The following is a 61840-nucleotide window of genomic DNA, read 5'->3' as shown; positions in this document are numbered from 1 at the left end:
CGCGGCTGCTATGACGTGACAACGGAGGAACGAAAATATTGATGTCATAGCACACTAACACAAGAACATGACGTATGATGAGTAGCGATAAAATGGCAATTACGGAGCCTGGTGAATCGACTGACCAAGCATAGCCTCCACTATGACCGAGCTACAGGCATATAGAGATCCTTTCTCTTTGCTACAGGCTTCTAGAACACTGTAACCGAGCTAACCCTGGCCCCTGGCTAACCGAGACATGCACAGCGCTGTAGTGGAGAGCAGTTGATGTGGCATCTGCGAGTTGCATAGTTCGGAAGCTCAGAGCAGTCTCTTGTTCGCTTGGCATTTGTCAACGTGTAAAGGCCCGTCCATGTTACCGGCATGGCAACTCGCCGTTCGCTGGCGGCCGTGTGACGGCAGTTTTGCTCACAAACGGCAAGATTTCCTTGCCGTAGAGAGGATGAGACCGAGACTCATTTGTGCTGCAGCCGTACAGCGAAGTGGCCAATTAGCAACCGAGGAGTGGTCACTCAGGCACCGATGGCAGCCTCACCACCGCTGATCGTTCGCCGGCACCGATGTCGTCGCTAGCCCTCCTCCTGTTCGCTTCAAAGCTAAAACTGATGGCGCTTCGGAATGAATCACCGACGCTCACAAGCCGCAATATTTTCTTACCATTGTTTTCGCTCTTCGCAATAATTATAATAATTGCGACATGCACTTCGAGTCGGCGGTTGTTTACCTATGCTGGCAGAGCACGCGTATGCGCGAGCGGACTACGCAGCATAGTTTTAAGTCACTATTTGTGACCCACGTGACCAAGCCGTGTTGCGTTTCCTCTCCTACGACGCCATAGGATCACCTGGAGCCCATAAACCGAAACCGAAATCGCTCGGTATAATAGTGCTATTATTAAATTATTTATCGGGTATATATGAAACTTGCGGTGTGCACTGTGCTTCCTGTAGTATGCAACGCTTGTATCAAAGAATGTATAAACGAAAATTTTCATGTCTCCACCCCTTTAAGTGCATGTTTAGAAACAACAATGAAACGCAAGCTGGCAGCAGGTAAGCCACAGTCAACACAGCAGCCACAGCCCGCAGTCATCCTGCACAACAATGCAGTACTAAGGCATGTAACTAGCCGAAACAAAGCCTTTTTTTTTTATTCACCATTTTATAAGCCTTTGGTTAGGTCTCATGAACGTGGCAATAACTTATTCAGTACACCGGTGCAACATGCAGCACGGCATTCAGACACTCTCCACAAGGTGGCGGCACTGCGTAACACTTTTGAGGAAATTCATGCTTTCTGTGATGCAACCATCAGCGAAGAACCAGTCAGCCCTTGGAAAGCTGCTTGTGTAATGCTGTAACTGGTTCTCATGTCGATGATTGGGCAATCAACTTTTCCGCCTGCACCTTTTTCACATTCCAGTTGTGGAGCCTTGCCATATCTGAAGAGCGATCAGTCAAGTACAAACAGCAGCATCAAACAGGGTAGTGTTGAAATATACCAATGTTACCTGTTGAGGGGTATTGACGTGATAGCAACAAAATGTGCCCGTCGTCTGATTGAAATGTTCTCAAAAGCATGTTTCAAGTAAATGCAGCACAAGACAAAAAATGGGCTAGAGATGAGGCATGGATGTAAGCAGCACAACCTTTGTATGAGATAGACAATACAACCTGCTGACCTGTTTTTGAACTTGAGGATAATAGTAGACCGTTTGGGATAATGCAATGATTCTATTCCAATGGCATTCGTTTTCGCACTTCATCAATGGTCAGAGTGCTGCTCTGCCTACATTATCAGTGGAATTGGCCAGCTGTGAACGGCGGATGATAATAAATGAATATAATCCAGCAAAATGAATCCATACATTATACCGAATCATGTAAGTATAGATAAGATTGCATAGCTGTGTCAGGCCCAGCTGTTTGGCTTTGCCACCATACTTAGTGCATCCACGTTTCATTTGCAGGGGCAGCAGTCTAACAGTAGAATTGGAGGTGTGCTGTCGATATGAATCCTATCCAGCCAAGAAGCTTGCCGTTGGCACGTAAATTGTACTAAACATTCCCCTCTTTTGTCTTTTTACAAATGAATCTTCGCAAATTATAAGCTGTTACGTGGATGCTTGGGGACAACCAACCTCTCAAGTATAAAATTGGCATGCCAAGTATGGCCTCAAATCCAGAGAACTAGGTTCGCAGATGACACATGCATTGCAGTTCAGTCTATCCTAGTATGGTCTACTGCATCTGCCTCTGGTAGCAATAATATAATATTTGGGGTTTTACGTGCCAAAACCACTTTCTGATTATGAGGCACGTCGTAGTGGAGGACTCCGGAAATTTTGACCACCTGGGGTTCTTTAACGTGCACCTAAATCTAAGCACATGGGTGTTTTCGTATTTCGCCCCCATCGAAATGCGGCCGCCGTGGCCGGGATTCGATCCCGCGACCTCGTGCTCAGCAGCCCAACACCATAGCCACTGAGCAACCACGGCGGGTCCCTCTGATAGCAAGAACGATTCCTTCTCACTAAACATTGTCAACATGCTCAGTTCTACAGCAAAAGCTCATTATTTGGGATTTCACAGAACCACAAAAAATATCAAAATTTATAGTACATCTCAAGAACAATTATCATATGCTTATTACATCAACATGCCTTTGATTACTGATTAAATCTGCAACCCTCACTTCTATGTTGTACCAGAATTAGCGCGGGAGCTTCAATTCTCATTATCTCATTGCTATGTTCAAGACATACCGTAATGACATAATAGTTATGTGGAAACCCGCAAGGTGGAGAGAAGTAATTAATAAAGGTAAAATGAGGCATCTACCCAATCGTAGCAATTGCTACAGAGGAAACCCACATGAGTTCCTCAAAAGAAAAGCCTCGCAGTTGAAGAAAAATTCATCCTGATCCGGGACACGAACCTAGGACCACCGTCTTTCCAGGGTGGCCACTCTACCACCTGAACTAACCAGGTAGCTAGCTGATGGCAGGGCAAAGTTGAACTTATCAACAACTTGAAGGAAAGGCAAGAGTTTGATCTAATAGTTCTGTGAAAACTCGCAAGGTGGAGAGAAGTAATAAATAAAGGGAAAATGAAACATCCACCCAATCATAGCAATTGCTACAAAGGAAACCCATATTGGTTCCTCAAAAGAAAAGCCTCACAGTTGAAGAAAAATTCATCCTGGTGTGAAACACGAACCCAGGACCACCATCTTTCTGGGGCAGTCACTCTACCATCTGAGCTAACCAGGAGGCTAGCAGATGGCAGGGCGAAGTCAAACTTAACTCAAAACAAAGGCAACAGTTTGACGTAGTTCTGTGGAAACTCGCAAGGTGGAGAGAAGTAATAAATAAAGGGAAAATGAAACATCCACACAATTAAAGCAATTGCTACAAAGGAAACCCATACTTGTTCCTCAAAAGAAAAGCCTCGCAGTTGAAGAAAAATTCATCCTGGTGTGGAATACGAACCCAGGACCACCACCTTTCTGGGGCAGTCACTCTACCATCTGAGCTAACCAGGAGGCTAGCAGATGGCAGGGCAAAGTCAAACTTAACTCAAAACAAAGGTAACAGTTTGACGTAGTTCTGCAGAAACCCGCAAGGTTGAGAGAAGTAATTATTAAAGGGAAAATGAGACATCCAACTGGCTGAATGCATTGCATTCAGCCACAAGCTGCTCTGCTAGCAGCCTGCATGCCTTAAGCTGTGAAACCCTGTTCCATTCGGTCGGTGCAGGTGGTGGAGAAAGTTACCACCATATTCTATTCAGTGTACAGTTTCACGTACCTTTAATATTTATTTTTTTAAATACTATATAATAGTGAACGACTACCATATTATTATACACTATTATAATGCACAACTGTTGACCACACAGCATGTCAGCACCTTACAATAGTGACAAGCGGCGAGATTCGCAATGGTAAGCACAAGGATGCGAAGCACTTTCCACTGTGAACGTCGTCTGCTTCATTATTTCAGTATTGCAAGCACCAAATCCTTGTTGTTTGTGAGGCCCCTGTCGTTCACATGAATTCCTGATAACACTTCATGCGTGTTGATAAATTCCCATTTTCCTTTTCCTGATCGTATGCCACTCCAGTAATAGGGGAGGAAAAAAATAAAGAAAGAAAATGCATTGCAGATTGTGGCCACATCGTACGTGTGCACATTGCACCATTTTTTCTAAGCAGGAACGAGCAGTTAGCGCTGGCAGGCACATGTCCTCCTGAAGTGAATGGCGTAGCAGACGACGCTGCCACTGTAGCGTGCACAGCATGCTTATACTAACCATAGCTAATCTTGCTGCTTCTAGCTGTTATGAGGCTCGCACATGCTGTGCTGCCAAATCTTCCTCAGTACTATTAGAAATGCTCGAGGCCGTAGAGTTACCACCACAAAGATTCATGCCAAATCAATATGGCAAGGAATTTTGCACACTGCATTTTTTTTTCACTTCATAATATGCAAACATGCTTAGTGTCATTTTAGTAAAAATTCTCCGCTGCCTTTCTGAAAGAAAATGTATAGCCTTCATGAACAGAAAGAAAGCCAACAAAAGTGAGACTCTTGCTTAGCTGTGGCTATGCCAAGTTGCACTGATACAAATACTGGTGCTGGAAAGCTCTGCATGCCTGCCAAACCGTGAAAGTCGGAATTCATAAATATCCCATGCACATGACCAATAAGGAGAAAAGGGGAATAACATGTACTTCTTTTTAACACTTGCTCTGAGCACGTGCCTTTTGTAAGACACATACTTTATGAACCATGATTCACCTTTAGATGCAGGACCCAGGCAGCAGCAGACACTGACAAGCAACACACCGTATTTAGATCACAGCGAATTTTTCAGCAAATCTGCTGTTGCCAATTTTACCTGTTTCAGGAATTTACCTGCATAAACTTGCTCAAAGAAAGTACCTTGCTGCCATCCTTTCACCATGACAAAGAATTCCAATGGTAGGGTCACAGACCAGTGAGTGAAACTTTTTCATGAGCAGAATTTATCGTAAATAACCTGACGCAGTATTTGTAGAATAAGCCCAACTGTGTTAACTTTACAAGAAATTTGGGAGAATCAACATGTATGGCTGTCGGAAGGTGAGGACAAGTGTATGCTTTACCCTTCAGAGCTTTTGAGTGGTGTGGATGTAACAGGAGGCCAGCCATACACCCCGGCGCTATCTGCGCTCACATGCAGGGTGCTTCTGTTTCTTTCCGCAAAATGTCGGTGAGTCAGTCTAACTGCGTATTTAACTACAAAGTGAACATAAACGACGGAGCATAGAAGAAAATTCTGTGGTGTACTCTCTATCTTCTGTGCTTTGTCTTTTATGTTTCTTTTGACAAAAACAATACACATGTAAAGGTCGTTAGGAATGGCAAGGTTAATAAGGTATATCCAAGGTTAATAAGACCATGTCAGCAATTACTCCTCCCTTTTGTGCCAAGAGAGAAATTTACAACAAACTTGGTTAAGGATACTGACTTCAGTAGTTGTGATCTGATCTCTGAGGAAGTCCAGGTCACTGTGCAGCTCTGTAAAGTTCCTTGTAGCAGTTTGCAAATTCTTACAGAGCAACTCCTCCGCCCCTTCTAGCGTGTACTCCAGCATCACATTCGCCTGCAAGAGAAAACATTCTGGTTAAAAAAAAATTAAGTTATGGGGTTTTACATGCCAAAACCACGATGGCATGCCATCGTGGGGGACTCCGGATTAATTCTGACCACTTGGGGCTCTTAAACGTGCACCTACATCAAAGTACATGGGTGTTTTTGCATACGGTCCCCAGCAAAATGTGGCCACCGTGATCAGGATTAACATTCTGATCAGTAGTATTTGGTAGCAAAGTAGCAGTGCAGAATAACACTGTAGATGCACATTAACCAATTCACACACTTGCTGCGAAAAGCACCATTATGCTGAAAGCCACATTATCACTGCCACTTTAACTGTTTCGGATGGCAATCATTGCATAGACATCATGGCAAGGCCACTTTAGTGTCTGGAGACATACGAAGCAACCAGGAAGAAATGCTCAGGCATCGTGATTATCAGTGTACACAGATGGGCACATGCAAATACAGTCGTCGACCGATTTTGCGGCCTGTACAGTCACCGACCGATTTTTCGGACTCCAAAAATTCGGACATGCTCGATTATTTGGTCTGCTTCGCGGCACCGCCATTCTCCCCATAGACCATAATGTATAACAACTGCTGAAAGTTCGGACACCTTGAAACTTCTTGTCTGATTTTTCGGACACTCCTTGAGCCAACTCGATTGAGAGCACCACGCACCGACTCTGACTGGTGCATGGTTCGACTTGCTGAACACCATTTTTGTCTTGAACGGAGCCTCCTTGCTGCCCCACGAAGTGGCGCTACTGCAAATCCTCGCTCATCATCATCGTTTTGGCCTGGTTCGTAGCTACAGCAGTTCTGGTCTCAGCTTAGTAAGCCATACAAACTAGGATACATAGCGCAAGAAAGACGCAGGGACAAGCAGGAACACAGTTAGTAAGCCATGTCAAGACAATCCAGCAGCTGATTTGTTTCTTTCTACGTGCACGACGCTGCAAGTAGGCCACAGTTTTCGTTTGTGCGACTGGTGTCGGCGTGACGGTGTGGTGATGTTTGCTTTGTGTGCTGTGTCGAGGTTGCGGTGATGCAACGCGGCATACGGAAACATCGTGTCAAGTGTCTAATGGCGCCGACAGTGCCCGCGCAGACTGCCGGAGAGCGGGTGCTGGGAGGCCTAGGATTTGCCGCCTTCCGATGTGCTCCCCATTGATGCCGAAAATGTTCTGCCGAGACCTGCGCAGTGGTTGCATTGCAATTCCGGGCACCCGTCTCATTTGACAGTTTCACAGGTGTTGATACTGCTGTACTGACATGCGCAGAACTCGACGACGGCAAGGTCATTCGTCAGGTTTCTGCTGTGCCGCCGGACGATGACTCTGAGTCAGAAGATCATGCACCATGTGCTATGCTGCCGTCGCATGCGGAGCGTGTACAAGCAGTGACTGTGCTTTCAGCCGCCTATAGTGACCGTACGACCCTCTCTGAGAATCAGGCTTATCTGATTGTGCATAAACGGAACAGCGTGCAACGACGCATTCACAATTTCTTCAAGCCTATTGCCGAGCCCGAATAAGTGCGTGGAAACAAAGGATTTCTTTTTTTTTTTCCTAATCTGCTTTTTCGGACACCTGTTTATTCGGACATTTCCGCAGTCCCCGTGAGGTCCAAATAAACGGTCGGCGACTGTAAAGGCATTTTTGCTCCTTTTGTCCCATTTTGCATTTCTTCATGGAAGTAGCGCGGGGATCGTTGACACAAAGAAATGACACACACATGCACTGTTTTCCCTCCAGCTGGACTACTTACTTCCCACCACTTCAGCCTATCTTCCCCATTGGTTCAGCAGCTCTGTACCAGTGACAGCTAGACTGTACAAAGTACAAGTCATCTCACTACATTTCCACTTTTTCGCTTCACTTTGCATGCCTGCTTGCACCTTTCATGAGGGATTTTCATCACCATGCTGCTGTTCTTCTTAGTGTTCAGATTTTCTCTACTGCTGTGTTTATTCATGGTGTTTGAAAGGATTTATACAATATGGCAGGGGTTTCGAATGACCACAGGGAGAAAGCACAAGCCACTACATGTTCATGTTTTCAATGTGTGCTACTGTGAATATATAATGTTTTGGAGGGCACGCATGTTTATCTAGAAGTGTAGCGCGACAATCTTTTAGCATGCTGTTGCAGCATGTAGTATAGTTTTAGATCTGCTGCTATAGCAGTATAGTAAATAAGCAAACAAATAAATGTTTGCAGTGTGCTTAGGATTACTATGCTTGTGCTTAACACTCAGTCACAAGACATCTTTTTTTTTTTAATTCTTAAGTTAAACATGCCAGAACCATGATATGATTATGAGGCATGCGGAAGTGGAGGACTCCAGAATGATTTTGACCACCTGAAGTACTTTAACATGCACATAAATTTAAGTACATGAGTTTTTGTATTTTGCCCCCATTGAAACATGGCCGCTACGGCCGAGACTGAACCTGTGAGCTCGAATTGAACAGCATAATGCCGTAGCAGCTGCGCAACCGCAGTGGGTTACAATAACGTTCTCCCATGTAAACAGTGCAGAAACAGCCATTTTTTAGTTAGCTCAAGCTTTTGAAACAGCAGTATTAGCCGATAAGCTCAAAAGCTGCATGGTACTGAACCATAACGGGCTGTGCTACAAGCATGAAGTAATCTCTGACCCATACATTAGGACAAGCCCCAGGCGGTCAAAAATATTCTGCAGCTACCCACTACAGCATGCCTCATAATTAGACTGTGGTTTGGCCAAGCAAAGCAACTGACTATAATTTTAATACCTAGAACCTCTGCTACCACCATGTTCATTTAGAGAGGCAGTCACCAATATGCACACAGATATCAGAGCTAAGAACAATACATTAGCATTTTGCTTTCTTTTATACTTGGTGGCACACTGTTGCTCCAATGTGATACAGAATTAAAAATAAGTTAAGCAAAAAAAGAAAAAGAAGGCATACCAATAGATGACGATAAACGTATGATAGCACTTCTCATTTAAAGGGGTGAAATAGTACAAGTTGTCTAAGCAGATCATGACAACGGAATAAATTACACTTTGGTTTGACAAGTTGTGAAGGATTTGACAGCCATAAAACGTGGCTGACAGCTGCAATGCCTGCAGCAGAGAAATCTTGTAGTGTAGCAGTGCTTTGCATGGACCTTCTAGACAGCTACTGGACATGAACACTGCAATATCAAATGGCTGCACACTAATCCAATAATAACCCCGTGTATTGCAAGGCTAGTGTTCAAAGCTGTCCATACCGCAGGAAATGACAAAAATTGTACCAAGTTCCTTAAATATGCGGTGTGCAGGCACACCATGTTTTTAGTGCAAGCATTCAAGCAGCTGAATATTTTAAAAAATAAAATAAAAAAGACTACACACAAATCACCTAGTGTCAAAAGCCACAACTAGAAACAAATTGATGGATGTGATCCCACTGCACGATACTTTTGCTTATGATGGCTATGCTCATCAGTGGCACGAAAAGGGTTAAACGAGGCTTTGAAGCGAAACCACAGGAGACCATGTTGCATCACTGCTCTAAAGTGTGTTTGTATTACTACACACTCTATACATTTACTAACATTGCATGCCTGCAATTTCCATGTGTGTTTGCTCCTCGACATGTGGAACCTGCTAGAAGAACTAGAAATTATGATCACGCAATGATTACAATTTGTAGACAGAAGTACTGCGAGAAACAGTTTTAAAGAGCCCCCTCACCATGCCTGGGCATTACGAACCCACAAGCATGCCTTATGTGCCGATGATTGTCTACAACGTATCAGACTGCTGTGCAGCACGAGAGCAGCTAAAATTTTAAATGAAACCTTGTCTCACACGCCCTTCCTCTCAACTGGGCCTTGCTTCCTGTTAGAGAATCAAGGTCACATGCATAAGCAGCTCTACATAAGACGCACTGCCTGCAACGCCACTGACTATTGCATGTTACTTTCGTAAACCATAATGCACAGAACTGCCACTAGGAATTCACTGTGCAGCAATAAAGAAAGAGAAAGAAGAAAAGAAGGTTATGGTGCTCATGATGCAAATGTCGTGTGCCCCCCTTGATTCCGATATGGGAGAAAGCAAGGAAGGGGTGTTGCTTACGGGCGCTAGTCAAGACAAAGGGAGAGTGCCTGTGTTGGCAGTGAAGCTCGCCTCCTGGAAGCACGGGATTGTGACATTTTAACTTCTATATCCTCTCATAATGAATCAACTTGAAATATTCTTGTGGTATAATGCAACCCATACACACTTTAGAAATTGAAGTGTAACCAAAGTTTCGAGCCCTGTGAGGGGGCCTTTAATACCAGCTATGTCTGCACTTTGCAGTGTTGTTTGCAGTGTTGCCGCATGGTGTTCATGTATGTAAATTAATGTCAACCAAGCACTGGAGATTTAACAAAGCCAGGTCCCTGTACAGAAACTAAACAAGTCAAGCAAGGCAAATAAGAGACTTACGCCAAGCCAGAGGCAGACTCGCTCAGTAGGCGGTATGACAGCCTTGGAGTAGACCTGGTCTGACAGCACAAACCTTGTCTCCATGTCTTCGGAGGAGTCCTAAGGAGAGTCAGCAGTAGGCTTTGTAGATTGCTATGAATTGCAATACTTGGAAACAAAATACAGACTCAACACTTGTATTGCATAGTCTGTTGGCACAATCATGGTGGCAACACCCACAGCTAAGCAAGCTTTAACTAGTGCAAACAAGTGCAAACAAGCCAATGTCACATTCTGGAACCATTTACCCCAAACAGTAGTGCAACAGGAGCCCATGTCTAGTTCAACTTGTCGTGATGTCCCAATGAAATACTTTCTGAAAATATGAGCATTTGATAATAGAAGGCTCAAGACATGCAATACCGTTAGTAGGATGGCATTCAACCTCGGAGATTATGCAAGCTTCAGAAATCAACCTGCAAACACCTAAACCTTTATCTTCAGATCGCTTTATCAATTATCACCACCCTTCATGTCAATAAACAATGTTTTCCATGCAATTTCGTCCCAAAACATCAGGGTACCATGCAATTCAATCCACAATATTCGTATATCTTAAGCGGCCAGCAATCTGTTTTGTAGTTAGTATTTTGGTGTAGCTTCAAATCAATATAAGCACTTTCTCAGAATATTTCCCCACATACACAAAAATTGCACTGGTTTGACACACTACACTACAAACCAGCATACATAAATATTTTGTTAAAGAGGAAACTGAACAGTTCGTTTTGTCAGCCGGGTACGTTAAGGGCGAGTTTGTCGGTCACAAAGAAAAGAATATCTAGATGCAGCATATCTCTGATGCTGATAGAACAGGCATGTTTCCAATCAAAAGTTGTATAAGAATGCTCAGGACCATACCCTTTTCGATTTAAGCAGTTTGACGATCTCCAGCGACGTTTTGATTTCAGGGATCTGGCTCTTTAACCTGAAATACAATTCAGGTACACATGCTGTTTCTGCTACCGTGATCCATCTCCTCCCACACTATCCTCCCCCCCCCCCCAAAAAAAAACACAAAGAAACGCAACAATGAACACTTGACAGATTCTATAGAAAAGCAGTGAGGGAAAATGAAAAGAAATATTGAGGAGCTCCCACCTTTGTTTCTTCTGGAGCAGATTTAACTCCATGAACTTGTATTTACTGTGCTGCTCGTCGAGGTTCTTAAGTGCAGCATCTATGGTTTGATTCTCCTCTCGCGCCATGAATTCATCCATATCGTCCTAGAATGCATAGCATACAAACATTACTCTCAGCGACAGTTTGCTGGTCAAGCTAGCCGGCGCAAATCACGTGTGAGCGACTTACCAGGCATACTGCCCTGGGAATCCCTGCATGAATCAACTTCTTCGTCGCCTTTTCAACGTCTGCCGAGTCTGTCATAGCGAAAGCCGTGCTTATGCAGCCGATCAAGCAATAGTAAGCACAATTAAACGCAGCTTGACGTAAGGCGTGGTGAACGTGAGATTAAAAAGGCAATCGCGAGACAGCGAAACAAGAAAAGACATAAGCGCCCCCTGGCCCACCTGACTGCTGCTCGTAGCCCCAAAAATGCATTGCGTATTAAATTAAACAGGCGTGTAAAAATAAATAAAGAAATCAGACGAAAGAAATTCGCGTTTTCAGTAGGTCTTGCTTAGAAATTGCGTAAAGGTTTCGAAACCGAAACCCGTATCTTACGCAAGTTTTGCGTGTTTGCGCGTTTAAGCAAACGATCAACGCTATACCTTGTACGAACCCCAGCACAAATTCCTGAACTGCTCCTTAATGTTAAAAAGCGGCAGCTCATGTTAAGTATTTTAGGAAGCGCACCGCTTCTTCAATTTTCACCTTTTACCGATAATAGCAGCAGCCAGTTTCGCATGCAACATGTTAGAGCGGCTAGAGAGACACAAACGCATTGTTGATCTGATGCTTTATTTTACGTAAAGAGAACGCAGAGAGAGAGAGAGACTTGGTAAGAAAAATAAAACGTGCTAAGCCTCTGGCTGTCACAATGTTAGAGTGTACTAGAAGCAGTTTCACACACCCTTGCACAGTCAGCGACCGACTGCACCACATAACTCAAAAGTTCCGAAAGCACACGCGCACATCGGCAGTCATTCCCTCGGTGTCCTGTAAGCCTTTTTGAAACATCCCAGCGTCTCCTCCAGCTTTAAGTGTTCTTTAACTTGTTCCTCTGACAGTAGTCGCGGGTCGCTGTCCCTCAGGCCAGCGTAGAAAGCGTCGACGCGCCGAACTTCGTCTCTAGCGTTCAGCAGTTTGTACTCCCTGGCCCTGTACTCGTTGTAGATGCTCTCTTCGTTGGCTCTGTACTCTTCGCAGATCCTCATTTCTTGCGACTGATAATAGTGGAAGTCCCATGGCGCCGTATGTGCTCTCCTGTGGCGCTTGTCACAGTGTCCGCGGTCATGTGAAGCGTACGGCTCCTCCCTTGGCCTCCACAAACTCGAGTGGAGCTTGTGGATGTCGTCCCTAAACGTTTTCTGAGCTCTTGTGACGTCTTTCTCCTTTTTCCGTTTGAGTTCCTTTAGCTTCAGGTCAATGATGTCGGTGTCAAAACGCTGGCGCTTGGCAGGTTTCGTGTGTTCATGCGAGGAGCTGCGTGATGCCTTGCGCTTGCGGCGTTTAGACTTAGCGGGCTGGCTCTTTGCATGTCCCAGACTTAACATTCGTCGCCGATAATGGAAAGTCGTCAGTTCCTTGTGAGGGTCTGGAATCCTGGTGTTATGCCAAATCTTGTGGACGGCCTGGTATCGTTCTTCATCTGTGCTAAGGCGACGAACAGCTTCCCATTCAGGATTTTCAATGTCCTTGTTTTCAGCAGGATCTTCACTCATGAATGGAGCTCGGTTTTTCACCTCTGGGCCCTCGACACTTGGCAGCTGTAGGTCCAAGCCTTGAGAATCAGTGGTCATAGTGCGGCTTGAATGAGCACAAAGGTCTTCAGGCTTGTGTGGTGGCTCGAAATGCCGTCCTTGGTGACGTCTAATAGTGTTTATTTTCTCACGCATGTCCAAATCATCAGGGATGTACATCGCATCCTCGCTTAGTGTATGTACCAACAGTGGGGCTACAGGTTCGATTCCAGCAAGGCTTCTGGTGTCAGTAGAATTTGGAACCTTCTGGGAAGGCTTGCACTCTGGCATAGAAATAGACGGTTGCGCTGGTGCCTCATGTGTCGAGGCCATGGCATTTGCAATCTGCAAAGTTGGTTGGCAGTGTTCTGTAGATTTTGATGATGCAATAGGTGACTGTACTTCGGCAATGAAGGCTTCATCATCAGTTTCAACTCCGAGGTCTAGAACATCTCCAGATGCGACTGAGCAGGACGGTGATGGAGGTCTGATGCCATCCTTGGTGCATCTTTGTGTACTTGATGCAACATTCCTGTCAGCTGCTGCTACCAATGCAGTGTCAAAAATGTCAGCTCTATCACAGATATGGTCCAACTGCAGACATGCATCCAGAAGAGGAACAGGTTTTGAGCTGGGACTAATTGCCATTGAAGTTCCTTTACATTCCTTGTCTACAGCAGGAACAATGTCAGTCTCATTGTGGTGATTTTTATGTCCCGCAACAAGAATTGCCACTTTCTCAGTGGCATCAGTGCTACTCTCAATTATGTTGTCTTTAGGCTTGTGTTCTATATAGCTGGAAGGACCTGCATGATCATCACTAGGAGCTGACAAACCAGTAACAGGTTTGTCATTTACCCCCTTGAACCCTGGTACTATCTGCCCCATGTCCTCATGACATAATGAACTTCTGTCACACATATTTGGGACAGATTGCATAATGTCTGTAAAGTAAGCAGGGCTGTTAGCGCTGGCATTCTTTCCCAACTGTGGCTTCAAAATCACATTGCTAGCGCTACTAATGCTTGAGGCTGTAAGATTCCGAATGGAGCTGCAATGCTCAGTTTTCACATGTGCAGTGCGATTTGCCGGAGAGAGATCACTGTCACTAGCTGCGTCTGAAGGCAAAAAATTGCTAAAGTTATTTGAAGTAGTATCTTCTAATGGTTCAATAGTCTCCAGCTCATTTTGTTTGTGAGGTGTGACACATGGCACCTGTTTATCCCCAGTACAGGATTTGTAACAGATGTCAAATTGTGTTTTGCATCCTGCTGAAAGTGTCTGGTGGACAGGTACAGAGATACTGCCAACAGAGTTTGCATTATGTGGGCAAGAGCTCGAACTATAGGCGCTGCTACACTGAGCCTCACATTCACACCCTTGTTTCTGATCAGATGCAAAAACTCCCTGAAAAGAAGAATTAATGCTGCAATGCACACCACATTCATTTGATTCATTCTCATGGTGTGTTACTAAGTTACCTTTACTCTGGTGGACATGACACAAGCTCTCTGGACATACTAAGCCTGCCTCCCTTGGTTTATCATTTCTAAATGTAAAAGCATCATTCATGACACGATTGCCATCGCAGCTTCCTACGTAATGTTTAGCTTCTACCTCTTCTACTTCGTCATACTTCTTAAATGTAGAGGCATCCACCACGATACAGCTGTCATCAGAGCTCTCTACATATTGTGCAGGCTCTATGTCCAATAGTTCAACCTTATATTCCTTAAATGCCAAACCATCCACCATGAAACCACCGCCATCTTGGCTTTCTAGATATTGCTGAGCTTGTACCTCTTCTACTTCGTCATATTTCTTAAATGTAGAGGCATATACCATGATACAGCTGTCATCAGAGCTATCTACATATTGTGCAGGCTCTGCATCCAATGGTTCATCCTTATATTCCTTAAATGCTGAACCATCCTCCATGACACAACTTTTATTAAAACTTTCCATGTGTTCCTCAAATTGCTGCACCTCTAGTTTTTCTTGGAAATGTGTGCAGGAGGAATTGCTAGCATTCTGCATTTCACAGCTGCTATTTAAGTGGCCAGAATGCTGGCCACCTTCTTTCCCGTGAGGAGCCTCAGGACACTCTCTGGTTTCGAAGGCACCTTCTATCCGAGCACAGTTCAGACGGCTTACCCTGCCTGCTCTAGGCTCCTGTCTGCATCCTTCATTTGCAGAATGCTCAACATTTTCACAGTTGCTATGAAAGCTTTGATCATGCTGCTTGTAATGGTTACCTTCTGTTTTCCCTCTACATCTTGTAGAGACATATGTGTTCCCTCGTTGAAATGAATGTGAATGAAAATGCTCATTTTTTGATGTGGTCTTGGAATTTTCCCTATTTGGTTCCTCCAGGATTGTACAACTAGCACTGTGTTTCGGGTGTGCGCCCTCAAGCTTATCTTTCTTACAGCCCTGACAATGTTCTCCATTGTGGTAGTAGTGACTGTTTTGTGAACTACCAACAAAGTCCGGTTCCCTGTGACAAGTCCTAGCTGAAGAACATGCTGAATGCTGAGGAACTGATGGATATTGTTCCGATTGGGTTGTTTCTATGCACTGATATTCACTACTGCAGTATGCAATACTGAGGGTTTGAGCTTCATCAGCATCTTCGACAGAGTCCACCCTGTTGTCTTCTAAACAGCGACCATGCCAGGTAGTGCTTGCACGCTCTGCTAAGCTTGGTCCTTCACTGTCCTCGATAAAAAATCCGTGAAAGCTGCTTGTACTGCCAGCAGCATCGCTTTCAGATGGGACTTGTGGGCATGCAGGAAGGAAACTATCGCATTGCTCTACAAAATCGTCCAAGGTGGAAAGAAATGAAGAGACGTCACCATCGGCCACTTCATTGTCCCCAGCATCACTTGTCCTAATTGGCGTGCTACACAGCCTTCGAGCAATTGTCTTCCTGCTTGGAGTCCTCAAACGGGCAGCATCCATGTTTCCCGTCTGTAGCTAAAACTTCCGGCTCTGTGCTTGCACGTCCTTGGCCTGTTAAACAAAGCAAAAACAAACGTATCTAGATTCGATGATGTAAACACGCAACCACTCTTACTAAGGGCATACATGGTGGCAACACATCGTGTGCCTTAGAAAGTAAGCTGTTCTTGTATGAGCCTCAAGAACTACAGCAAGTACCGGGCGCCAACCGCTAATAAAAGCTGCATGGGCATATGCTGCAAAGGCATAACTTAATTGAGAGCAACCTAGAATTGGTTAATAAAAATAAATTGAACGACACGGGCAAAAATGACAAAAGGTGCCGCAGAAGAAAAGCAACCACTCATCGGAACGACCATGCGGCGAATAAAAAGCCTGACAAAAGAATCGCGTCTTTCGGACGCCAAGCAAGTTATTCGCCACGACACTCGGTTCCAACCGCGTGTGCAACACTTCAAAAGCTACTACCAGTCAAACGTTCTTGCTCACCTGAATTAGAAAAAATCAGTCGAACAGGTGCACTGGTTTCCTCACATTTTCGCCGTCCGCACAACCGAGAAACCGCCGTCGGTTTACGCAATCACCAACCGACCAATCCTAATGCGCAATTGAATGGCAATTCACAACACAATCAGGCGCGCTTAACAGCAGCGCGCAAGTAGCAGTTTCGAAGGAACAACGGATATATTTTGCTGTGGTCCCGTGGTCGCCGTGGTTTCGAGTTTCGTTCTCTAAATTTTGGCGCGCCCACCGGGGTGGCGCTGCCTGCGCTGCGATTACATGCGATTACGGAACCCGCACGTTTGTGGGTTTGTGCGGTTTTTACACGTATGTATTACGTTCCGGGCCATCGGAAACGTCGGCTTATCAACAGGTGTCGGGATTTGTGTACCTTGATGATGGTCGCGGAAAAAAAATATACACATGTGCACAGCGGTTGTCACACGCGCGTTACAGTTTTGAAAAAATGCTAAGTAAAGCGAATCTGGTGGAGTCGCGAAGGCAGAAACAGGAAGCCTTGCATGGTTCAACGCGGTGTTGACCAGCTGACCTTCCCCGTGAGTTGTTCGCAGAAAGGAGAGAAGGTCGGGCATGCCGGGAGACTGGAAGATATCAAAGAAGCCGTAATATTAGTGGAATCCGAAAATGCGCTGATGCAACGTGAAGAAAGAGGGAAAGAGAGCAATGAAATTGTATTTGAGGCTTTGAGGTAATTGAAGCAGCAACATTTTTTTTTTTTAACCTGCCTGGTTGCTTAGTGGCTATGGTGTTTTGCTCCTAAGCACGATGAAGCGAGATCGGATTCCGGCCACGGTGGCTGCATTTCAATGGAGGTGAAATGCGCAAACACACGTGTACATTGGCGTAGCCGGGAAGGGGGAGTGGGGGTCGAGCTCCCACCCCGGAATTTTCTGACGAACTTTTCCTTTCCCACGGAACAGAAAGTTTCAGGAGGTTGGTTCTGAAAGAACGACATGCATGAAAGGGTCATACCGAAGGGGGAGAGGATAATGTCATGCATCAGTTCTACCCATTCTCTGCCTCCTCTCTACCGTTCTGTCTAGCTTCCCTCTGGACTTGGGTATAGTAGAAACTAGAATGTTCTAGTAGAAACATGAGCGCTGCAATTTCTGCAGTGATGTTGCGCAGGGTCACGGATAATCACAGCTGTGAAGAGGCTGATGGGGCGATCGACGCCCAGGGAGCTCCAGAGGGCACTGTGCGCATTCGACGCGAAAGTTGTCCGCACTAGAGATTAGTAAGAGGCGATTAGAAGATTGGTGGAAGGAAAGTAGGGAAACGACAAACAATGGAGGCGTACAAAAACAAAGTTCACAATAGGGGTGCAAAATGTTTGGTTATGGGAATACATCGTGTTTTTAAAGCGAAGCATTCTTTGCCTCTTCCTTTGACTTTCCCACTGTTGTGGCTGCTGCTGTCCGGCACACCATGCGGGGGGGGGGGGGGGGGTTCAGAGCATGTGTTAACATGACAGGGGCGAGTCAGGGAGGAAAGGTGGCGCGAGAAACTCGTTTTTACCCATGGAGGAAGGAAACTGAGGAGAGGCCCTACCCCCTCCGTGCGCTAGGAGAAAAGTGCAGAGGAAATGACGTAGTAGGTTCTCCTTTTTTTTGCAGATTTTTTATTTCTTTGCTGTAGTGGCCACGCCTTTCGGGCCACAATGGCGGCTTTGTTATTGTTCTGTGCACTCGCACGTGTTGCTCCGTGGGTTTCGTACCGTAGCAAAGGCGCCATGCGGGCAGGTTTGCGTTGGTCTCCATGTTTGTTGCGCTGCGTTATCTGGACCGTGCTCTACCATATGTTGCTGTGGCCAGGTGGGACAGGAAGAACTAAAGTTCGTGAAATGAACGCGCATGCAGTGCAGTACGACCGCGCCACGGCAATGGCAACGGACGAAGGAATATCAGCGGGAAATTTTGCCCTCTTTGGCGGAATCATGCTAACGTGCTAACGATTCTTTAGTATTGCTGAGGAGCGCGCGTGTCCGAGCAGCCCGGTTGCGCGCAGCGCGGCGTGGTTTCGCGAGAGATGTAAACAAGAGAGGATAGCTGGCCCGATAGGCGGAGCAACGCCATGAACAACGCCAACTTCCGGCTTCACTTTAGCTTCACACAGAGTCACGTCAGGGCCTCTCCTGAGTTCCCTTCCTCCGTGTTTTCACCCCACCGCGTCGAGTGTGCACAATGCCCTCTGGAGCTCCCTGGGCGTCGCCACATTAGCCTCTTGACAGCTTGTAATCCGCTTCTTTCACGGCGCGACGGCGCATGCGCCCTGCCCTAGCGGATTAGTCGCGAAACGTTTTGGAAGGGACGCGCGCGCGGCCGCGCGGCCAGATATCGGGGGAAAGTACCCCCGAAAAAAAAAAAAAGCGCTTGGACGCGCGCTGTTGCAAACGCTCGTGCCATCTACCGCGTTGAAACTCTACTGGTAGCTCGGCGTCGGTGCGGTGCGGTGCCGAAAACGTGCGTAAGACTGCAACTCCACTTTGAAACTGCAAAGGGCCAGGGCTTGGTCCGAACTGCACCGTTAACCACGTAGTTGCCGCCTTGCATTGACGGCTGTCAAATTTATCGATAAACCCCTGCGTTACACTTGGGCGACTCTTCAAAAACACGTTGCTGACGCATTCTTCTTACAGCGTCGGCCCACCGTTGGTGGTGGCAGCGCGTGCATGACTTCATGTAGTTTTAAAGCGTGGTAACATTGGGTCGATACGAGACCGACAGGACGCTGACGCCGACGATTGGCCGACTATTCAGCACTGTGCCACTGAGATCATTTGATCGTAATAGGCCGACAACGACGCAACCGATGGGTGCGAGTTGACATATAGCGCGACGGCCTTTCGTGTCCACAGCACCGACAAAATCAGAGTGTCGACCGTGATAGCTTGACCGAACCCTACGTGATTAGCCGTCGAACCGACAACGCGATAGCTGCAGCTCATTCACTTGTACATATAATTATTCGCGCTTAAAATGCGTCGACATGCCTTCGAAGTTGAAATGCACGAGCTTCAGTCATCTCAAGCCGTGCATGTGAAGTTTGAGTCAATGTTGATCCTGTTTAGCGAAGTTTGGATTAGGCCTGAGCCCGTCGAGTTCGTGTACCCGCTACCGATGGAGCTGGACTTAAAAATAAGCAGTCTGGACGAAGGAAACCGCTCTTATAGTTAGGTTGCGGCCCTATAGCGATTTGATAACTACTCATTTCTCACGGCACGTACACAGTAAGCGGCAAGCGGCGACACAGCGCTGTGCCAACTTCTTGTACTTTGGTCATCGTGCCCGATCGCTACCGGTCGCATTCCCGTAAATGGTGGGTCTGTGTGAGTTTTTGTGCTGGCATTTCCTAATTCCAAAGAAGCATTGTTTACCTCTGCGTCAAAAAGGAAAGAAGAGACGGTGCATTCGATACAGCAGCAAAAACTCGCTCAGTTGCCAACGGTGTCAGCGATGGCAGCCGCCTTCTCGCGAGAAAAGTGCACGGCATATAAGTGGGGACTTATGCCGAGCACAGTTGTCTCTAATAATACTTTATAGCACGCGCAAACTGTAAGTATGATGAAGTTAAACAAAACCGAGAATCAGTAGCAACAGTCCGTGATATATATGCGTCTTGATCACAGTAGCAGTTTAAGGAACTCGGCCGTTCATACTGACACGTCTGTATGTTTTGCTACATTTTGAGACTATTTCACATTAGCGATGGGCCGTTTCTACAATATTCGAAGAGCTAACAGTGATCTGAAGCTGTAGATGTAAACAAATTGCACCGCTTTGGCAAGGCTGAGCTCGAAGGCTTCTTGAATATGCTAAATGTTTAGTGAATGTGTAAAAGCAATACAAAAAGCGATGTGCAATCGCAGACATCAGCGACAACGAACTCAAGGCAGCCGCGTCGGCAGGAACTCAGCGTGCCTTTATCGGCCCGCGCTGTTACCACAACAACGCACTCGGGCCTGTTCACACACTATACTCGATGGGCGAACGACATGCTGCCCCGGAGGAACCATTATTAATTAATCGCGATCCACGAACCGCACAACCGACGCACACTCAACATGGGCGCAGGTACACAAATCAACCGGCGAAATCCCCGACACCCTTCCAAAACGTTTCCAGCGGCGTGCGTCAGAGGGCAGCACAGGAACATGAAAGAGGCGGATTATCCGAGACCCCCCCAGAAGCTGCAGCGCTTCCCTTTCTACTAACGTGCGAGTCCAGAGGGGAAGTAAATAGAACTGCAGAGAGAAGGGAGAAGAGGCAGTTCCCATGCAAGGGATAGGAAAGGAAGGTGAAGTGAAAAGGCCTATACCATACGACAGCGTTTTGCGGTTGGTTGCGGGGAAACTGAATAAGCTTAAGTTCAAGGTACGGTACAGTGCATTGCTGCTATTTCTGGAAAATAAACACCATGCAAATATGTCAAGCGGACAAACTACGGAAGTGGTCGACCGTCGAATCAACATTCCTATGCCCCCCCGTGGTAGCTGTGCGGCTAGCTAAAGGTTGCGGATTTGACCGATTCCAAATTGACAGCCGCATTTCGACAGGGGCGAAATAGAAAACGCACGAGCGCTTAGATTTTGAGACACTTTACCTAGGCCAATGACTCACATGGGACCCTGATCATAAAAAGGGAATTTGTAGAAGAATAATAATTGGTATGAGTGCATACGACAGACATTGTGAGATCCTGACTGGAAGCTAACCATTATCATTGAAAGGAAATGTGTACAATCAGTGCATTTTACCGGTGCTAACATAGGGGGCAGAAACTTGGAGATTGACAAAGAAGCTTGAGAACAAGATAAGGATCGTGCAAAGAGTGATGGAACGAAGAATGTTAGGCGGAACGTTAAGAGAGAGAAATAAAGCGGTATGGGATCAGAGAACAAACGGGGATAGGCGATATTCTAATTGTCATTAAGAGAAAAAAATGGAGTTGGGCAGGCCATGCAATAGGTTAGATAACCGGTGGAGCATTAGGGTTAAAGAACGGGTGCCAAGAAAAGGGATATGCGGTCAACGATGGCAGAAGGCTAGGTGAGGTGATCGAATAAAAAAATTCACAGGCGCTAGTTGGAATCGATCGGGAGAGGACAGGGCTGATTGTAGATCGCAGGGAGGAGCCTTCGTCCTACAGTGGACATAAAATAGGCTGCTGCTGCTGCTGCTGCTGCTGCTGCTGCTGCTGCTGCTGATGATGATGATGAAAAATGTGCATCACTACCGATCGCAACATGCCACTGGGCTTAGTTTTCAGCCGCCCCTGGCCACGCAAGGTGACCATATATATATATATATATATATATATATATATATATATATATATATATATATATATATATATATATATATATATATATGACGCCACTAGGGCGAGTTATCCGATTGACTGCCCAGAACGCGTCATCGATAATTTTTCCAACTTTATGGCGAACAACTGTTATTCGTAATAGTTGGTGTAGTTAAAGGGACCCTGAACCACCCCTCGGGCTTGGTGAAATAACGTAGTCCGCGGATAGCGCACGCTGCTGTGAACATTTCAGCCAAGTTTTTGTGTCGTACGCGCATAGAATAAAGAAGGTACGCGGTGCATGAGGCTCGCAAGCGGAGCGTGAAGTCACCTTTCTCTCAAACACTCTCTCTTCAACAGAAAGCCTGTTCCTCACTTTCTGAAGATGAATGGTTTTAAAAGAGAAAAGGAAAAGATAAGTACAGCGCCGTTACTGCCTCTCTTGCGAGGGCACCTCCACAGCGCTGTACGGGTGAGGAGAAAGGGATAAAAAGAGGAGGGGAGAAAATAGTGTATAGAGAGAGATAGCGAGCAGTAATCCTCACTTTCTTCTGGACGCTTTATATTGTAATAAAGCGGATTCACGTGCGCGGCTGCTATTGGTAGCTGCGGTCGGATACGTGGCGTAGATATCGCGGCCGCCGTGGGGTACCGCCATGAGTCCACTGGCTAAGCGCATTGCGGCTCGCTCAGGACAACCGCGTTTGGCTTACGTTTAGCGTGTCGTAGGCACCCAAATCGGAAGTTGTGGCGCCTACGTTACCATTCAAAATGAAATTTGAATTGCGCGCCACGGTGACATTTAGAAGGCGGAGCGTTGTGGAGACACTCCACTCCGCCGTAGCCTTTGCAGTGCAACGTTTTGAAGAAGAAACGGGTAACAAGCGGAGGCCGCGTTTGATTGCCAATAACTCCGCTTCAGATGAGTGCACTGAATTAATATTTGAGCCAAGCTATTTCTTAAATAGCCCATTTTCACTTCAAATGCCTTTCTCCACTTCGATGAAAAGTGGTTCAGGGCCCCTTTCACATTTAGAAAGAGAATGCACAAGGACCACTTATCACTACACTCAAGATTTCCGGCGCACAGCAAGTGTCATCTGCTTATGTTACAAAGTGCTCCGTGTTGACAAGAGCGCCGCGGTTAGCGTTTGGTCTCCGCCCTTGTTGCGTTGTGGGCTGCAAACGTAGCGACTGGCAATATGTCAAGCTGCGTCATCATGTCCCTCTTCAAGGCAGCAGACAAACATGAGCTACACGCGCATCACACTGTCGAGCGGAGGTGCAAACGTAGACGGGACCGTCAGGACGGTCTGCATGGTGCAGCCTCCTGGTGGCATAAAGCTCAACCAAACACCAGAACTAGAGCGTACTAGCAGAGTCCTTCAATGCGTTTGCAATGCAATTGAAGAACTCTGATAATGGTCGGTAATGGTCGAGTGGCACGAACGGGGCTCCTCCGCTGAGGTTCCGCGTGTGGAAAAATTTTGCGAGGCGCTGCGAGCGAAGTGGATTGGGGAGGAGGCGCGCTTCTCGGCATATTCAACGTAATTTCGATGCGGGCGCTGAGAGCGTTTGCGCACGTATGCTCTTATAGTGGTGCTTTGTTTCAACTGCAAATTTATAATGACACTTTTTTGCTGCGTATACATATTTGAGGAATTATACAACATGGTGCCTTCAAGTTTGCTGTCGTTGTCAAGTGCATCGTCTGCTGGCGAGCACGCGTTTGTTGCGCGGGCCTGAAAGTCTCTGCAGGAAACTTTTTTTATGTTCTTACTTGCTTTAGTGCTCTTGCGATTCTTGTCGGCCGATACCAATTGTAGCTTTAGCCAAGTGAACTGCTATTTTAACATTGTTTTTTAAAAGTAACACGTAATTTTTGCCACAGAATCCGCCTATCTGCAACCTGAAGCTACGTAAGAAAATTTCATTGATATCGTGTCATTTTACGCGCGCTTATTGTTGGTGGAATATTGATCAGGGACAATGATTGTAGAAAACAATATTATAGTGAAATAGACCAGGTTTTAACTGCGTGATGCGAAGAGACGCAGATGACCAATGCGCTTCTAGGTAAATCAAAGAGTACACAGACACATATACCACGACATACATGTAAGAGAAAAAAATATCAAATATTGTAAATGAACTGATTGAAAAAATGAAAACTCCCTACAGGCATAGGCGTGTTTCTTTTAAAAGCTGCACCAGCCCCAGGTGTATCAACCAATCAATTTTCTGAGAAAAGGAATCAATTGGACGTTAATATGAAAAACAGTGTTAGGGAAAAGATATTGCCTACGCACTCAGACTGAATCGGAGAGACAGGAAAGTCTTTACCAATGTAATTCCCAGGGCTTGTTTGGCGATCTCCTTCAATGTGCCAGCAGGCGAAGTGAATGGTACTTGCTATTCAGATCGCATTCGACCTCAGAATTCGCTATTAAAAATGATCGAATAGCCGTTTTCGTTCGAACATAACGCATAACAGCACTTTTGAAGTCTTGAAGGTGAGGGGCCCATGCAAGTGAGGACTCTCATTCCGAACGATTGGGCTGCTGGAGAGTCGTGGCTGTTGCGCAGAGGCGCGCCAGTTCCTGAGAGAATTAACGCACGGGTGCTAATGGATTCTGCTGAACAAGTTCCTAGCTGTCATTCAATATAAGTGCCCCGTTTTGGGGCAGCCTGTAAATCTGCTAACTTAACAGTCAAGGAAAACATTTTTTTGGTAGTCCCACCATGTCTGCAACTTATTAAAATTGAGGACGCAATGGTGGTACCAAACTTATCTTCTTCAACGAACACAGCAGGTCTACAAATGTCCTTACGTGTATCTGAGGCATGCTGTTCCTTTAACTGCTTTATTAATGTCCTTATGATAATGCACCGGATAACTGAAAGCAGCCGTTTATAATTAGAACCTGCTTAGTTGAGCGGACATACAGTTGGGAATGGCATTACATTTAGGCATCAAATAAAAGATAAGCGCAACATGTTTTTCTCAGAAATCAGACTCGAGAATAATTTCTTTTGTTTACACCCCTAGAACAATGCCGAAGGACGCAGCTACTTTTTTTAATTAAACAAATTATGGCGTTTTTCGTCTGGCGATATGATTATGAGGCACCCTGTTCACTTCGCACCACCTGGAGTTCTTTAACGTGCACCTAAACAGAAGTCACGAGTGTTTATCCATTTCGTTCCCATCGAATTCCGCGACCTGGTTTGAACACGTGAGCTCGAGTTTAGCAGCGCGACGCCATAGGCACTGTATGGCCACTAGTTAGACTATCGAGCCGCTTTTCTTTCTTATTCTTTTTTGTTTAGCATGGACTGGCCAAAAAAATTCACGCTGCTCACGGGCCAAAGATTAGCGTATATAGCTACCTAAAACTGTTTTCTGAGCCCGACGTCCAACCCCAATAAAAGAACCCGTGCCAATTACTCCGCATTCTGTTACGCGAGGAAGACGGATGCATGCATGGAATGTTGCACTGGCAGGTTTCTTTTTTCTTTTTCCATAAGAATACATCTCGTAAATCTGAGTACAGGGCGCCGGATGGGGCATATGTGTCATTTCTTTGAAGCTGCAAGCAGGAAGTTTACATGTGCTTTTTTCCGTCTGCGTTTCGCAAGACGTATACTGATGGAAAACTATATGCGCAGAAATACACGCGAGAGATACATTCTACTTGCAGATCAAGAAATATATTTGTTCTCTAAAGCCGAGACCACACGTACGCTTGCGGACGCGCGCTAGCTCGCGTCCGCGCGCCTAGCGCCTGCCGCGCCTCGCGAGTAATGGTGGTTTGCATCCACAAAGACGCGCGACAGCGCGCGCTCACTGGGCTCACTCACAGACGCCTCAGCAGGCGCTGCTTCGTACTTTGTTACTGACAGCGTTTCAAGATGCTTCGATATTTATAAACGTAATTGTTATATTTTCATATCTGTTAGATCAGTGCAAAAAGGAAGGAAGAATCACATTCTTGCACGATATAAATCTGCTTCACTGAGAGTTGAACGCTCCGCGCCGTAGCTACGTAGCCAGGCGCGCCGACGCGAGGCAACCCAAGCGCGCGATAACAGAGAGGAGCTGTTCCCCGAGATCACGCCGCGTTTCGACGCGTACGAGCCATGCTGCACCGTGTGCGCATGCGTGGGCGCGTGAACGCGAGCTTGCGCGCGTCCGCAAGCGTACGTGTGGTCTGGGCTTAAAGGGAATCCTACAATAACATAGAATGAAAGCCGACGCTGCGGCCGTATTGCACGCGCAATCACTGAGCGACGTTAAATAAAATAAAACTTTATAGAGAAGGGAAAGAAAGGCGCCTATTCTTAAGGCATAAGTACATGTCATATGCAATTATAAACACCGTTTGAGCGGTCTGAACGCATGTACCAGCGCACGAAGTAGTACGAAGGACCGTTCCGAGAAGTATCGCCAGTAGTTTCCAACGGCGCGACCTTGATGCAGGCTAATCCACTTCGATCGCAGCGCCGCCACAGTATTTTTCGTCGTCGCGCGTCTCCACCCTGCAGAGCATGCACCGCCCCAGCCGCTCGCCCCACTCAACCTTATGCCAGTACATTCAAACCAGAAATAATATTGACCCTTTTGGCGGCGATCCCGTGGGCGCTGCCATGTTTGAACACGTGGTGACGCGTCCATTGCTTGCCTCAACTGCCTCCGTTGCCTCCACGTTTACAATGAGTGTGTATGACGCTCGCGCGGCTTGCAAACCTCTGTTTCGGGAGATATCGTAGACGGTGACTGGGTGGACGACACGAAGCTTTGGCTACAGATTCAGAGAATATGCAAAATCACTTTGGAAGCTGATTAAGCTGTGTACAAACGGCGCGAGCGGCGTATATGGCGCTTGTTTTAAAAGAGAGGCTACATATGTGTATTCCAAGCAAGCCAAACTTTCCTCTCATGACTACAATCAGGATTAGTGTGTTTTGCCCTTCGTTCTTTATTTGGCAAATATTTTGAAGCAGCGGCTTGTCACATTTCTGACTCAGTAAATTTCCTTGGCGCGGTCACTATCTGATTATTTCTGCATAATCGCTTGCAGGTGGGCTCAGTTCCGATACATTTGTTCTTGTTGCGCGCAAGGCTTGAAACGTAACCGTTTTGTACATTTTAATACCTTGTAGCAAAGATGTATTTTCGCTAGTAACTCGCTTATTCTTGTGGTCCGTCACGAAACATTGAGCATTGAGCATTCGTGCGCTATCGGTGCTGTCCGTCATTTGTTGTGCGTATATGGTGCACATATATTCAAGTGTGCGCCCATTACGTTGGCGATAGAGTGGGCGTAAGATTCCGCGCCAGTTGGGGTAGATGTGTGTAGATGCTGTGCGCGAAACGTACTATGATAGGAAGCGGCGCTACGCCCTTTGTCATTGTTTAACGAGTGGTACTCACCCTTGCCAACGTTCTGGGGCTGAAGCACTTTCTTTGAAGGTTATAGCGATACAACGCTGGCGGATGAGCAAACGCCTGTACCCTCGAAGAAAGCCGTACGTCTCGAAGTACCGGTAACACGTACGGACAGTTGCAGCAACGGTCCGCGAACTTGGCTACACAGATTCATTCCATTCATTTATATAATATGCTAGTCACTATTTTTGCAGCCAACTACGGCACATGTCTTCAATTCACATGATTCAATGCGGCATGATTGGATCACAGTGCGTTAGCAAAAACTAAATTGCATTTCCAACAACTGATCGCACAGATGCAAAGTGGAAGCGATAAGGTTTCGTATTCGCTGAGGCGATTTGCGGTGCGCCGCCGAAAGCGCCATCTTCTTTCTCTAGAACAAACTGCTCCACGGAAAGGGCCAATAAAGTGCATTCTATTTTGGGGCGGGCGTAAACTTTTGGCAGGAGCGTAATTGTGAACGCGTTGTTTTTTTAAATGTTTAAGACATTTTAGGCTTGGTTAGAGCATGATTAGCTCTTTGTATGGCTGGTTAAGCTCTACGCCACCAGGCGGCTGGACCGTGCAGACTGATCAGGCCGCTCACGTAGGTCTACGCTAAAGACCCTTCATCACAGCAATAGTATATAGTACAAAGGGGTTTTAGTTTACGCCTCGACCCATCCGTCGAAACTCCCAGTTCGCCTGTATCACCGGAATACCGGACACTCTCGATACTGCTTCGATAGCTCTCGCTTGGGATGGACTGCCATGCGAGTGGCGGAGAGGTTGGAGAGGTTTCGTGCGCTCCAAGACAACCGGAAGTAGACGACACGACGTCCCATCATGACGCAGAGCCAGGGAATGCGGAGATCAGCCCTGATCACTCGGCGAAGGAGTTGAGGAGAAAATGCGTGCATATGGAGCAGGGTGACTTGTAATTGTGCGTATCTCTCTTAATGAAGCCAACATATAATAAAACCAAGGGAGGCGTAGTGGAAATTATATGTAATTTTAAATGAAGTGCCCATATGATAAACTGAACAAAAAATGAAAGTGGGCTAAAGGACAACTCGCCGCCGGTGGAAGCCGAAAGTGCAACACAAAACATAATATAGCTGTAATATATCAAGTAAACAGCAAATAATGTCGCGCACGTGGGAAGGAAGACAGAAATACGAGAGAAAACGGAAGATAAGAGAGACTTTGAGACAAAACATGCATGCAGTTCTTGTGTATGTGTGTGCGCGATATATATATATATATATATATATATATATATATATATATATATATATATATATATATATATATATATATATATATATAGATAGATAGATAGATAGATAGATAGATAGATAGATAGATAGAGAGCAGTTCGAGTGCACATGTTGGAATCTATGTGAAGTGAAGGTTTAGTGAGGCTGTTAAATGAGTGCTTTACAACTAACGGCGATACATAGAATTATGTTTTTGTTTCATTCTGCATTCACCGTAAAATACCGCGCAATGTTTATCTTTTCCACCACAAGATCACAACTTTATTCATTGAAGCACAGGAGGATGCACAGTGTCAGATGCCTACACATCGATGTCACGAGGACGTGAGCCGCATAGGATGCCCATCAACGGCACAATGATGATGAGAAGTGTATGCACAGAGAAATGCGACACAATACCCGGCTACATTTAACGATTATATTTCTCTTGCGTCACAGTAGCATGCTATAGCATACGTTCACTATGAAGGATCGGGCAAAGACAGACAAACGCCCAGAGACACATACCGAATGGCTAAGTCAAAGAAAAGCAATTAAATCAAATAACCCATTGAATATATTGCGATATCCCATTAACATCTCGATGTTAGTTTCACTAGCTTCTCGAAGAGGCAGAACGTGTGTCGAGTAAACTCCTGATCAACACTTTACAATGCGGTAAATTACGTCGCACCTCAAAGAGGTGCGACGTAATTTCATCGCATTTCTCTTGAAGTTACCGCTAAATCGCCACTGATTTGATTTTCTTTCGGAAGAAAACACGTGATTTACAGAATGATAGCAAATTTGTAGGTAATAAAATGAATTCAAATTCGATTTGCAATTTTGTTGTTATTCCTTAGTGAAGTGGTGCAGACCACTCTGGGGAATCGGTCATGAATCGGGCGGCAAAAAACTATTAAGGGGACATTTGTGAAGTATCAACTGGTGCATGTTTGACTTTCTCGTCACCTCGTCACCTCGCCATCATCACTGATGTCACACTGAGGCGATGGTGAAGTCGACGACGACGACGACGACGACGACGACGACGACGACGACGACGACAACAACAACAACAACAACAACAACAACAACAACAACAACAACAACAACAACAACAACAACAACAACAACAACAACAACAACAACAACAACAACAACAACAACAACAACGTTGATCAATGGCTGTTTTCGTATCATGACGACCGCAATAGAACCCCAGTCTCAGCGCATCTTCCACACATTGGTGCTCGAACTATAGTGTGGTAGGCATTGAACCTGGCTATATATGAGCAACGTCACTTGATGTGTGAGATGACGCAGAGAGACTGGCAGGTATAGTATCTCTTCAGCAAAGCAGCTCAGCTCAGCTCTACACACGAGCACACTGCCCGTAGTCTTTTATCAGGTTCCTCTCCAACGCTGTCAGTTTCAACACTGGATTACCTTCGCTGTTCGCACCTAACCTTTCGGTTCCCCCGGTCGTCTGCGGGATGCAGTTGTGGAAAGCCTGACGTGGTCGTTGGAGAGAACATCGGATATATCTTCTAGCACATATTCGTCTTTCAGCTCTCAACTAGATGCAGATAAATATATATCCACTTTCAGTACGAAGTCTATACTTCCGTCTCCTTGCAACGAATTAGAGATAATATCTTCTCTTAAGAAGCTAAATAAAGATACTGCTGCCGGTACTGATGACATTAAGGCTACTCCAATTATTTTCGTAGCTCAACTTTTATCAGCAACATTGCGACATGTTTGTAACAGATCATCATCAACAGGCATTTTTCCAGTTAATATCAAAACAGCGGGGGTTGCACTCTTGCATAAAGGTGGTCCTATCAGTGATTTCAGCAATTATCGACCCATATCGCTGCTACCCTTATTCTCAAAGGTGTTGGGGCACGCAATAAAAACAAGACGAACCAAGTTTCTTGATGAACATGAATTGCTTGTCGAGGAACAATTCGGCTTTCGCGAAAAAAAAAAACCCCTACAAAAACAGCTTTACTTAACGCCAAAGAAAAAGATAGCTAAGGATATTGACAGCAAGGAGTTCCCCTTATATATTTTTATAGCCTTTCGAAAAGTATTCGACTCGGTTAAGCATGATATATTGTTTGAAAAATGACCACATGATGGTATCCGAGGAATAGCTCTATAGTTAACATGCAGCTACTTAACAGACAGGCTGCATTATAGACCTCTGCACTGGTATCAATCTCAGTTATAGTCGTTGAAGTTCGGTGTACAATAAAGTTATATACTCGGTTGACTTTAAAAAAATTATTTATATAAATGATATCGTGCACGTACCACGAACTTCCTCTATATTTTTGTAGGCAGATGATACCAGCTTGTTTTCCTCTGGCAGCCGTTTAAGATATTTAGAAAAAGCAGCGAACGAGTGGTTGATTTCTCTTTCATAGTGACTTGACTGTCACCAGCTACAATTAAACGTCAGTAAAACTAAATATATCTTATTCAAGAGCAGAAATAAGGGCGAAGATTACACCATTTTTATTAGATATAAAAATAATTACATCGAGCGTGTCCCTTTGTTTAAATTTTTGGGTGTACTTTTTCATGAAAATCTCAGTTGGACACCGCAAATCAACAAAGTACATGTCAGTATATCTAGGTCAGTTGCTATCTTATACTAACTTAGGTCTCTGGTACCAAACTGGCTGAAGCTTCAGTTATACTACTCACTAGTTCCATCGTCATCTCCATTACTGTCTCTTGATCTGGGATACGGCTTTGAGAACGAATCTTGAAAGGTTATTAATTCTACAAAATAGAGCTGTTCGCTGCTAGAAAATCTGCAACCAAATGGACACACTGCGCCATTTTTCACAAGCTTAAATCACACGCGGTGAAACAACTTTACAACCTTAAACTCGCCTTATATATTCGAAAGAAAATTGGAAATGACGGGGGAAGTTATATGGCTCATTGCGACCTTACTAATGCTCTCTATGATCTCCGACACGAACGATTTAAAATACGTTATTCAGAACCATCTACGGAAATCAAACGTTGTTATACTAAATACCTTATCTTCTCCACAATAGTTATATCCACGAACTTATCGAACAATGTAGTACTAAACTCAGCTTAAAGAAAAATGTTAAAAATATACTTACTCTCTGGTAATTTGCCCTAAATAAGTTTTTGAGTTAAAAAAAAGGCTTTTTTATTGTCCTATTATCTTTGTACTTTGCTATATTCCATAGAATTTGTTCATTGCTACAAATGATTATGTCACATTCGGTAAGGACTTGCATCATCTTGAACTTTTTAATAGGTAGCCGGTTATGTCTTTTCCTTCTTTTTCCGTGTTTTGTTCTTGTGAGAGGCCATTGCTGTTTCATTATTGTGTGATTCCGCGTCATAATTTAAGATGCCTGTTCGCGATGTTACTTCTGCATTTGAACTATTCTTTATAATGTTCAAATGTAAAGAACCATTGTTTGTTTATTATTATTTTTCACTGCATTTGAGCAAATATATGGTTGGAGGGGCCTAGCCAGGTAGAGTTTCGGTCTTTAGTCCTTTCAACACAGGCAATACATGTCTGAATAAACTGAAACTGAAAACATTGCTCCGAAATAAGAAGGTTTTGCTAGGCCCTGCTCTGCCCGCCGAAACGTACTGCTTCAACATTTGTCAAAAGTATACAGATCACAAGGCGCCTTCACCATATCCGCCTTTTCGCTGTGTATAGTTCCGCTTCCGTGCCGCTCCTGACGCCCTAGACCTCTGGATTGCGCGTACGAGAGTTCTCTTGGTTCACCAGGGCGTTGGAAGCTGTGGCATGTTGCCATTAAAAGTGTGTAATCAGCCTGGCGCTCGCACGCCATGTAACACCCGTATGCTTTTGACAACGAGTCGGCCTTGTCGTGTGAAGTCGTGGCTGAGAGCGCGGGGTGATTCTCTCATCCCGGAAGTGTTGCTCTTGCAGCGCAACAATGCATTCAGCGGAACGCGAGGACTTATCGGGGGCGTAAGTCCTGCAAGACCGTTACCCAACCGGAAATCAGGCGGCCTTTCCATCGTTCGACAAGCGGTACGCATGCAAGGGTCACCGATGCTCTCACCCGCTGAGGCCGCAGCGTCGCGCACGGTGGCGACATTCGGGTGCACGGCGCTAATTTCCTCGCTCGTACACCGCGACGATCAACCGTCGACGGTCGACCCATCTCCCTCCGTCGCATATAGTGGCGTGTCTACTGCAACGCGCGCACACCGCTGTAGTATTTGCCGTCGTCGTAGTCGCCACGACAGCCCTAGCGACCAGGGCACGCCACGTCCTCGGCGCAACCGTGGCCAAAGGTGCCGCTGAGGTCTGGACACGCTCACGTGCCATTTACCGCACGCGCACGCGTCGTCATCTCAAACTTATAAGAGAATGAGAGAGAGAGAGAGAGATTTGGAGGAGGGACAGACCGCCGAGGCGGAAAGGATATTGTATATATATGACGACGGCATCGTTTTCTGACCAAGAATGATTAGGGTTAACGGCCCCCGCTGCTACAGCCTCTCCGAGACGACGCCATCGTCTGCTCGTCGTCAGGGCGCACCCCGCGGCAGTCGAAGCGCTGCCGTTTTCTCTCTCGCGCGACTGCAGCGGGCATTGTGCAGCGGCGGGTGCCGTCATCATCGAAGTTCCTGCCGCGTTTGCTTCTTTGTTTGCCGATTCGTGGCTTCTCGCTTTTCTCCGCTCGCCGCGGTCCTTTCTACCATCGGCACGCGCCATGCGCGCTGCGTAGCGGACGGCGGGGACGCACGCGCGGAGCGAGCACGCTGCGATCCGAAGTCGCGCCGCTGGGCCGACGCGCTTCATCGCCGGAACGACGACGCGTCCACGTTGCCGCAACGCGAGCGCGCCGTTCGCAATGACCGCGTCGTTTTCTCGGCGCGGAGCTGGAGGGAGGCGCATACGTGCTGCTGTGGCGCCGCGGCAAGTATTCAGAAAGCCATTAGCGCCGGCCGGCTTCTCATGGGACGGCGATGCTTTGTTTTCGACTGAAGCAAAGACGCGAACGCACCGACAAGAAACAAAGGAAGCCGAGAAAGTCTTTAAAGGGATTTGCGCATTGCCCGCAATACCGGCTCGAGGAACTCAAGGACACTCGCGAAGAACTGTTTCCGAGATGACGCGATGGTCGGAGGGAGGTACACGGACAAAGCATACAGAGAACGCGGACTTGCGGCATTGGCCCACTGTACGCGATACTGGCTCGAAGAAATGAAAGCCACTGGGAGGAGCGTCGAGTGACGTTATAGAGGAGTAAAGTGACTATAAATCGGTTAGCACGGAACGAGCTGCGCCATACTTTTGCGTTGCGGTTTACAGGTTAACCTGCCCAGTCGAATAGAGTGCGGAATAACTAATCCTTCGTTGTCTTGCGCCGCGATGTTATAACGAGAAGCGTCGACAGTATATGGGACGACGCACTTCGCGCTTCGAGCGTTTCTTCATGCCGGCTATAGTGAATTAAGGTTCGATTGGTTATGTGGCTACACATTTACCGAGCTGCGGAAACGCGGCGATGTCGAGCACCTCACCGGTAATCCAGTGTTTTAATCCGAAGGCTATTGCAAGAATCAAAGGGACGCTAAAGGGAAGCGCTAAATTAATGTATACCTGTGACGCATTCTTTCGGAATTCAATTTGTGTTCACATGGCGGGAAAAGGTACATGCATTACTAGCGGAGAGAGAAAAAAAAAAAAAAGCCTAGGTTTCTCTACCAGCGCCAGAACCGTAGCCCCGGTATGGCAGTGTGACGTCATTGACTCCGATGTATATTCTCGTATTTGGGTCATTTTAGGGCAATAAAGGTTATCAAAATTTATAAAAAAAGTTATAGGGTGGCTTTTTGGTTCCTTTAGAACCGAATGTGAGCCTATTTTTGTCGATTAACAATGAACTAGGTCCTTGCAGGCGCTGTGTAATTGCGTGACGTCACAGGGATGTTGTGCGGGAACTTTAACGTATACGGTATTGCCATCTGCCTTTCGTTTTTTTTTTCTGCTTTCTGGCACACTAAGGTTCCTGCTCATGGGGGTAAGAGAAAGCTTTTCGGTATAAAGAGAAGAGCACTTTACTAATTCACTATTGCCGCGACAGATGTAAAATTTCCAGCTGGATTTGAGTGCGCGCGAGCGAGCGACTGACTTGTCCGAACGGCTGACTGGGGGACCGCGTGAAAGCGACAGGGCGTCAGCAGGGCCTGGCGTCGGTAAACAAGACTTGCATGAACTTGCGTGAAGGTGTGACGCCTTCCTAGTTTTAATATGTACTTTGTATGCTCTAGCAGCAAACACAGAAATGAGATATTAATGTGAACATTAAATGTATGCGCAGAGTATATCCAGCAATTTTAATATCGGTTCATCAGCCTACCAAGCGTTATATAAATGGAAGTCTCATTCATACAAATCGCAAAAATACTGTTTAGAAAAAAGAAAGTTTTATTTTGCAATATGTACAGGAAATAACAAAAGTAATCATATGTGCAAAACTATGTACACAGATAATACATACGTGTACACTCTAAAACATACACTTTGCACGTACGAATATCAAGAGCATTGCATATAATACAGGAAAAGGAAATTCACAATGCAAACCAAACAAATTATTCGAAATTGGCTATCATAGACACTCCGGGCGAAAGACTAGATTAACTCTCCCGTTTGGACCCAAACGAATGGGCACGACCACTCACGGATAAATTCAGGTTCTCCCATGAAGAGGAGCTTGTCTGAGAGGAAGGTGAACATCTCTCGCCTCAACCGGCCCAGTATAGGCCGCGTTGTCCGACGGCGACAGTTGCCTGCCACAGCCCCACAACGGCTGCGCGAAAGGCTAAACAGAGCCGCTACCAGCATAAGGCCCACGATGCGCCCGCGCGGAAACCTTCCGCTAGATACAAACGCCCTGGCTTCGATACCCCACATGGACGTGCGACGACACACTCGATTGTCGCGTGTCTTCACCGGCATCCAGTTGGGACACGTGGAGACACGCACCACGCCCCGGCGCTCTATAGCCTGTCCCGAGTTGGGAACAGTTTCCAGCCGAGTCTCCAAGTGGCCAAACAGAGTAGCCGTGGCTACGCGCTTTTATTGAAATCCGTGCACTATGACACGCCGGTCACGGGGGCACCGAGGGCAGCAGGAGAGCGCCCATTGTTTCTACGACCTTATCACAGGTGATGCCGACATCCGGACACGCAGCTCACAATTGTCTGTGGAAGGCTACGCATTGTCCTGCATGTATACTGTAGGCGCGTTCGCCGACTGAGGTCGACGATTCGCGGGGTTCGTAGGAAGCAAAACCCGCAATGCCGTGCCAAGGAAATACTTTGTAGGGGTCTGCGCGGGGGTGTCATCATTTGGCAGGGTCCGCATTATAGAGTGCGCAGTCTTTAATACGGAGGCTGTAACCGAGACATTAGGGAAGAAGAACCCGCCGCGGTCGCGGGGCTGCCCCAATGCAGGTCGCGCCAATAGTTCAGCGCCACCCGGAAAAAAAAGAGAAAGATTTGGCACAGCATTGGACACTCCTCAAGACACAAAGGGGTGTCTTAGCTACACGGCACATGCGCAAAAGATTCCCTAAGAAAACGGACTGAATTATAACGTCTATCAGGAAGAGGAAAATCGAAATGTCGGGCTGCCTGAACATTGCTTTTTAATGTCTTCATGACGACGTCGACACGCCAAATTTTTCGAATGAGATACACAAGATCTTGATTCTAGGATGCCACTGTAATTCCGAGGCGATGTGGAGACGTGCGTTTGGAGAACCAATAAAAAAGTACTGGCTTTTTGAATAATTGAGCCTTGCGCCACATATTGACCCATAATCCTGAAATATATTAAGGGCAAGCAGAAGCGACTGTTCGTTGTGGACATACAGTACGATGTCGTCAGCGTATGCCGTCACTTTAAGAGAGTTACCAGGGAGTTGCCGGCCTTTAATCTGCGGATGACGTCCTATAGCTATTAACTAGGGTTCTAAGGATAAAATAAACAAAACAAAAATGGCGTTCGTGCGTGCGTGTGTGTGGGGGGAGTGGACAGCCCTGACGTCCCCCCCCCCCACACACACGCACGCACGCACGCCATTTTGGACACCGGAAAGCTGACAGCAGATAGACTGATAACTTTATGGTGTAAGCTTTGCCAACCAGGTCTGGCATGGTGAGACGAATTTAGTATGAAACTAAAATATCTTGCAAGTTTTCCCCATCCTTCTTAGTTGTAAAATTCTAGTACACTATAGTTACAAAGTATCGCCGATCCTTTCACGTCAGTTAAACGTGTGGTGGAGTTTCCATGACCCCGAAAACGTGTGTCGGTACTCATCTAAGCGTAAAGCGCTATCCTATAAGCGCAAGACCAATAGATAAATTACGAAGGTGAGTGCTAGTGGCATTTCATATGTATACATACGTATATAACGTGCCGGAGTTTTACGGACCAAAAAGAGCGATCTGTTCATGAGGCACGCCGTAGTCGGAGGCTACGGACTGATTTTGGCCTCCTGAGATTACTTAACGTACACTTAAATCTGAGTACACGATCATTTTTGCTTGTGTTTATTTCATCTCTGTGTTCTGTATGTGATATCTGTGTTTTATTTGACTTTATTATGTGTTCCTTTATGTCACCTGACTTCGTGTTTTTGGTCTTTAGGGTGTATATGATAGGTGACTTTACGTTGCAGTGCGTTTTACGGGACTTCTCGTGTCGGCTTGCGCGTTTTTTCATTTTGGGTATGTATCCATTTTATGTGAAAAAGAGTCGCCGGCATCACCTAAGAACGCCAACGCCTCCTAAATATCAAGAACTAAAAGAAAGATAAGAAAAGAAAGCAGGTGCGTACTGCATCTGTGAAATGCTTTTATATCGCTTCGCAATCGACTTGAATTCCTTACAAATATTTCGCTGTAATGTGCACTGACGCTACGTGCACGAGTATCAAAATTTGAATGACTGTTCACACCACGCTTACGAACAGGGTAAGCAAAGTGAAACGTAGCAATTGTCCCATGTGCCATTCTTGGGTTCAAAGGGCTCCTAGCTGAGAACCGTCAGTAAAAAGGTTCGACACCGCTCTCGGCTTGGCGCCTCAGCGTTTTTCTTTGTAAATCACTTTCGGTATCAAAGTCGTAATTTTATTTTGAGACATTTTCTTGATACATCCACCAATCGGTACTTGAGAAACGTAGGTTATTAGTCGGAGGGATTACGCTATACATCCGCACTATCCGAAACTGCAGGTTTCCTACGCGGTCCAAAATTTCGGTGCAGTTGACCTTTAAGCACTATATTCACATACGAGCGCGCACAAAGCGAACGCCACGTGAGCTGTGAATGCGCGAACAATGGCCAGGAAACAACCGCCCTCGATCGCCGGTCATCTAAAGGAGCGCGTCTGCTTCCTCAAGGTCCGTGCCGAGCTCCGCCCGTGTGATCTGCATAGTCGGCGCGCGGAATCCTTGAGCTGCGAGCGAGAGGAGCTCGCCTTTGACAGGTTCGTCATGGCAGCGCTGTCAGTCGCGGAACGAGCTGCCGCGCGCTGTCAGCCGGCTAAGAACATTCAGGGTTGGCAGTCTGTGTTTGCCGATTGTCCGACTGACATTAACGACCGGAAGCCACGTTTGGGCTGTGACAGGAACCGTAATGGAGAGTTTCAGTTTCAAAAGCCGATTTGGGTTTTTCGGCTATGTCTCCGCGACAGTTTGGTATCGAAAATGAAGATTTGATTTTTTGATATTCTAATCGAATTCAGGCGCACTCCTGCGCTGCCCGAGAGCATTCTACTTCCAAAGGGTAGGGGAGGAATGCAGGAACACTTGTGTGGTAATAGGTTTCGGTGCAACTTAGAGGGACACTAAGCAACAACATTAAATTAGTTTAGACTGGTAGTGTAAACTAAATATTTATTGATTTGGCTTTAAAAAGTTGAGTAAAACTGAAGAAAACGAAGGTTAAATTTCTGTTTCTCAAGTTTCGCGCCGAACGTGAACTTCAAAATGTTTTCTCGAATTTGAGCCGCCGCTGCGCAGAAATAAGTTACCGAAACATGCTATACGTTGAGTCCTTGCTTCCTTTAGAGCGCATTCGGCACAATACGCTCGAGTATAAGCTCTGTTGGTGGCGAACTGGAGCGGGAACTGCATGAATTGTGGCGTCTCTACCATCGGTTCTTGCCTCTTTTCTGGCTGGCCACGGTGGGAGTTGCCACGTTAATATTGAGCAAGCGTAATTTTCTGATAGTTTAAGCTTAATATTTGTCTTTAGTGTCCCGATCAGGTGGTCAAAATTAAGCCGGGGCCAAACACTATATTTCTGCCGCACAGCTGCGGCTGATAATTGTTATGTCTCCACAACCATTTGAAACGGACGATCATGTATCATGAGACGTTATCATCTCAGCCGAATCAACCAATTCCAACGGCACGAGGCAGCCTTCCGCGGAGAGCTGAACTATAGCGACATTGCGCTCCGCATGAAAACGCTGTATCGCCGCCGAGACACCGCAGCACGCACGTGCCAGTTGGTACTGAGAACCGATCCTGCTGCAGCAGAAGCTGACAGGCGTCGTGTAAGGCTGTTGATATGTCAACGATCAACACGGTGCACTGCGTGTTTCACGACCATGCAATGCATTCTGGGTCAGGCTTTGCATGCAGGTACCTCGGTTGACAGTCACCGAGAATAGCGGATAGCATAAGTCGGAGACACCACGGTCGCAGATGCAAAGTAACACCTTGTGCGGCCCAGCATAGAAAAAAGAAAAAGTGAGATGTACAGTTTTAGTTTTTCGTCGGCTTGGTGGTGTATTCTGTGACACGGGAGCGCGAGTACGTTGCTCCTGTCTTTGCATGAGGCACAAGGCAGCGAGTATTTAGGATCGCACTTCATCCACCCTAACGCCTGCCCCTTTACCGGGCTTCTTTTTAATTTTATTTTTCTTCTTTGCACTTACAGAAAGAATGCGCGCATACACGCCCTATTTCGGTCGCGTATAAAAAGTTGGGCACTCGGCGAAAGCGATGCGCAGCGGAGGCGGTGGCGAGCGAGGCACCTTGTGGAGGTTTCGGTTTTCCTTCAGTCGTCGGTCCCTGTCGCAGCCTGTCAACTCCGTGTGGAGCTCCCGGGAAGACGCACAGAATGTTTGCCGTAAGTAAGAAACGCTATCCGAGGTTGCCCCGACAGACTTGCCGAGGCAGTGCCAGTTTGCTCCCCCTATGTCGCCGATAAGTTTGCCAATGGTTAAATCGATCAAGTGTTGTCGGAAGACAATAGACGCCGCGATCAATCTGTCCGTTTATGCCGTCTTCCAGCAATGGCTTCCTCACGTCGGCGTTCGCTGAAAACTGCAAGAACTGTGCCACGCTTGTGATATCGCACGTTCGGCAGCGTTACCGACTTAGAGAGATGATCGGTTCTTTTAGATAGCACAGTGATCCAATAGTTCACCACCTCCATGTGACCTTGTTACGGCCTCGTTGTTCCAGATAGATAAAAAGCATAAAGATTGTTGATATGCGGCTTCTTCATTAGTTTAAAGGTAATCCATTCTTTCTTTCCATTCCTAAATGTAATCAATTCTTGTACCCATGAGTGACAATGAAAAATCTTTTTAGCAGAATCTGCTAGTACACAACCTAACAATTCACAGCTGGAAGTATTGGCAGTGTTTTTAATGGTGTGACACCGATCACAGAATGATTTCTGTCAAAGCATGTGCGTGTATACCTTGCCCACACAATGAAAATAGCTTGGGGACCTGCTACAAATGGTACCTAGTCATGTCACCCATATACGTGCTGCAACTTTTCCGCATATTACTGAACAATCGCGTTCTGAGCGATAGAGAAGTCACTTTTTCTGCGTGGCTATGGTAGCATGGAGTTACGGTGCGTAGCGCCCGAAATCGTTTTTTAAAGTTTAGTTGAATTCCGCGTGATTGGCTCCACGAGCGTCAAAATGGGATTACGATTGGGTAGATGCTTGGAAATAAGGGCCGTGTCGTTAATGGAGGGCGCTGCATGCCTCACTTGTCCGTTAGGCGTACTGTCGTAGAAAGCGCATGCATCATATTCCTGTTGTCCGGACCGGGGGTGCTATACTGAACAGTCAAATTTCGTCATATTGTCGAATGCTGTCCCCAATTCCAGCCAGCCAGGGAGGGTGTGGCCGCCCTGGCGCCACCCAATCAGAACTGGCAGTACGGCGAATTCGACAATAAGCCGAAATTCGACAGCGTCCAGAAAAGTATACCCCTGTTGTCTGCGCCCTCTCGAGGTACGAGTGAGCCACGTTCGCGTGCGCATGTCGCAGTGTCGCGTACACGCAGCTTCATCACATACAGCTGTTTCATCGGCGTTACCCAAGGCCGAGTTCACTCACCAGCGTGCATGGCACTCTCCACAAAGGCCGCCAGTTGTGGCACAGGCCTTGGGCATTTTCTTCCTCTTTAACTACGCCGTGACCGTTCCTCTGACGACCTTCGTGGCGTTGCCGCGCAGCCCAGTGCAGTGATCCTCCTGGCTGTCGCGTGCACGGCCCACGCCGGCAACCTGGCCTCTCCTGCAGCGTTTGGATACGCGGTGCCCGCTTCTCCATTCCTGGGCTACGGTCCTGCACCGTACGCGGTTCACGCCGCCCCGGCATACGCACAGGGCCCTGCACCTGCCGCTGCTGCTGCTCCGCCGCAGCCAAGGCCGCAGCCCGCCCCCTACACCACCCCGGCGGCACCAGTACGCGCACCTGCACCTGCACCTGCACCACGACCGGCACCTGCGTACGCCGCACCGGCGCCGGGCTACGCCGCACCGGCACCTGCATACGCCGCACGGGCGCCCGGCTATGCCGCACCGGGGCCGCAGGCCATTACGAGCTCGTACTCATTCAAGACGGTGCACGGAGCACCAGTGGCGCCCGCCCCCGTTGCCCCATCCCCGGTGGCGGCTGCTCCAGCACCGGTGACCGCTGCTCCAGCACCGGTTGCTGCCGCACCAGCGCCGGCCGCTTACGCCGCTCCCGCTGCTCCTGTGCACAGGGTGAGGGGAAGAGAGATAGACGTGCATGCGAAGAGAGGGAGGGGATAGGTGATGACCTTAATGCGGCGCTGGCTAGGCACTCCAAGGGCTAATCTTGTAGGCATACACAAATACCCAAGAAAGTGGACGGAAAGGCGGCCGCCACGGTAGTAGCCACGGTAGTAGCTTAAGTTGTAGAGCGCCGCACGCGGAAGATGCTGGTTCGACTCCCACGTACGGCAAGTTGTCTTTTTGTCCGCTTTTATTTCTGCTTTCCTTAACATTACTAAGTTGCCGCTAAACGTTAGATATTTTTCTTTTCTTTGGGGGGGAGGGGCTATGGGGGTTGTGAGTTTATGGCTAACGAAAATCGAACCCTTCGGATTATCTTTTTCTTCTCGTTCAGATATAAGCTACATCCTTTTATTTTGTTTCGTCTAAGTAAGCACTTGCTTCCGGATAACATTTTTTTTGCCGTTTTCACCTTACATCTGTTCGTCCTCCCTGCAAAGGTGTTTGCCAATCCGGGTGTGGCCGCAGCTCCGGTAGCGTATGCACCACCAGCAGCAGCTAAGGTGCTCGGAGCTCCTGCCGTGGCCTCCTACGGACCGTACCCCGCCGTCGGTTACGCCGCTGCAGGACACTACGGCAAATATTTCGGATGTGAGTCAACATGCTTCCTTCACGTCGAGTTGGACTGAAAGTTTCAACAGTGGTTCAATGTCTAACATACATTGAAATGGCTGCCACCGAAACAGTCCGCACGCGGCATAACAAATTAATATGTCTTGTTTTCGAATCTTACGAAAGTTCAGCGGAATTGATACGAATTCCAGATCGATTTTCTTAGAACGGCACAGGAATCGCACGTAATTATTGGGCTACGCGTGGAATTGCATCGGTAAGGCTAGCACAACTGAAGGACGAGGTCGAGGGTGAAGTGCTCGACAGAGGAGAGGAAAAAGAAGCCAAGCTGTCAGAGGCCAAAATTATAATGAGACCGCAAGTATGAACTAGTGTCACATGCGCCGTAAACGATAGTTAATTTTTGCTTTCACTTACAGCGAGGTCTCTTGTAGGATATGTCTCAATAGTGTCACATGCGCCGTAAGCTATAGTTAGGTTTTGATTTCACTTATAGCGAGATCTCTAGTGGGATAGGTCTCGATGGATCACGAAATACTCATTGCCATATCACTCCTGTTGTCTTATATCCTTATTTTTATAGAATATAGGATAGTTGCGGTAGGCCGAATCAAAGGTTGAAGATTACGTCCTCTGGACAGCAACTTTCTTATGAAAATGAACTTGAAGGGATAACTTATTTTGGAAAAGACGGAAGCAGCAACAGAGAGGATCTGCATTCTCAAAAAAGCACCAGGCACCTTTTTTCTTCACCCGACATTTTTACAGAAAGACTTATCATGCAGGAGAGTTGCCTTGAACAGAATACAGGTGACAGGTGGCTCATTACAAATACTGGTATTATTTTTTTATTCCTTTCGCCATGTGGTCGATCATCACTCACCCTGTCTATCTGGTTTTTCAGAATGCCCTACCTGCGAGCCATTTCGGCAAGGACCAGCTGTCCGTTGGTCAAACTCGTTCTCCCACCGCCTGCAATACTCGACGACGCCGAGTGTCTCACTCAGTGGAACACGCCGCGTCACCACCCCGCAACTGCGACACATAGCCATCATCACCGTCCCCACTGCTGTATACAGGAATAAAGTTCAAGTTGCGACGCTATATGTGTTGCCCGCCTTTAGATGTTTTTGGCATCCAGCATACATGCAACGACTGTCATCAACGAAACACACGTTTCATGTTTGAGCTGACAAATTCAGGCATGTCGTCAGAAGAGTTACGCCAATGGAAAGAAGCTGGTGCGTACGTCCATAACGCTAAGCCCGGCGTACAACAACGCCCATATTGGCGCGTACAATAAGCCTTTGTCTGTTTTGATTGATTGCACATAGTGCGAGGTTTGATTGATTGCGTCATTGGTTATCACTTTGGTCGCTTCCACCGAGCTTTCTCACTGACGTACGTATCCTGGTATGGTATGGCAAAACTTTATTGAAGTCCTATGTATCCTGGTACCGCAACAAAATTGTTTAGTGTTGGATTGTCAGCCGACGCGTCATCCTGATCAATGTGTCTGTACCTGTCGTTTTACTCCGGTGCTGCGTTGTGACCGTAGCAGCCAGTTGGTTGGTCAATGCTAGTGTGATTTAGCATAGCGGAGCTGTATATCATGCCGTTACCGTACTCACTCGCAAGCTAATCTCCGCATTTTCAAGTTGCGATGCATTTCATGTAGCGCGCAAACCAGGGAGAGCATTAGTACAGTGCCATATGTCTATTCAAAAAACGATTTTCAAGAGAGATTTCGAAATAGATGACCCAAAATTAAGTAAGCGGGCGCTATCAACCCTGCTTAGGCCAGAATACGAGCAGAGTTTGGGTTCTCGGCTCACCCCATGCCAGTGATGCTGCTTTTAGGGCAAGCTAAAATGCTTGCGTCAATTAATATCTATTTCCTCTCAGCACTCTCAGTGGAACTGCACCTGTTGCACGTATAGCATGACTCTACATGTAAGCACTGGACGCTATTGTGTTGTCCTTATGCCCTATGGAGAATACGTCTGCGAAGCTTTACTGGCTGGAAGGACCTGAAAGGCCATTTCGACTCTCTATCAGCCCAAATAGATAGAACACATAATCCATCAATTACCTGCGAACAAAGCTCTCTTCTTTCATTGCCAGACTTCGTACAACTCAATTGATGTTGTCGTCTGCGAATGCCAGCGGCAAACAGCGGCGTACCCGGCTGTCCGGTGCAGGGTGGACACTTCAATGCCACGCGGTGCGGACCGCTCGGGGACACGCCCCGTGGCGACGGCGAGCCTGACGGCCTGACCCCATCCCTCTCGCGGTGACGCCGCAGCAGTGACCGCCGCCTTCTTTATAGGTGCGCCCACGCGCGCATGTGGCCGCAGTTTCGGCCCGCACAGGGCCGAGGCCGACACTATTTCTCCCACAGAGAGAGGAAGAGAGAGAGAGAGAAAAAAAAAGTAAAGTGTGCGAGGCCGACCTGCATGGTAGCAGAGTGATGGGGTGCGCCCATGCAAACGACGAACCGTTTGCACATTGCGAGTGTTGCTCACCAGCTGAAGCGGAACCGACGGGCGACGAGGGTCCCCCCTTTCCGGTCAAATCCTCCTCCGCTGCCTCTCCCGTCTCTAGCGTGCGTTCGGTGCTCGCACATATGTCTTGCTCAGCCCACTTTTGCTGGTGCTGCGATCGACGCCTTTCCATATGGCGAAGCTTGTCTGATACAGAGCACAGCTGTTCGAAAGCTATGCCAGTCGTGGTTCTGGCACGTAAAACCCCAGAATTTAATTCAAAGCTATGTCTCAGTTATTCCTTGACACAACAGATACGCTTTGACAAGGGCACGTTGGGAGGATGGTAGGAATGTGGTGTGTAATGATTGGCAATGATCAAGTGAAAGGTGGTGTGCCGTGGCCTTTAACTAAGCCCTTGAAGCTCCCAAACAGTTAAAAGCGTTTTCAAAACAGGCCTGCGAGATTCGAGCGGTACAATACGAGGAGAGGAGCCTTGACTGATTTGTTGAAGCAGGTCCCGGCCCTTTCAACCTTTGTCAAGATTAACGGCCGCTGCTCGGAGCCTAATGTATATGAGCTGGCCCTTGTTCTGAAGGCCTAGACACATCTTGATTTACCAACTAAATCGTTATTGTGTTATACTTACGTATTATGGTCTGAAGGCTCTGCAAAAAAAAAAACCATTGCATCTTTATCACAGTCCGAATAGTTAGGATGAAGATAAATTCAGTTTCCATGAGTTGCCTAAAGCTTCCATCTCTCAACGCAAGGGCCCGGTTGCAAAGTTGCTTTACGCACTTTGTACTTTCCAAGTGCGGTGAGCGCGATTGATTTGAGAGCCATTTTCCCGTAACAGAACATAAAGATCGGGAAGGGTTGTCGTCTCGCCTATTTCAGCGTCATTGCAACCTCGCCGTAGCAATTTTTGGAGGCCAGGGTCCTTGGCACGACTGATGGGATTTTCTTTGCCTTTCTTACAAGTCGGTGGTGTGGGGCGCAAAGTATATCCCTTGATTTGCTATCGCTTTTTAGTTTATTTGGAGTACGCTAACGTTAATCCGTTTGCAGGCAGCGACGTTGTGCAACCTCCGAGGGGTTTGTACGGTAGTGCTCCATGTTCTTTGAGAGATCAAGCAGTCAAACACGAGTGGACTTCCGCCACCAATCTCGGAATGTGACCACGGTTGACGCACCCAATGGGTTCTTCGAATGCTGTGACAAATCAACCGGTACCGATAAAACATATGTTTCTTTAAAACAAAGCTATTCTTGAGATCGTCGTGTAACGTTTTCTATGTTGTACTTGGTACTATATCGCTCTGGCTACTCTGAGAAAAACCCACGCAAGTTCTCCGAGAAAGCACGAAACAGTGTGTTCGCCACTGAACATTCTTAAGTACAGCAAATGGCCCTGGAAGCAGAAAGAATAACAAGTCAAAAGTGTAGTATAAGCAACTCGTAGCGGTGTAGTCAGAGCCTGGGCTCGTGTGAAACGTTTTTCGGAGAGCAGTACTGGAAGATGGTTTCTTTTATTACTATGATTGACATGTGAACCAGTCTTAACACAATATTCACTTTCTTCGGCCCTCCTTCTTCTAAGGCCATTCTCTCCACTACCTCTTCATTTGAAAATAGCATATATGCGAATATTTTTTACGCTGGGAAGCCTTCCTGCTTTCATATAGAGAGCTCTCCTTCTTAATGCTGTATGGCAATTCTACGCCCGTAAATTATCAGTTTACAACAGAGAGATAAAATAATTTTCTTTAAAAAGCAAACGATCGATGATGGTCGTTTCCTGGTGGGCGGCGTCCTCACTCCATGGCGCCGTGGTCCCTCACCGCCCGTCGCGCTCTCTCCACCAGTCGAAGCTGGTCCTCAGGGCACGAGCTGAATGGTCAGCAGTTTCTCCCACTACCCCAGAGTAGGTCAATTTACAAAAAAAGAAAGAAAGAATGGCGCAAACACGAGACAGAATTACTTCATGTGACCTTGGTCTTAAGATTTTGTACACAGCAACATATTCGTTTTTTTTTCAAAGCAACAAAAGTTTCGGGGCCCCGTATAACCTTTGGAAGTTAGTGGCAACGAACCCTTCGATCGCCATGGACGGGGGATGAATGAGAAGAGCTACAAGAGCGGGGTTGATGAACTGTGCGTGTCGAGGATATTTCGGATCCGTTGATACGCCTGAATAGACGGTGCGTATCGCTGTCGCGCCCGACTCACTGGTAACGCATGAGAAGGTTTGTTTGCGGAAGAGTGAGCACGAGACTACGTCGAGCAAAGATAAGGTTCTACTCAAGTGTAGTAATTTTGGGACGATCAAAGCAATGCCGGTAGGTCAGCGTGGGTTGACGAATGATAGAAAGCGCAGGCTGTGCTCAGTACCGCGTAGCTTCGTGTGCGCGAGTACTGAGTCGCACATCGTTATTGAGTGAACGCGCCCTCGTTCATCTCTAAAAACAATGTCAGAGCGAAGTAGATGTCTTGTCGTGCCGGATCACGAAGCCTGATGAGATGTCAAAGACAAAGTTGACGCTGATATTGCAGTCGGAGTCGCGAGCAATGTCAGATGCATCGAGCAAGCGTTATAAGACACTTAGCGCACCATCGACGATAACAAAGTGGTCTTCAGGTCTTTCATGGCACCGCCAGTGGCACAGCGATTGTTAGGGTTAACGAAACGACTGAAAAATACCTGTCAATGCTAAGAAGCTACTGGCCATTGTAGGTGCTACAGAAACCTACCAACTTCTGCTGGTCAACAAAAGCGAAGAAACTATGATCACAAAGCTAAGGACTGGTCATTCCCAATACCAAGACAGTCCCATTGGCTGGACATGTAGATAAGGGCTGGCCTTTACAACGTCGTCATTAAGTGACCACCGCAACGTTCTCAGTTGCGTTGGTTTGTTGCACGCCTCGGTAAAAGTAAACTTAACATTGCGACATATGGAGACAGACAAGAACCACAAGGACTGAGTTGTGTCCTTATGGTTCCTTCTGTGCACTTTGTAGCGTTCTTAAGTTTATTTTTGAATCATTACAAGCAGTCGTCGAGCTAAAACGCATTCATTCCGCGCAGCTAATGGCCCAGGGTATTCACACATTCAATGGACAACTGCAGAATAAGGACTCCGTAGCATGAGTTCATCGAGACGGTGCGCCACAGACGAAACTGTGATGTTTCAGCTTCTCTCAGAGGTCCTGAGTCGCGCACGCCTGAGTACCTGACTGCTTATGGTAGGAATTCCGTTAGTTTCCAGGTATTTCCCCAAAGGCAGTTCCCAGCGAGCGAACAAGAAGCCTCAGATTCAGAAATAGTGCAAGAAAGCTGCTCCTGTACAGCCAATGCAAGATATATATATATATATATATATATATATATATATATATATATATATATATATATATATATAAAGGCAACGCAACAACAAGAGGATATCCCTGGTTGGCTACCCTTTACCAGGGAAAGGGGATAAGGGTACGAAAGATGAGCGAAACAGAAGAGAGAAACCGTACATAACTTTCTTTGTAGGCGCTGTCACACAGTCTGCGGGGGCGTTACATAGTTATACACAGTGTCAACGTCCCACTAATACATTCTACGTCACACAGTGCACAGTCACAACTTGTCGCACAGTCCGGTATCTCTTAAATAACGCAGCCGCGCCTTTACAGCGGCTCGCGCTGATGCTTGTGTAGGTCAGTTTCCGATAATTTTTATTTCCGTGAGTGGGCGCTTGTCCAATTGATCCAGCGTGCCTGAGAACGGCTGGTCTTACTGGGCTCAAACGAGGGCACTCGCAAGGAAAGTGCGCGATCGCTGCCACTGCAAATTCTCATTACTTCTTCCGTGCTCTATGGTCATCCGTCGCTTCTTGACTAGGAAAGACGGTGTCATTCTGCATTTGTCTCAGTTAGGCCCCGTCCTAACTTCTAATATAGCGCACAACTACAAAAAACGAATCAACAAGGACAATAACTAAAACTAGCAAGCTCAAACCAACCATTGGGCCTGAATGCCGACAAGACAATGGTTCAGTACACTCTTCGCTTCTTTTGGGGATCCGCTCTGTACACCAAAACCACTCGACGTCGTCGCGCCACCAGCACCGGTGTGAACACCACAATATGGCAAACACGATCATACGCACAGTAGTCATAACACCTCTACTACACTGCTGTCTTCTCACTCCGTCGTGGCCGTCCGGCCACGGAAGGCCTTCTTCTGTATCGTTGCATCAGAAAATCGGTTCTTTAGCCACCTGCACTCTGTCTCCTCGGGCACTCACGCTGTCGTGACTCGCCCATGGCAGTCCATCCGCGTGTGTCAAGTAACTTGAGCCGACACGCGAGATCTTCGAGAGGGGTAAACATTGACCAGCGTAACACCGGGGCAGGGCCGAAGCCATCCGAGGGGGGAGACGCGTGGCCTCGCAAGGCGCGCACAATTATCGCGCGAGCTCTCGACGCCGCGAGCGCGCCCGGTTAATCGTCACCGCCCGAGATGTCCGAAAGCTGTCATGGCCAGACTGTCGTGCTTGCGCGCGAGCGGACGCACCAGCCCCCGTGCCGTCACCGCGCGGGTGACGACAGCCCTTGACACGTTCCCGTTTCTCGAGCCCAGAGGCGATCGTGCAAGAAAGCAATGCGCACTGGATGCTCTTCGTTGCATTGGAAAAAAAAAAAGAAAAAGACAAGAGAGCTTCAATTTCGCAGGCAGCCTCTCTCTGTTTCTCGAGTGTCTCGGCTGCGCTATTTTCCTTGACCAAAAAACAGCAACGTGAAGGTTAATAGCAGCGACGTAATATACATACTGATACCATTAAACTGACACTCTGGCTAAGAGTGCACAGAAAAACGAACATCAAGCAACAATGCGAAAAGAAAAAGCATCTCGTTGCGGCCTAAGGGTACGCTTGAGCGGTTTAGTTGTATACGTGTATGGCATCGTGAAAAGAAATAATACCTAATAGACCAGTATAATCGCGACATCAGGCTGGTGTCTTTCTTGAAATCACCTGTTCTGCGCGGTTCCTATTATTATTGTGCTGTTGGTAGATGCTGTTAACGGGGAAAAATAAAAGTAAAAAGAGAACATACAACCGGGGCCCCAGGCCTTGTACTCATGGTGTAGCTTGATGGCAGAGACGGCTATAAAAACAACGACGAAATAACGATGCGAGGGGAACCTTAAAAAAAAAAGAAAGTGTCTTTAGGAAACAAGGACTTCTTCGTAGAGATAGTATCTTTTGCTGGGTTACTTAACCTTGCGTCGTTTTCGGGTCAATTGGTATCACCAGGCTAGGAGGAGAGACGCGCACATTATTTGTCGCTCACACTGCATGCTCGCGTTATGCCGATAACCCACAAATTACTCTCCCCCGCATTGTTCACGTCCGATCATAGCACAGAAGTATGACGTTCTATTGCAAGCATGCAGTGAAGAGACCGACTAGTCAATAGGTTCACGGCTTCCTTACCGTGGAAACGCACCGCTCCCTTGAATGTCGAACTTTTATCGCTGCGATTCATTCCAACATCTGCCGCACTCGCACAGTCCGACGTGGCACTGCCATTAAAGATTTGCGGGGACATGGTTGGATCGGTGTGTACCCGGTCCGCAGAGCTCGCAAATTGAAGTATTAAACTGCGCATTGCTTAATTGCTTAAAAACAAAACAAAACAAAGAAAAGCTGTGTGCTATTTTCTGAAGAAATAGCATGCTATATTTTGAAGAGCTTGCGACGGTGTGACTGAGGAGCATCTGAAGTGCCTCAAACTGTGGTGACGGCTCAAATACCATTACGCTGGTCGCGCGAATGTCGCACGATTATCGCCGCGATTTATGTAAACTCTTTCTAGCCGGCATCATACCGGCTACCCACACTCCAACTGGCTAGGTTCTCGTAAAGTGTTTTCACATTATTAATCTAAATTAATTAACGTACTATTCAAGCACACGAACATTTTAAGAAATGTCACGGACGATTATACTGTCCTTCTTTATTTGTTTGCTTGAGCCCACAAAACAAATAGCTGTGTGGCATCGGGAAGGTAGGTGACTTTAAGTGTATATGGCGTTAAGTTCCTAGGGACAGTATTTCAGCACTAGAAAGAAAAGACGGAACCAGCGGATGACAAAATGCGGCACTAACGATTATGGAGGTCGAAGATCACTTAAATAGGACCCGTTTTGAAGGAACTGTGGGTAGGTGTGAAAATAAAACGAAATTTTCGATATATATATAAATCCAATATATGACCAGCTCCGCAACCGGATCAGGAACAGGTTCATTTAACGTGTGGCAGTGATTGTCCTCGCCCTGAAACAGCGACTTGCCCGTACATCCCGCCGACTGCCCCCGCTCATCTCGTTCGTATTGACAAGCGTTGACAGCGACGGACACAACAGCAGAACATTTAATCAACGCCGCAGTGACACACCACCCGCTCTCGCGTTTATCAGCACAGGGGCACCGACAAACGACTTGACCCCGCCCGTGCACTTTATCATGACCCTCCTGATCCACCGCTTAATAGGCACCGGAAAGCGTCGCCGCGATTTCGAAAGTTCCACCTTCGACGCTGCCGACCCTTGCGCGAGAGGGTGAGATTGAAATCATTTTTGTTGCTGCTTTGTTTCTATCGCCGTCATTGCCGGCGTTGCGCTGTGCCGTGCATTTCTCCGCAATCCATCCACACGTCTCTGACGACCAAGCGGGCCGCGAAGCTTGCGAGCAGGCAAACAAGCAAGCAAACAAACCACGGCCCAACGAGCCGGAGATGTCATTCCTCAACGGCGCGGTGAAAGGGAAAGCCCCAGAGTAGGTCATGACTCGCGCGCAGAGGGGCCAGGAAGGAACTCTCCGGCTTCCTTCCAGCACGCCGCCACCTTCTTCGCACGCCAGAGACGACGACCTGGGTCATCAGGAACGTGCGGTGCCTCCCCCTTCCCTCCTCGCTTTCATGCCCGCGCGCAGTCAAAGAGTTCGGGGGTTGAGAGAGGGGGAGAAAAGAGGCACCAGGGGCGCCCCCGTTAGTTGCAGCGACCGCTCTTGCAGATGTGACTAGTCCGCGTACTCTCTCTTCTTGGTTTTGAATTAGCGCGCGGCGACTCCTCCCCGTTCCACGTCAGAAATGGCCATCGCGGCGGACAGGCCAAGACCAAGGGGAGAGGGAGTGCCGCACAGAGAGCGCGAGGGGAGGTCACGTGCGCCTGCGGCTGAGGCCATTACGACGTGCAGGCACGCGCGTTTTGTATATAAAGCGGCCGAACAGCGGGGCTCAGACCATCGCCACCCGGTGTCTTACCCCTCCACCACTCGTGACTACCATCCGCAACTTCCCGACCATCTCACTTCCTACCCACGCGGCAGGCTATCATCCCCACCGAGTCAACATGAACACCGTAAGTGGAAGGCGCAGGAAGGCCATCGGGGTCCAACTCGGAAGCGCACTAATGGCATATACTAAACGAGGGCATAATGCGACAGCTTATGAAAAAAAAAATTGAATATTATACAGGGCATTGCGATCAGTTCGGCCGGGAACGGATTTCAGCGGGCAGTGCTGAATCATTTAACACCACGCCGAATTATTCACAGGGCATCAAACTTACTGACCATGATGTTTTTCTATGCTCCTAGGGGCCAATTAAAAACGTTAATCGAGTCTGCTACTCAGTTCCAGGTGGTAGGCAGCTTCAATAAATCGGCTGCGAGTATTTCGCTATACAAGTCACTTCGTTATATCCGGTATTTTGTAGGCTAAGGTTAGCGTATTTCGTTCCGGCTTTTTTTATTTTCCCTCTTTAGCCTCATTTACTTAACATCGTTCATGTGGTCACGTTTACTCCACATGCCCGTTTAATACACTCGCGAGAAGTTTAAAGGTATAAGTGCCCCCGTAAACAATTGAACATATTGGCCATTAATGGGACATAAAGCGGGAGTAGCAAGTTTCAGCATGAGTCCACAAGCGCTGGCCAATTGTAATATAAATTCAACGTCTCACCATAGTAATTAATGGTCACATAGACATACGAATTTCATGTAAGAATGTTCGAGCGCAGAACCTGTGCAGTAAGAAATCGAGAAAACGTGTCTGTCATTCCGCTAGGTAGCGCTAGATCGTGTTCAATAGGCAATTCAAAGGAACTTGTTTGCAATGGCTACTACCATAGATGATAGAGGAGGTGCCCTTAATGAATGCTCTAAAGCGCTGAACTTTCAACAAGGAGTGGATGAGCGTTTGACATGTGCGATGTCAATGTTGCCTCGGCAAAGCACGCCCACTCGAAATATGGCCCCTCTCAACTCCCCCCCTGCCCCCCCCCCCACACAAACACAAGCTTTTCAGCCATTTTACTCATCCGCATTTATGACGTTTACAAACATTTGGAATGCAAATGTCGAAAGGGCAACAGTTTACTTCGAGTCAGCAGTCTATGCCAGGAATTGAAGAAAAACGCCGCGCGTCCAAACATCTCGCATTTTCACGTACAGACGTGCACACATTTGCCTATAGAGCGCTGGTCTGCAGAGCAAAGGAAGAGTAATGTAACACAGCAGCTTCTAGGTCCAGTGCTACTCGCGAGCGCTTTCTTTCAAATCGCTCAAAAACGAGCTGATACTGATTTACTCGCATCGCAGTTTCTAGACAAAATCTCAGATGTAGACAAAATCTGGACGACTGTGGCATTTACCGTTTGCTCTCAACAATCCCACCACTTGAAGGCGCTGTCAACCTGTAGACTACTGCCGTAGATGTTCTGGTTAACGGCTCTGTTCTCTACGGAATTACGCAATGAAACAACAAGCGCTACCTGGATGTCCTCTCTGCAACAAACATACGCCCGTCAAGCGCGTCATTTCTTTAAAAAAAATGCGAATAGCTTTCTAGATGCATTCGGCTATTTGCTTACGTTGGCAAACGCTGTAGGTTGTTTCTGCACAAGTTTTCAGTTCCATTGGCTAAGTGCGGTGCTAAGATAAAGTGAAGCGGGCATTTGTTTCGGCTTGTTGCGCAGCACGCCCAATCTTAGGCGAACTGATTGCTTGCACTCCGCCCCTGACCATGAACTCCCTCAGAACGAAGGTCGCGAAAAGCTCATCAGAACGATCAAACAGTATTCCTCTATCTGAATGAACGGTGTAAGTTTACCCGAGGTGTATAAGAACAATATTACAAAGAAGCGCGTTACGAGTGCACAAAAATTGCAGAACCAGCTAAGCATGCCGAGGAATGCGACCGACGCGAGAATGTTTATCACGTGGAGGTGTGTCACCAATTCACGCTCCGAAGGCTCTCGCGTCACATGAACGGAAAGTGTTCCCAAAACCTGGTTGTAATGGGCGTGCAGTGCCTTCGTGTTCCGAGATTTCCCCGAGTTGGAGGTGACGGTTTCCCGAACTACAGGGACGTTTCCTCGCGCCGAAGTTGAATATGTCGCTTGCTCCAGTAAAATTTACTTCAATTTTGCTCGGGTTTAAGTGACCCGCAGTACATGGGGCTTCGTATGTAACATTATTTAGCGCAAACTGCCACTGTTTAGGGGGCAAAGAGGGCCGTTTCCGCGCAATAATATTTAAGAAATGTGCACTTTTGTGACAGGTATACACAATCCGTAGAACGTATACTATTGCGACTACGCGAAAACACTACAGGAGAGCGGTAGCCTGTGTGATGTTAAAATTGCGCTAAGCAGCCTATTAAAAGAATGTACGGCAGCCATCGACGATTATTGTCAATGTAAGCGAATAGTAGAACGCTTGGGGAAAAATATTAGCTTTATTAAAGGATTTACGCGCGTCGAAGTCATGTATTTGTGGCCGTGAGGATATTTAGGTTGCGTTTGTCGTTTCGTTGCGTAATTCTGTGTAGAACAGAGCCGTTAACCAGCACAATCCGTAGCGGTATAGTATAGGTGGCTACGCAAATAAGCCGCTCGTCTTGAGGCACATGTGCCCAGCTACTCTGACACTGGCCTGACGCACGTGACCATGGGCAGAACTGAAATGGCCGCGACCATGGCCTCCGAGATCATCTCCGCGCGCAGGGTGATATATCGCTTGCTCCAGTAAAATTTACTTAAATCGTATTCGGGTGATCGAATTCGAGGGTGATCTCGGAGGCCATGGCCACGTCGGTCGTTTGCAAGAGCAGACAGGCACGCGTCTCTTATGCTTCACTGTGTCCTGCCATCACTGTGGTCTTCCAACCAGACGGCGTCGGCATATTTCAGCTATACGCTCTCAAACTGCCGGAGTGCCGCCTCCGGGCCAGCGTTGGTTTCTCCGTGATGTCGTGACACACGTGCGCGAGAGAAGAACGCTCAAAACGTTGCGCGTTGTTCGCAGGTGGTCAGCGCCCTCGTCCTGCTCGTCGCCACGTGCACGGCCGTGCACGCCGGTGTTGTGGCCGCGCCCGCGCTGGCGTACGCGCCCGTGGTGCACGGCTACGCCGTGGCTGCCCCCGTGGCCACCTCGTACGCGACGAAGACTGTGCACTCGGTGGCGCCTGTGCTGGCTGCTGCGCCTCTGAAGGTGAGCACCCCCTCCCCACCGATCGCTATGGTTGCACTTAAGCCTGTGAGCACGCGTGTGGTTCTGCAGAACACAGGGGGCGTCTGGTAGCCGTTATTCGAGCGTATGGTATGGTATGGTAAAGCTTTAATAAAGCGTGGCTCCATGTTATTAAACTTCGGTTAAATACTTTTTTTGTCAGCCGGTTCTGAAAAACAAGGTAGACGATGGGAAGCAGAACGTAGCATAAGGAAGATTTACGAGTGGGGGCAAAGTACCTTCCACAGATACGGCTCCCTCAAACAGGTCGAAGGAACAACTCGGCATGTCGTGAACACCCACACACCTCTCTCATCACGCTGTGGGCCGGCTACTCTATCGGGCGTCTAGACGGTTGAAATATGTTTTGCATTAGCTTAGACAGGGCTAAGCAAGATGTAAAGTTGGGTGAGTTGGTAAAGGGGAAGGCGCGAAAATTTGAGGGTTACAAAAGGCCGGCACCTCAAGCGCTGACTGGCAACTGATGTTCATTGCGCAGAACGTTCGATAAACATGCGCGGTACTATCCACGGAAACGAATAAAATGCAGTATAAAGAACACTACATCGCCGTAAGTGCAACTGTGAATCAAGATTTGGTGAAATTAAGCATAGCTGTCCAGACGTAGGCAGGAAGTCGAAGTCTAGTACATTGGCAAAATCCCTTAGCCAAACGTCGGAAGCTTTCCACGAGGAGATCAGTTCTTTAGGTAATCTTTACTTATGTGCCCTGAGCTGCGTGGTTTAATTATTACAATATTTTTATCTTGGCATGGTGTGATGTATTGTGCGACTGCTCTTTAAGTATCCTTTTCTTTCTTTTCGGTATAGATACTGGTGCGTATGTTCAATGGGCGTTTGTGCGGTAAACTTAAGTTGCAAACAAGCGCTTGCGGCGTGCGCTCTTCAGTCGTGCTTGTATTTTTCATGCTGTACCCTTTACTTCGATTGGGCAGGGAAGCGTATGCCAGAGTTAAAAGGCAGTGGTGTACAGTTCTCTCTGCTGGAGAAGGTCCACGCATCCGACGTGCTATATGCGGACGATATTTGCTTGACATTACTGTAGCCATTTGACGCCGCGGGACTGAGGCTACTCAATACTACGGCTCATATGAAAAACGTGAACCGAAAAACACCATCGTTAATTACGTTTTCTAGAATTCTTTAAAGTACGCCCCTAAATCAGCGGTTATATTCGCCATCTATAAGTTTTTTTTTCTGCAGCTGGACACTTTTGGACTGAGCCTTCGTCTATTTGCTCTTTAATGCCTTCAGGTGGCCGCGCCCTACGCGTACGCCGCCCCAGTGGTGAAGGCTGTTGCCCCAGCTTACCCTGCGCTCGCCCTTGGCTACGGCCACGGCTACGGCCACGGCTATGGTCACTACGGCTACGGTTTGGCCCCGGCCTACGGAGCCGTCGCCTACGCAGCGCCAGCCGCTAAGCTCGTCGGACCGGCCTACGCAGCGGCTCCGTTCTACGCCGGCTACAAGCACTACTGTGAGTATTCGCGTGCTCTCTGCAGCACAGCTTGTGCGAATGCCTTTATTCGTTATGTTCTGGATTGCGTAATATCATCCTTGTAGTTGCGCGGAGCCAACTGGCGCTGAGTTAATCAACCTGAATCGAAACAGTGAAGCTTGCGAGGGATAGAACGTTCTCTATGCATGCGCGCGATTGAACAAGTCGAGTATATTTTTTCGTGCTTAAAGTTTGACATGTAGCTTATGTGGAGTGGGTTTTCGTTCATTCAGAGCGAGCGGGCTGCCCAATACAGCACTAAAACATGGGTGCTTAAGGGGGCTGGCTACTGTACTTGATAAATATATTAGATATGATATGAATAAATAAATGAACGTCATATTATCTTAGTGAGAATCTATTTAGGCTCCGCTTAGCCATTTCGGCGACGTAAAGCGTACTTTCCGCCTTGCATTTCGGTAATACTACCACGCAAGAAATATATAACACGTATATAGCTCGGAGAAGGCAGGACGCCAAACCAGCTTCTCAACATACCATGCTTACACGCGCTCATTATCGCGTAGCTAATCTACGACGCATAATTGATATCGATCAGTCATGCATAATTTGTTCTGTGACTCTTCTAGAAATGCTCCACCCTCACGCCTAATTCTCTTCCTTTCAGAAATCACCGCCGAAGAGCAGTAAGCAGTGGTTCAACTTGCCTCGAGGAGCGGAAGAGTGATAAGATGGCTTCTACTGTTGGCAGAAGAAAAAACAAAAGAAAAAACAAAAACAAAATACTCACGTGGAATCGTGTGAGGTGTGTAAATGTTGTATAGAAAAAAAAAGTGTTGCGTGCGAATAAAACGTGCTCTGTGTGTGCAAAAGTCGAGCGTGAGTCTCGTTTTTCGATTAGCAACGACACTTCGTTCTCCTCCCGGCATTGCTCCGCTGCGATTACACGCAGCCGTGGCTCTGGCTACGACGTCACGCAGCTGGGAACGAGGTCGCGGCTTCGGTTATCTTCCGGCGTCGGCAGTATGCAAAAACCTTTCTGTACTTCGATTGTAGTGCGCGTTGGAGAACACCGAGGAGGTGAAAGTTCTCCCCGAGCCATCAACTGCTGCCTCTCTTAAAGCTAAAGTTCTGCTTTTGGAGGCGAAACCTCATCAATGAATCAAGCAAACGACAATTAAGCGGACAGGCGTCACGCAGCTGCATGTAAAAGAAAAACTTAGGATCTTGCAATAACAACGTATCAGTGATCATGTAGCCATTAAGCAGCCCGCACAGTCTTGATGAGAGCTCACTAACAAAATGCGCATCTGAAACACCAATGCATTTAGATGGCTGTCCAAGATTGTACCAGCCTTGTTGAATATTTCACCAATTTGTGTTAGCGTGGAAGCCAGCGATACGTCGATTGAGAAAATTTGCAATTGTATGCGCACAAGTTTGTCAACCAAGAATAGCACTAGATCAACTTATAAAGGCTGTCTCTGTTGTATTTTAAGGTGGACACGGCGTGCGCGTCTGTGTGCGGGAACTACTGTTACATTATAATAGGCTACCTTATTTCGCTCTACTTATGCCAGAAAAGTAGGGAGCATGAAACAGTAGCTCCCTGTACCGGATGCGGATTACTACCTGCACAAACGCTCTCGTGCTCAGAACCAATCGGTGGTTTAATGGAGGATTTGGTGCGTAAGAATATCTGTCAACCAATTTCACACAATGTTGTAAGAAAAACGAAAACTATGTAGGTGCATTACCAAAATTTGTGAATTGGCATCATCATAAGCGCTGGAAAAACTGAAAATAAAAAAGAAAGCTCGTTATGGCAGTTATACACACGGTACGTAACGGTGACCTGTATAAGAATTCATATACTTGAACACAACCCCAGCGAAAAGGTTCAGCTTTGGGCGTTTCCTTTCTGATATTTTCACTAGAGAACTCTCTCTTCATGCACTTTGGGTAAACCTAGGTTTAGTGGAAACACTCTAAATTAGCCTTCTTGCAATGTTGCAAGCCCGTGACGCAGGGGAGCCAGTTCTGATCGACATACAACGCATCCTTTCTTATGCATGAGTACCAAATGTCAACATTCACCAAGGAGTTAAAGCTGTTATCTTCAACCATCTGCAGGGCAGCAAACCAGTTATTGCGGTGTGGTTGACCTCTCTTGCCTCCCCCCCCTCTCTCTCTCTCTCTCCCTTCAACGATTCTAATGCCAGATGTAAGCACGTAAAAAGAAAGCGGTCACTGTCGGCTGCGAAACTGATAAACGTCTCTCAGAGACTATCAGGAAATTTGGTATGTGAGTGGTGGTGGTGGTGGTGGTGTTGCAAGCAGGCGGGGTTAGCCTGGCATACGTAGCCGGCAATTGTTACGCCTGAGCATTCTGTGAGGGTCAGGGTGTGTCACCAAGTGTCGAAGAGCCCCGTGTCTCGCATGAAGGCAACCAGCAGTCGTTGCGCTCTCTTCCCAATTGCCGCGGGCCCTCCGGGGAAGACGACGGCTTTAAAGGTCCTGTGCGAAAGACCACTCTTTTGCAGGCTGTCAACCATCGCATTTATTTCTGCGTCGAACTGCGGGCGTATCCAAATAAAATCTTCGATGTCACCGACATCACCACAGAATGCACATAGCGGGGAAGCACATCGTGCAGTCTTGAATAGCCAAGCCAGGGCGTGTAGGCGGAGTCGGTTCTGATGCGGTACAACAGCATTGCTTCATCGCGAGAGAGGGTCACACAGGCTTGGTGTGCAGTCTTGTGGATCGACCTAAAATGATTGCGGATTTCAAGCTTAGATTCTGATAGATGTTCGGCACTCTCATTCTTGGGACACCTGTCAGCGCCAGGCGTGCAAGAGCGGCAGCTTTTTCATTTTCTTCAATTTCTACGTGGAATGGGATCGACTAAAATTTCCCGTTAAATCCCTTGCTCATTAGATCTTTAATCAGTGCCAGAGGTTGCTTTGGAAACTTCTCTCGAGGTATGCCATGGTGTAATCGTTGTAATGCTGATGTTGAGTCCGTCAGCACCACGACGTCTCGTGCAGAATAGACGCGTAGTTTTCGCAAAGCCGCGGTAATTGCGGCGCTTTCTACTGTTGAAGACGAAACTACGCGATCCACGTAGCCAGACAAAGACACATTAAGGGAAGGCATGCAGAATGACGCTGCGCAGCTTTCTGTTTGTGCACACACCGACCCGTCTGTGTGCATTGAAACGCTATGCTCAAGTGGTCCAGCACAAGAAACATTTCTTCGCCAGTTGAAATGGGGCGTTTCGCCAGTACGTGGGGTACACTGAGGCTGCAGGTAACTCAGCTCATCCTAATGCAATGCGAAGGGATTCCCCCATCGAGTGAGAACCATAAGTAAGGTACACGTTCAAGAAGCGCTTGGATTTAATGTGGACGGAAGTGCCAACCGGTCAGCAGTCGAGATAAGCAAGATATATTAAGAGCATTGGTGGAAAGGAAGAAGCATGTAATGGATTGATACGACCGGATCTCTTACAGTCACGGACAAATCGGAGGGAATTTCCCGAGACGCCCATGGCTCGGAGTCCGTTGATGATGCCTGTATGAAGCGTACAGTCGTATGCTTTTGCAACGTCTATAAAGATGGCGAGTGTCGAAAGGCCGTCGACGCGATGGTGCTCGATGTGGCTTAGTAAGTCCAAGACACTGTCCTGAGCACTCAACCGTGCGCGAAATCTGGTCATACACGATGGCAACCTGCTTTTTTGTTCAATATACCAAGTTAACCCCGTACATCCCGTTAACCAAGTTAACCCCGTCTTTTCATCAACTTTGATAAACGTGATGTTGGCGATACTGGCCGATATGAGGCAAGGCTCACAGGATCTTTTCCGGAATTGAGCACTGGCACCACCCATATATGTGAGCATCATGATATTTACCCACTATGTCCCACTGAACTATATTGGAAATAATCCTCCATGATTTATCACTGATCATAGCAGATCTGGCGGCAACTTTGTTACATTTTGGTAGTTCAGCCATTAAATCTAGCCATATAAAGAAGCTTTTGCTTGAGGTCGGCTGACATGTTTTGCCCATCGATGGCTTGAAATATCAAACGTTTCTTTGTGCCTAGTGTTTGTCCTCAATGTGCCTTAGAACAATGACGAGGGGTTACCTTAAGACGTTCTAAAAGATCGGCTAGGGGCAGCCTTCGAGGCCACGTGGCCTAACCACGAACCCTCAAATTTCTCTCTTTGGTCGAAGTTACGTAAATTACTTCGTTCGGAGTAGTTTTGTGACGTCTCAAACGTGTCAACAGTATAACCAAGCGTTGTCTCCTTGCAACCTGTGACTTTAGGAATCGACAGAAAGATTGGAATGTCGTGGGATGTCAGGTTTAATGTGTTTTTTTTTCTTTGCACAGAATCACGGTTACGCAGCAGCGGCCGCAGCAGCAGCAGCAGCAGCAGAGCGACGGCTTTCACACGCAACTGCGTCCAAATGTCGATGTGAGGTGGTGCTGGTCAGTGCATTCTCTGCCCATGGTCAATAAATAACTGCTGTAAACAGTCCTCTTCACGTCTCTTTCTGAAAAAAAAGAGATGAAGAAAAACAGAGAAAAAATATATGAAAACAGTCTATCTAGAACTTAGAGAGTGCACAGGCAGATAGAGAAAACAGAGAGCGAGAGGGAGTGGCTGATTGCATAGGCTAGTGAGCGAAAACAGTCATTGCACTTTCATCTGCTCTTAACCGTCGTCCCTGGAATAGCGATCGCAGCGCTCATTACGGCGTTCACGTACAATAAACGCATTGAACACGAACAGGCGCGGCCCGCTTGAAACATGCGCATTCCCTGCGGTGTACGAGTAGATTACACCACACTGTTCAGGAATGTGCATCTTTAGCTTTTCACCTCAGAACGTGGTCAATCAAGATTCCGTGACGTCACATTAGTCGGCGACTAATAGCGGCACATGTCAAAATCGTCATTCATCTTGCCTACTTCGATTGACTCACTGCATCGGCGGCCCAGTTCTCTCTGATTATCTTAAAAAGATTCGCAAACGATGTATCCTCTTTTGCGTTGGGAGACATTCAGCGCGACGCA

At 47.2% G+C, this 61840-nt stretch overlaps 5 protein-coding genes across 5 annotated transcripts in view; 2 read left to right on the top strand and 3 right to left on the bottom strand.

Annotated features, from left to right (window-relative positions):
* Positions 1 to 1125: 1125 nt before the first annotated feature.
* Positions 1126 to 11663, bottom strand: LOC142585683 (prefoldin subunit 3-like). Its single transcript, XM_075696630.1, has 6 exons — positions 11468 to 11663; positions 11258 to 11382; positions 11018 to 11084; positions 10118 to 10216; positions 5510 to 5648; positions 1126 to 1441 (listed from the first exon to the last, which is right to left on the bottom strand). Exons 1-6 carry the CDS (start codon positions 11540 to 11542, stop codon positions 1368 to 1370), a joined length of 579 nt encoding a protein of 192 aa, XP_075552745.1. The 5' UTR covers positions 11543 to 11663; the 3' UTR covers positions 1126 to 1367.
* Positions 11664 to 12057: 394 nt separating this feature from the next.
* LOC142585680 (uncharacterized) lies at positions 12058 to 16667 on the bottom strand. The gene is made up of 2 exons (XM_075696627.1): positions 16468 to 16667; positions 12058 to 16029 (listed from the first exon to the last, which is right to left on the bottom strand). The coding sequence occupies exon 2, from the start codon at positions 15976 to 15978 to the stop codon at positions 12259 to 12261; it is 3720 nt and encodes a 1239-aa protein (XP_075552742.1). The 5' UTR covers positions 15979 to 16029; positions 16468 to 16667; the 3' UTR covers positions 12058 to 12258.
* A 22850-nt stretch (positions 16668 to 39517) lies between these two features.
* Positions 39518 to 43365, top strand: LOC142585682 (uncharacterized). The gene is made up of 4 exons (XM_075696629.1): positions 39518 to 39700; positions 41053 to 41586; positions 42078 to 42228; positions 43115 to 43365. Coding segments are annotated over exons 1-4 (696 nt in total). The 5' UTR covers positions 39518 to 39691; the 3' UTR covers positions 43117 to 43365.
* An 11368-nt stretch (positions 43366 to 54733) lies between these two features.
* LOC142586355 (uncharacterized) lies at positions 54734 to 57608 on the top strand. The gene is made up of 4 exons (XM_075697604.1): positions 54734 to 54763; positions 55064 to 55249; positions 56542 to 56764; positions 57414 to 57608. Coding segments are annotated over exons 1-4 (441 nt in total). The 3' UTR covers positions 57416 to 57608.
* Positions 57609 to 61123: 3515 nt separating this feature from the next.
* Positions 61124 to 61840, bottom strand: part of LOC142584438 (uncharacterized) — a 6711-nt gene continuing 5994 nt past the window's right edge. The window contains exon 4 of the mRNA XM_075694589.1: positions 61124 to 61317. The gene's annotated coding sequence lies outside the window, so the exon portion shown is untranslated. The remainder of the gene's footprint in view (positions 61318 to 61840) is intronic.

Source organism: Dermacentor variabilis, chromosome 6 (genome assembly GCF_050947875.1).
Source record: "Dermacentor variabilis isolate Ectoservices chromosome 6, ASM5094787v1, whole genome shotgun sequence".
NCBI lineage: Eukaryota > Metazoa > Arthropoda > Arachnida > Ixodida > Ixodidae > Dermacentor > Dermacentor variabilis.
Note: the sequence above shows the minus strand (reverse complement) of the source record. Positions and strands in the feature narration are given on the sequence as shown.

Bases quoted from the DNA above. Each gene is read 5' to 3' on its own strand.
- LOC142585682 (XM_075696629.1), top strand. The intron at 41,587-42,077 runs GTGAGGGGAAGA...CTCCCTGCAAAG, and splicing joins CCGCTGCTCCTGTGCACAGG to GTGTTTGCCAATCCGGGTGT.
- LOC142585683 (XM_075696630.1), bottom strand. From the start codon at position 11,542: ATGACAGACTCGGCAGACGTTGAAAAGGCGACGAAGAAGTTGATTCAT. The intron at 10,217-11,017 runs GTATGGTCCTGA...GACTCTCCTTAG, and splicing joins AACTGCTTAAATCGAAAAGG to GACTCCTCCGAAGACATGGA. The intron at 5,649-10,117 runs GTAAGTCTCTTA...TTTCTCTTGCAG, and splicing joins GAGTCTGCCTCTGGCTTGGC to GCGAATGTGATGCTGGAGTA.
- LOC142586355 (XM_075697604.1), top strand. From the start codon at position 54,734: ATGGCCTCCGAGATCATCTCCGCGCGCAGG. The intron at 54,764-55,063 runs GTGATATATCGC...CGTTGTTCGCAG, and splicing joins AGATCATCTCCGCGCGCAGG to GTGGTCAGCGCCCTCGTCCT. The intron at 55,250-56,541 runs GTGAGCACCCCC...TAATGCCTTCAG, and splicing joins TGGCTGCTGCGCCTCTGAAG to GTGGCCGCGCCCTACGCGTA.
- LOC142585680 (XM_075696627.1), bottom strand. From the start codon at position 15,978: ATGGATGCTGCCCGTTTGAGGACTCCAAGCAGGAAGACAATTGCTCGA.